This window comes from Sarcophilus harrisii, chromosome 4, assembly GCF_902635505.1.
Source record: "Sarcophilus harrisii chromosome 4, mSarHar1.11, whole genome shotgun sequence".
Taxonomy (NCBI): Eukaryota; Metazoa; Chordata; class Mammalia; order Dasyuromorphia; family Dasyuridae; genus Sarcophilus; species Sarcophilus harrisii.
In genome coordinates this window covers 166238364-166310452 of record NC_045429.1, presented here as the reverse complement: position 1 = coordinate 166310452, position 72089 = coordinate 166238364, and the positions used below count along the sequence as shown (strand labels likewise).

The window sequence follows — 72089 nt, the reverse complement described above, 5'->3', positions numbered from 1 at the left end:
ATGTGCTTATGTTGGTACCATCAATATTTTCTTTCAAAGCAACTGTGAAAAGCCTGGAGCATTTCAAAATGATGACTCTGAAGAATAGAATAAGCAATGTCTAACATGTTATTATTAAAGTAAATTTTTAAAAATTGAATTTGTCTTATATACCAAGTTCCTATCCAGGGAAGATTTGTAACTTTGCCTAACTTCTAATTAATTTAATTTTGTCATCTAGACCGGAACTAGCTTCTAACTTGTGGGTGACTAGAATGAAACAAAGCAGACTAAAGTCAGGAGAGCCAAGAATCAAACAGAAGTTTAATTTAAAAATGAGGAAAATGCTTGTAAACTAAAGTCTTCCTGAATAGGGGGGCCTACCTTGCTGGGATAAGGGTAAGGCTTATATGAAAACTATAAAGGATCTGGACCACAACATAATCATTCTTAAATTTTGAGTGAACAGTTCCCAGTGCAGACCTGTCCTCAAGTTGATAGTCTCAAGTTTTTAAGGTTGTTAAGCCTTGTGATTGTTCAGTGGGATACAGAACCAGAGATAGCATAGCAGAAAACAGGAGTTTATGTGGTGGGAATAGTGCATTATTTAGTTCTGTTCACTTGATAATTATAAGAAATAGAGATTATGAGCTTGTCAGGAGATAAAATGGATGGCTTTAGGTTGCAGCAAGTTGGCTGCCTCTGGCTCTCAGGTCCCTGGGAAATAGGGGGTGATCCAACAAATCTAAACAGTTATTGTTTACTATGAAAATCATAAATCCCGATTTCAGAAAGGCCTGGAGAGACTTACACAAACTGATGCTGAGTGAAACGAGCAGGGCCAGGAGATCATTATATACTTCAACAACAATACTACATGATGACCAATTCTGATGGACCTGGCCATCTTCAACAATGAGATGAGCCAAATCAGTTCCAATGGAGCAGTAATGAATTGAACCAGTTACACCCAGCGAAAGAACTCTGGGAGATGACTAAGAACCATTACATTGAATTCCCAATCCCTATATTTTTGCCCACCTGCATTTTTGATTTCCTTCACAGGCTAATTGTACAATATTTCAGAGTGCGATTCTTTTTGTATAGCAAAATAACGGTTTGGTCATGTATACTTATTGTGTATCTAATTTATATTTTAATATATTTAACATTTACTGTTCATCCAGCCATCTGGGAGAGAGGGTAGGGGGGAAGGAAGGGAAAAATTGGAATAAGAGGTTTGGCAATTGTCAATGCTGTAAAATTACCCATACATATAACCTGTAAATAAAAGGCTATTAAAAAAAAATCATAGATCCCTATTATCCCACCTGTTCCTGAATAAAGCAATATACTTTTCCAGAGGGCAAAATCATCCAGAGAGCATAAGACTATTGTCACGCCAAGTTCAGGGCACAATATCTTGACAAATTATACTTAATATTCTCTGCTAAAGTCTTCCTCTGATGCCTTTTTGTGGCAGCTTGATCATAAGTTTTCAAAGCCTGTGAAAAAGAAATGCAAGGTCTGGAAAGACCTATACCAGGAAGAAAAAACATCATTAGGAAATGTCTTCTGACTTGGGTGGATTTGCTGGGTCGAATTTGTAGGAAGCACAATAGAAACGCACATTGATAGATTATTATTTGCATGCATTAAAAATGCCCAAATCCATGAAAGGAGAGAACCATTTGAATATTTGAACAAAGAGGTGCCAACTCACTTTCTAAGAAAAAGTTTAAAGTAATTTTGCAGTTAGAATGTGCTTTCTTCTCAAAAAGTGTTCATATTCAAGAATGCTTTTGTTAATGTTTCCTTAACATTTCTTATATTGTTGGAGAAAATTTTACATTTCTTCTCTGAATAGTAAATCCTTCAAAAAATTTAGCAACTACCTCATAATAGTAAGGCCAATTTTTATTTTACATATTTGGTGTTCCAACTTTGTGGCAGAAACCATTGGCACATTACCATAAAGAAAGGTGAAAAAAAAAAAAACAGAGGCTAATATCTCAAAGCTGACATAGGCATAAAGGATTAAGAATATTAGGGTTGCTGCCATAATGACTTACTTTTTGAAATGTTTGTTGTTTATTTTCCCTGTTGGTTTTCCTGAAAAAGACTGATTCTGACTTCTTTCTGAGGCACAGTTTTTAATGGATTTGACAGGGTTTTTCTTTGAGATTACCCAAGTAATGGACCCTCACAGGGTTTAGCAATATAATGTTTTTCTCTTTATCCTCATATTTTCTGAGTTCTCACTACTGTACTAGATAAGACATGTATTTTAGTGTATGGATTTCTCTTCAAGGAGCCCATACTATTTACTCCTTTGTTTTCTAGATTGATTCAATCTTTTTTTTTTCTTCCTAATTTTTTCAGTTATTGTTTATCTACTCATAATCTCATCTTCTACATCTAAACTTTCAATTTTCTTCAAGCCTCATGTCTCAGAAATCCCTTGCTATTTTCCCCAGTGTCACTACATGAATCATCTGTGCTCCTCTTTCTTCTCAGTTCATTTGCTTGTATCATGAAACTGATATTTACTTTTGAACTCTATAGAATCTTTGACTTCTATCTAATTCATTTCATGGCAATCAATCTGTTTGAGAAAAATGCCAAATTGCCTTCAAAAACATCATGTAAGTTTCCCCAACTTTTTGGAAGATAAGAGTTCTTCTTCATTTCTCTTGAAGCCTTAAGATCACTGAGAAAGTTTGGGAGGGAAAGCAGAGGTGAAGAAGGAAGAAGGACAATATTCTAGATAAATGCTTTGTCTTTTCTTTTAGATTTTTCAGGAAATACTGTCAAAGGGAATTTACTAGTAAGAACAGGATTAGAGATCCATCAGGCAAGGTTGAGAAATATTGTCAGGTCACAATCAACTGGTAGATAATCCTTGATACAAATATAGTATCCTTCCTCTGCTGATTCTACCAACCCACATTTGTATTTCCATATTGGTTCTTCTAGAACAAGACTAGGGGAACTTTTTTTTGGCTAAGGGCCATTTGGATATTCATAACATCATTCATGTACCATGCAAAATTATCTACTTAAAGAGCTCAAGCATTGGGAGATTGTTGTATCTAGATTTCAGCTTATCATTGCCTGTAGTTGCCTTGGCAGGATCAGAACAAATGATTTTTCCAGACATTCCCCACTCCTGCCCTAGAAGGTAGTTTGCTACTTCTCAGGAGGTTTTGCTAGTTCTCAGGATTCTAAAGGTAATTCTAAGGGATGAAGGAATTCTAGTATTAGTACTCATCACACCCTATCCAGTGTGTTCCTCTAATATCATTTAACCAGTTAATACTTCTCCCAATCAATCAATCTAAATATAAATTGGATTTTATGAAAACAAAACAAAACACTCTTACTGAGAAGATATGGCAAGAACAGAAGTTATTAAAATATCCTCTCAAACCAGAGTATATTCATCTTTCTGCACATATTTAGCCCGTGGGGAGAATGGTCTCAAACTGAAAGTGGTGGGTATAAAACATTACCCCACCCCATCCTAATCTCTATTCTGCATATACACAATGTCTCTGGGGTGTAGGAACTCAATTCTAAGGCACAGAGGTATTGACACAAATAAAAGGAGAGTATATGTATTGTAGGTATACCTTCTGACCTTAAGAATCCTTTTTTCCCTTTACAGAATCCCCACAAGTTAATTTCTAGTCATACCATAGTCTGGCTGCTAAGCATTTTTCATTCATTTGGAATGTTTTATCTAGTTCTTTGTTTCTCTACCTCTTCATCTTCTGCAACAGATATTGGCACCTAAGCTGTTATTTTCACAGTGGCCTTTTTGTGCAACTAGTTGTTTGTATTTCAATATTAGATGACCATGAAGTGATTTTTTTGGGTATTTTTCCCTTCTTTACAGGAAATTTATATTTAACCAAAAAATACAAATACAACTCAGTAACAAAGCAATTACATCTTTCAGGCACTAGTCATTCTCTTACTACACCATCCTGTAAGAAAAATCAAGGGATTTCTTTCATTTAAAAAGGAAACAATAAGTTAACTTACTAGATAACCTAGTTTCTTCCTCTTGTCATTTGGACCCAAATTAATCCAAATGTGCTTATGTTCAACTTTCCCTGAACCAGCCCACAATACTAAAGTTCCCATGATGGCAGTATCCAGTGCTCACAAGGAAATCATTTGCAATGCCCCCAAATCACTTTTGCTACATTTGTTCTTATTCCATTTTCATGTGATATTTGGATGCAGCTATCCACTAATTCAATAAAGCTTCAGAAAGGATTAATTCCACATTCAGAGCTGGGATGGTGAAGAGCATCCATGAAGTGATTTGTGGCCAACGCCTTTATTTACTTCTCCTAGGAGATCCTCTGTGTCCTTCCATTTAGTTTTTGTCTTCTTGATTTGTTTACAATGAGAATGTCAAGATTAATATGATTCAGTTCCTTCTGTATTATGCGCACTTGTGGATCATTGGACAGGAATCCTACTTTTAGAATACCAGCAGTTAAATTAATGTTTATAGACTGTCTAAAAGCTATATGATTCTTAGCACTCAGTGCTCTTTCCCTCCATCATTGTAGGAGCAGAAGGAGATTGAACAGTTCTTAGGACTTTAAATTTATGGAAATTTTTTTCATTTTATTGAGGTGTGTGTGTGTGTGTGTGTGTGTGTGTGTTTGTATGTGTGTGTGTGTGTTGTGATGGCCAAAGAATAAATAAGTTGTCAATTTACTGGAAGTTCATCTCTATAATGAGCTAGGCCAGTCCTCAGAAAGCAGCCATCATTCATGAATGAAATTTTACTTGAAAACTTTCTGCCATGGTAGACCAAGACTTTTGAGAATCCAGGATTGTATCAATGTCACAATAGGCATCGGAGTAAGAATTTGTTGAAGCACATTATGGTAAAGCAATTATAATAGTTTGAAAGTTTTTTTTTAAACTTAGATTTAAATGATAAAATGTTTGGGAATATAACACTACTATTATGTTCTGCTTATGGTACTGTAACAGTGTTATATTCTAAAATATAATATTCTATATTTTAAAACTAGTATTATTTTCCCATTTTATATTAAAAGTTCTATTCTTTTTATTATTATATTATAAATTCCCATTAATATATTAAAGACAATATGTACGGTTGTAGTCCATTAATTGACTTGTGGGTAAAATAATCTCACTATAAGATATTGTCCTCTGGAGGTAAAATATCATGCTTTGTAACCTTACTTATCATCTCTGCTTTGAACTTTCCTGTTCTCCCACTCCACACCCATCAGTCCAACACAAAGGCACAAACTCATAGCAACAGTATTACCACTGAGTTAGGAAGATCCATGTTACATACTTCCCTAAAAAGAAAGAATCTCTCCCCTTTCAGTTATGCTATTGTCAGTAGCCTCCAACTGACAAAAATTAAAAGTAAAAACAAATTTCTAGGACTTGAAATCTGGGATTTCAAATACAACATTAAAACCAACCCACTATCTGAGTAAATGTTTTCTAGAGTAGTGATTCTCAAAATGTGGTTCAGAGAATTTGGGGGATTTCTGAAACCCTTTCAGAGGGCCTACAAATTAAAAATTGATTTTTATTTCTAATATAGTAAATATCTATAAATATAACCCACATAAACAAAAACTATTTGGATATATCCTCAATATTTTTAGAGTATAAAGAGATATTGAGAACAAAAGTTTTAAAACTACTTCCCCAGTAAGAGATCATCTAACATTAAAAGTTAAACTCTGGTTATGGTAGACTTAAAACATTGCGAAGCATCCTATTCCATATTGACCAGTTCTATGGTTAATTTTGCCAAAATATCAACACCAAATTCCCCTCCCTCTCATCTACTGTTTCTAGTCATGCTCTGTAGACACATGCAGAATGAGTCTTTAAATCTTTCTTATGTTTATCTCCTCTTCCAGTCTTTAAATCTTCCTTATATCTCCTCTAAGTCTTTTCTTCTTCATAATCTTTCTCTTTAGTTCCCTTATCCAGTTCCTGAAGTGTATGAGTCATGGTATACAGTTTGAAAGAATTCAAATAGAGTCTCTTTAGTATATTAAAAAAAAAGTTTATTTAGGCCCTAGCTGATGGACTAGTCTCTAAAAGAGTTTAGAAATTAGAGAAAATTTGGGAGAGTTTTTAGATACTGAAGTTTAGGACTGAGTTAGCACATTAACAGCCTCCATGGGGAGGATAAGGTACAGGTAAGGGAGGAGCCAGGATATCTTTTCATCCAAATAAGGAGACAGGATGTCTTTTATCATTGTATTATCAATCAAACTGAGTGTTTTTGTAGGGGACAAATTAGGAACAATAGATAGAGGTTTTATTACTGGACATTCCTTAGCTAGATTTTCAGTTTTGAGTAGACCCTTGACTCTGACCCATCATTCCTATATAACATTCACTTATAGTAATAAATCTATTGAATGATCTCATGAGGAAAGTGGAGAAAATTTTCCAAAGTTTACAGTAGCCTGGCCCACAAAAATTGGCATCATGTTCCAGGAAACTTATCCCTCCCTCTACCCCCTCCTTCCCTGTAGTAGGTTTGATCAAAATCAAACCACACACAAAAGTTTGGTTTCTCTGACACTGATTTGACAAAAGTAAGATATAATTTTAGAGAACGAAACATTATACAAAATACCACATTGCAGTATGTTCTCTCTAGGAGAAAATAAGAGGGTTAAGTACTTTTAAGCTGAAGAACCTTTTCCTATTCTCCAGTTCAGCTTTCCTTTTATAATTAAGCTATCATTCTCTCTTCTCCTACATTTTTCTTTTCAGCCATGTCCTCTGGTTAGCCATTTTTCCACTGTGCATACCTTTTTCTTTATGCCTTATGAAAGTAATAACTTTTGAGTTTCAAGATGTTCTCTAAAAGAAGCTTATTTCCATAAAGAATATGAAACTGTAGAGATCACAGCAATAGAAGATCACTAAATAATGGTGTGGAACTGAACATGCAATTAATTTAACAAATGTTTAAGACCATGGTATGTACCAGGCGAAAACAAGGCAAAAACAAACAGTTCCAGCTTTCAGCAAGCATGAGTAAACACCATGTACACATATAAATAAAATGAGGGCCCTCTCCTATAGAATGATCAGAGTTGTTCTTCCTGGTTGAGATTAATTAAAGGAGGGAGAAGGGGACAACTTTAGGAAGTATTAGAATCAGATAAACTTTCTATAGGAGTTGAACCTTGAACTCAGTGTTAAAGGAAGCCAGAAATCCCATTGCCATATCAAATGGACAGCTGTGTAAATGATACATTTGAGAGGTAGTGGTAGGAGGTAGGAACACTAATTGAGAGGTTACAGTAATAATTATGGGGGAGAGCTGACAAAAAACTCAAAGTGTAAGAAAGCTGAGCCAAAATTGACTGTTGAAAAAAGGATGGAGCAAAGTGGTCTGTGAACATCCAGGTTATCAATTTACTGAAAAGAAAACTGAGACTTAAAAAGCTCATGACTTTTTCTTAGTTTACACAGATAGTACATGATAAAAGCTCATCATTAAAGACATCTAACCGATGTGACTCTATCATGAGTGGCTTTGACCAAAGAAATATGCTTAGGGATTATATCCAACTGTCTTTCTCCAATCTGTTATTCTTTTTTGCCTGGGAAGTGACACTGTATCTCTTTATCATCAACCACTCTACTTAATTATTGTGTGACTGATTAGTGGTATTTTATTCTTAGTTCCTAGGAGAGTGTTAACAATAAATTGCTCTCAGCAAGCCTTTGTGATAGTTCTTATAGTCCTGCTTGAAGCTGCTCCACTTTAATATAAAAAAAATTATTTAGGTTAAGACTGAAACATGCATAATTTCAAAATTTCCTATGTTCTAGAAACCTCATTGTTCACTTTTCTGTCTCTACATTTGAAAGTTATTATAATAAAGAAAGACATATAAAGAGAAGATATCTGACTTCAGGACATTGAATAAGTCATCTGTGACTAGTTCAAATATCATATCCATATGAGAAGGTCTAAGTTCCACATAACAAATGAATGTTGTCATGCCTGATTTCTGGTCAATGGCTTATATGTAATGTGGCAGCTAGGTAGAAGAGTGATTATATACACGTTTGTTTAAACACATACATATACACATATATGTATATACACATGCAAATGTGTGTATGTATGTGGGTGTGTGTGAGAATCTTTCCTTTTAGAGAATATAGCACATATAAATTATTCTATGGACAGCACTTTCCAAGGGGTGAATACACATACCCACATACATACACAAATATTGATGTGAGAAGATTTTTTTTTTGGCTGAGGCAATTGGGGTTAAGTGACTTGTCCAGGGTCACACAGCTAGGAGGTGTTATGTGTCTGCGTTCAGATTTGAACTCAGGTCCTCCTGACTTCAGGGATGGTGCTCTAACTACTACGCCACCTAACTGCCCCTAATGTGAGAGGATTTTATATGGAATTATATGTGTAGGATCTATACACACATACACACACACATATATATATACACATACATATTTCCTTTGTATGTTTGTGTATGCATTTATATAATATATTTGGAATCATGAAATACATTCAAATCTTTCTTTGGATAGTTACCATTATTTAAATTAAAATTTATTTCCTAACACTTTCAGTTTATACTCTCAACACTAAAATTGTTGAATAAAAAGAATGACTTTTTGTAGCTTTTATCATCTACTGCTTTTTCTCCATCACTATATACATATATATATAAATAAACACATGCATATACATATATGTTTATGTACATACATATACTTATTTATATAATTTCTGTAAAATTTAATCAGCAATGAATGAGAATATATGTTACTAGAAAATCTTGCCAACAGAGTACTTTAAATTGTCTTTGAATTTCATGGGTATAAAACAGTATCTCAAATGTTTTAACTTTGAAATTCTTTCATATTAGACAAGTTTAATAATGTTCCAATGTTCTACTTTATGACTGACTTAGCAATGTGATTATGGGCAAATCACATCATGTCTCTGGATCTCAATTTTTTATTCATCTATAAAATGATGACATGGGACTGTAGGTAACTTTGAAAGTTCCTTCATCCTTTGTAGTTCTATGCATATATAAGCCTAATATAAGCCTTTTTTGATTAATAATATTCCCAAGATTATACCATCAACTTTAACCTGAGTAATCATTTCTTTTTTATTTCAATCTAGACTTATCTAGTAGCAGCCAAAGCCCAGGACCATTAATGGCATTTACCTTTTAAAAGCTGTTGTTTGAGAGTAATAAATCCCATGAACATATATTGATGTTACCCTTTACTTTACTTTCATGCTGCTGGCTATTAATTGATAAGCATCAGGGCAAGCCATTACTTTACTGATTATAAAAGCAAATCAAGCTCCCATTCACCACTTCTCCATAAATAATTTGCCTAACAAGAGGAAAGGGGATATAGATAGTTACCTAAACATAAATTGTACAAGTGGAGACTTCAGCAAAATACATAAAACATGTATCAAATCTACTTTGTATTATAGATATAATATTGAGACTTAAGAGGAAGAATTATTAGCAAAATCTATTTTAATGGTAACTAATTTTTTCATTGGGCTAAAAATGACTTATTCCATAAACAATGTGGCTTTTAGCATTTGATAGAGAATGTTGGCGAGTTTCACTTCTATACTTCTTTGTAGGGATCTAAGTCAACATTTTCATATTACTAAAATTTTAAATAAGATATGATATTTATTTACACAAGCTAGCTCACTCTTCTGATACTTAAACATTTTACAATCAGCTTTCATCCTATCTTTCTAGACTTTCATTCCTATATACTACATTATGGTCGAATAGGACTACTTACTATTGCCTATATGTAACATAAAATTCTCCAGCTTCATCTCTTTGTACAAGTGGTCAATTATGCCTGGAATACTATCTCTCTTTACCTCTGTTTCTGGGAATTTTTAAGTTTCTTGAAAGCTCAGCTCATATAATTTCCTTCACAAGAATCCCTTACTCATCCATTTACTTGTTTGCTCTCCTCTGCTCCCCCAAAACTGCTCTGTATTTGCTTTCTTAATTATTTCCATGTTATATTGCCACCTCACCCCCTAAAAAGAATGGAAACTCTTGAGGGATGAAGATAGGTGCTTCAATGAATGGAGAACTAGTCTGGAAGACTTGAATTCCAATCTCATTTGAGACATATACCTTCTATGTGACCCTTATCAAGTCAGTTAACCTAAATATGCTTCAGTTTCCTCATGTGTAAAGTTGGGATAATATAAATACCTACCTCCCAGAGTCATAATAAGGATCAAATGAGATAATATTTATAAAGCACTTTCTGAACCTTAAAATCCCATATAAATGTTAAATATTTTTATTATTATGAATTTCTAATAATGATCAAAGTATTTAGCATATGATAGCAACTTAACTGTAATAAATATTTGCTGCATTTAGTTGAAAAAGAAAAGAGATTATCCTTTTCAGTAGATTATAGACTTTGTAAACCTTAAAGCTCTATAAATGTGAGTAGCTAAGTAGCAAAATGGGTAGAACACTGGGCCTAGTAGTGTCAGGAAGATTCATCTTTGTGAGTTTAATTCTGGCATCAGACACTTATTATCTGTGTGACTCTGGGCAAGTCACTTAATCCTATTTGCCTCAGTTTCCTCAAATATCAAATGATCTGGAGAAAGAAATGGCAACTCACTGGTATTTCTGCCAAGAAAATCCCAAATGGGGTCATGAAAATTCAGACTGAAATGACTCAACAACAAATTATAAAAGGACCCTTATTTAATGAATGTAGTAATTGTTCTTCCTTGTTTATAGTCAGTAATCTGGGTCCAAGGTTTAGCCATGGGAAAACAAACCAAAAACATAATTATATGGTTAACACAAAAAAATTTCTCTGTAATGACCTGAAAATATCCTGTAGAGAGGGGTCATGTCCAGCAATACTGTTTCTTAAAATAGACATGAGTAACCCATGATTTCATATTTCATCTTTCTTAGGGATTTTTACTCTGCTGAAATCACTTTTGCTTCTAAAAAGACTTCCTAGGGTTGTCTCTACTTTTGACCTCCTGCACTCTTTCCTGCTCTTCTCATTTTCTTTTCTGTAAGAAAAATAGTTCAGAGTCAAGATAAAACAACTGATTCAATAAATCCAGTGAGTCAAATTCTATCTTTAGAGAAGAACAACGGCATTTACATGAAGGGCATTTGGAGAAGGTCTTATACATCTATTAATTTGTAATTGATAAACATAGCCTATTTGTGATTCATGTTTATAGTGTGCTCAACAAACCAGTTTACTTTTTTCTCTTTCCCAGCTGATGATTAGCTTAGTTTTCACTGGGTTTCAGTTGCAAACAGAAAGGAGGAAAAGAGTGAAGAGGGGATGACTATAAAGCTGAATAGATGCATTTTGCTCATCTGGAAGGATAAGGAGGGAGAGATCAGAAAGAAAAAAAGATAGACTTCCAGAGAGGAAATGGAGGACAAAACATGGAGCTAGAAGACCAAGTTCCTGCATGGAACCCACCATATTTTATTTTTTATTTTTTGGAATCCTAATTTCTATCTCTGTATCATAAGAAAAATTATACTAGTTATCTTGCAAGATGGTTCTGATGGAATAATAATAATAATAACAACAAAAACAACAACAATGGTAATAACTAATATTTATATAGCTCTTACTATGTGCCAGGCACTAGACTAAATGCTTTACAAATGTTATCTCATTTGATTTTCACAACAACCCTGGAAGGTAAGTGCTATTATTATTTCCATTTTATGATTAAGGAAATTGAAGGAGACAGAGTTTGAGTGGCTTGTTCAAAGTAAGACAGCTAATAAGAGTCTAAGACTGGATTTTAACTCAGATCTTTCTCATTCCAGATATCTATCTTCTTAGAGACTACCTAAACTCCAGAATTTTATAAACTAAAAATATTTCAATCCCTATAAGATCTATGATTTTTCTCTATGTGAGCTATTTTTCCACCAGTGCACATCACAACCCGCCTTTTATTAGTAGATATTCAGAAATGTTATGGCTTAAAAAGTCACTTGCTTCAATAAATCTATTAATGAGCCATTCAAATTCAATGAGGCTGGCCCTTTGAGAAGTCATTAACGTGAAGCTTTTTCAGCTCACTAAGACCTGCCAAAGACTTCTATTGGCAATTTTCTTTTCCTTTTTTTTTTTCTTTGAATTCTTTTTTATTTAAAACTTAAACGCAAAATAGAAAAAGAATTGCCATGTGCACAGCACAACAAAAGAGAAGATTCAGAATATAAAGTAATAAATTTCCATTTCAAGAAAGTTTATATAATAAATACTAGTTGTATTTAGAGAAATCCATCTTTTCTTTGCTTCCTTGTACATTTTTTTTTGTTCTCTGCTGTGTACTTTTTACTTTATTCTTTTTTTTCCCTCCTCCCTACCTTCCTTCCCCCACCAAAGGCTACAATTAAACATGGAAACATGTACACACATGCATACATACATACATATATATACATACATATGTATACATATATACATAGATATCTATAATCATACATATTTATACACATATACATTCATATACATCTAAGTAAAATTATACTATGCTTGTTTGTTCTCAGTTTCTCTGAAGGTGTAGTCATCTTCCTTTATGTCCAAATGTTTCTATATGTTTTTCCAAATCTACCAGCTCATCATTTCTTATATCACAGCACTATTCTAATCTTATCCTGTCTAGCATTTTAAATAGTCTAAAATAATATTGATTAATATGACTGACAATGTGATTCTATTTTTCTCTTTTGATTAAATCTATTTTAGCTTTAACTTTTTCTGAAATCATAATTACTACTCTGCCTTTTTTCCCCAATTATGTCTAGTCCTGATCTTTATTATGAGGTTTATTTGCATCTCTTCTTTTCTATTCCTCTTGATTCCTCTGCTTTATTTCTACCCAATACCAAGCCCACATATTACTTAACCTATCCTACCTCCAAAGATCCTGCCCTCATTCTCTCTCCCCACCCTTATTAGCCTGTAATCTACACATTTCATCATATTATTGAGAATCTACATGCCTTTCTATACCCTACCTATATCCTATTCATCATCCTTTTATTTCTTTATGAATTGATCTAATACGAGTAATGTTCCTCTAAAATCCCTCCTTTATCCTCTCCCCTCTTCCCATCCCCTTACCCTCTTATTTCTTTCTGAAGTTAGGAGACTTTTACACACACACACACACACATACCTATATATGCACATGTGTATACACACACACACACACACATATATATATATATGTGTATATATATATTCCTTCTTTAACTCATTCCTAATGAGAGTAGGTTTTGGCAGCCATCTTGATTGAGAGCTCAAAGTATATGAGCCCTTTGATCTCAGAGGCGAGATGAACATGGTGGGAGAATCATAGAGTGTAAAAATAACTCCAGTTTATTATCTGCATAATCTTGTTGATATACATTTTTGCAAGTGTGATCAGCATGTGAACACTAGGCAATCCCCAATTACCATTCAGAGAAGCAGCTCATAGGCTTTGTGTATACCTGGTATCTGCCAATGGGAGGAGAGCCAATCCAGCCATCTAGCAAACCACTCACAGGCAAGAGACCCTGTCAAGGTATCCTTGCTTACAGGCAACTATGCTGTTACCCTCAGACCAAACCTATTCCCATGGTCACAAATCACTGCTCCTTGCTCAACAAGAGTGTTTTTGCAACATGGCAGAAAATTTATTGTGCACCAAAGGACAAGATGGTCTCTGTACTACCTCTCAGTAGAGTTGCCATATCCTATCAATTCTCCCTTTTTATCTTTTAGATAAAAAGTCTTTTGAGCTGCAACCTCTGAAAGGTGGTGGAGAAAGATCTATAAAGACATCCTAATATTGCAGGACAACAACAAAGTAATAACAACATAACAACACACAGGGCAATCCATGATAATAATTTTAACCATGAAGAGATACTGTGAAACCAATTTATGATTTTTTTTTCAGCAGTTTTGTCTGGATTCAAATCTTTATGAGAAACTTTCTCTATGTCAGATACTAGTTTATATTAACTTTCTATGTCTCGTTCAGTTGTGTTATTGAGAAATAAGCTATTGCCTCTTGATACTGTCCTAATCATAATTTTGTCCTGTATGATTATATTAAAGGGTTACACAAACCTTTGTATAACTGTAGTCACATTGTAATTGAGTCACAATGTAATTCAATAACTCTACTTCTGCTCCTATTTCCAATGATATTTCTCTGAAATCTTTTATCATCTGATACAATTATTCATCTATCTTAGCCTGTTGGGCAAAACTCATTGAGACATTTCTAACTAGTTCTTCTATATATCTAGCTTGTATTATACTGTTTTATACATTAGATATGGACATTGCAAAAAAGACTGATGAACTATAAGTAAAATTAATAGTAATATATAATATGATACAACTGATACATCTCTTTTTCCTAATGGGACTAAGGTTTATTTCCTTCTTTTCTATTATGATATTGAATGTATGATCAGTATTAATACTATACCATTTCTCACTTTTGACAGGAAGCATTGATATATGAGCTCTTGTGATAAGGAACAGTCTGATTTTCAATTTCATTCTCTAAACAATCACTGACTGTATAATTCGAACAAGTAACATTGTAAAAATTTAATGTTTCTTTGGTAACAGAGTCTCCTCACATGAATGCACATTTCCCTCCCAGACATGCTTTAATGTAAAATTGATATCCAATTCTTGTGCCATTTGTCTAAGAACCAGGGCCCAAGATGTTTTTCCATGTATTAAACTGCCAGCCCAATTCTTGATTGACAAGAATGTGTCCCATGGAGGCTTTTGCTTTCTAAGGGGCCAACCTAATGATCCCTTTATGTAGACACACCACTGCAACCCTCCCGCGTGGATGAGAATATCACTATGACAGGCGTCCCCTACATGCCCAGCTGTCACATGATAACCCATTCCCCAGTGAGACAATCCTAGGCCATGGTGAGTCCTTCATCACACCCACCTTTTGGTCTCTCTTGCCAATCCTGATTGTATGTAACACAAACCCTTATATATAGAAAGCATTTTGCTAGTGGTCTTGGAGGCACATTTCCTCCTTTTTGAGAATTATATGTTGGTATTGAGAAAGCAAATTTATCCCTGTCCTCAGGGTAAAGGGGAATAGAGTAAAAGCAATCTGTAATATCTATTATTCATAAGGGCCATTCCCTGGGAATCAATTTTGGGGATGGCAAACCTTCCTGTAAAGAATCTTTTCTTACTTCTTTTCCTCTTCTGCTTTATGGATAACTCTGAGATATCTGGTGGGAATCTACTGCTGAAGGTTTTCTCCTATGGAGATACAAGCATATTTTGGCCCCCACATTAGAACCCTGTAGGGTCCCTCCCATCCTTCAGAACTCTTTTTCATTACCATGGTCTTGTTCTGAGGGGGCCTTCTTAATGAAGATGGGGTGATATGTTTTAGTGATCGTCTATTTTCACCAGAGAGTATTTCATAACTGGACTTAAATCATTTAAATCAAATTTTAAGTAATTTATTGTGTACACTGCTTTTTCTATGTATTTCTGAGTGATCCTACCTCCTCCCTCTTTTTTGTTTTTTGAGAAATCTCTTCAGTATCTGATTATTTCTTTCTATTATGGCCTGTCCTTTGGGATTGTAAGGAATCCCCAAAATATGATTTATAGAGAATTCCTGTAGGAACTGTTTTAATATTTTTCAGGTATATGAGGGTTTATTATCAGTCTTGATGGTGTGTGGGATACCCATAGAGGCAAAACAGTGAAATAAGTGATTTATTACATATGAAGCAACTTTCCGTCTTTGAGAGGATGCAGCTACAGAGCCTAAATAAGCTCTGTTAACTATAACATGAATGCATGTTTTATCCATATGTGTAAAATCCATTTTCCATATATCATTTGGCCTGTCACTTCTGGGGTTAGTCCCCAGCTCTACAGGTCTTTGAGAATTGTATATTGGTACTTACAAAGCAAATTTATCCCTGTCCTCAGGATGAAGGGGAATAGAGTAAAAGCAATCCTTAATATCTATTATCCATAAGGGCCATTTCCTAGGGATCATGTTTGGGGATGACAAATGTGTCTTTAAAGAACCCATGTCTTCCAGGACTGAGTTAATTGCCTCAAATTTGTTAACATTCTCCATTCACCACATTTTTTCTTTATAACAAATACAAGGGAGTTCCATGGGCTGTTAGTTTCCTCAATGTGATCTAACTCTAATTTTTCTTGTACTAATTGATGTAAAGTAACTGTATTTTTCTTTAGTCAGGGGCCATTGCTCCACATTACTGGTGTATCAGTAGTCCAAGTCATTTTTGGAGTGGTGGAAGCTACAGCAGCAACGACCCTTTATAAAAATCTCTGGTGATTTTTTTTTCATCCCTAATTGGTGTAAAATATTTCTATGCCATAAGTTAATATGTAAGCCATCTAATATTAAGGGTGAAATAGTTCCTATCTTTCCATCTTTTTGCCAATTTACCAGTTCAGGAGATATCAAAGCCTTCTTACTGCCTCCTACCCCTGGCACTAAGTTGCTCAAAGTGTAAGTCCATTTTGCTCCTGAAGCAACCTGAGTGGCAGTCAACCGAGTCTGTTCTAAAAATTCTGTCATCCATATTTCATTCTTAGACTTTACATCAAAGCTGTAAATCCAGATAGATACAAGAGTAGGGCAGGGCCAAAGGTGGTGGAGGTGGGGAGGCCATTCATTACTGTATTACTGTCCTCCTTAGGCTCAGGAGAGGGACATCTACTGCTAAGAAACTGGACTTTCTGTGCTCCAACCATAAATTTCCTGACCTCTTTTTCTGGTTCTGATTTCAGACTTTGTTTAATGAGATTATTTTGTATTTCTCCTGGGCATTGCTTATCATAAGTGGTGAGATGTTCACTGAAAACAATCCATCTCTCACAATTATAACAGACTTCCTCAGGTAACAATGGAGAAACTTTATAAGCAATGTCCAGGAATTTCCTAATATCTCCTAATTAAACTGTGCATTCCTGCTCTTTTACATATTTATATATAATCCTGACATATGCTTCCCTGTTTGAAGGGAGTAGGGTGACAATTTTCTGCCCCATTAGGTTACTTAACTGTCTCCACCACACTCTTCCTGTTCTGGAAATAGTGTAGCTTGGTGGGCTCTCCCTGTGGAGTCCTCTTGGAGGTTGTCTTGATCACATACCTGTGCTTGACCATGTGATCATTCTGGCACCTTTCATTTCAAGTCCCTGTTCCTCAGGTGCCAGTTGTTGCAGCCAGATTGATTGAGAACTCAAAGTGTGTGAGCCCTTTGATCTCAGCGGTGAAATGAATAAGCCGAAGACTCAGAGAGTGTAAAAAGAGCTCCAGTTTATTATGTCACTCAGCCTTGTTGATATACATTTTTGCAAGCATGATCAGTGTATGAACAATAAGCAATCCCCAATCACCATTCAGAAAATCAGCTCATGGGCTTTGCATAGGCATAGTATCTGCCAATGGGAGAAGAGTGAATCCAGCCATCTAGCAACCCACTCATAGGTGAGAGGCCTTGTCAAGGCATCCCTGCTTATGTGCAATTACACTGTGACCCTCAGACTGAACTTGTTCCCATGGTCACAAATTACTGCTCCTTGCTCAACAAGGGCGTTTCTGCAAAGTGGCAGAAAACTTATTGTGCACCAAAGGTTGAGGTGACCTCTGTACTCCCTCTTGATAGGTTCCTATACCCTAGCAAGTAGGGTTCCAGAACTACTAGTCCTCCTTCCCCATCTAATTCTTGGGTGTTTTCTGCATGGTTTTGCTTTTTGGGAATTACATTATACTCAGCTCTCCTCCATCTTTCTTTTAAATTACCTAATTACTAATGATAATCTTAAACATATGATTTCTATTTCTACATATAAAACATAAAATTTTTGTCCTTGAGTTGAGTTCTTTGTAATTTATCTTTGATGTTTAACTTATATTTCTCTTAGATCTTATATGTCATATTTTCTATTGAGTTTAGATTTTTTTTGCAACAAAATCCTGAAAGTCTGACAGTTTGTTAAATGTTCATTTTTGTTCACAATTATGCTTTACTTTGTTGGGTATGTTATTTTTGTCCATAACTCCAATTCTTTGTTCTTTGATGTGTTCTAAGACCTGTGATCTTTTAAAGTGGCTGCTGCTAGATCTTATGTGATTTAATTGTGGCTCTGCAATATTTGATTTTTTTTCCTTGTTGTTTGTAATGTCTTCTCCTTGATCTGGAGTTTTTGAAATTTGGCTATGATATTTCTGTAAGTTTTCCTCATAGAATCTCTTTCAGGTGGTTATTGATCGATTTTTTCTGTTTCTACTTTTACTTCTACTTTCTATTCTTGTTCTAACATTTAAGAATAATTTTCTTTAATTAGTTCTTTTATTATTGTATCAAGATTCTGTTTTTCACATAGCTTTCAAATGGTCCTATTATATTTTTTCTTCTTGATTTGTTCTCCAAATTCTTTTTTTTAATGAAATATCTCACATTCTCTTCAATTTTTTCATTCTTTATATTTTATTTTGTTATTTCTTAGGCCCCTATAATTTCACTGGCTTTGCCTTTACCAATTCCAATTTTCAAGAAGTCATTTTCTTTTGTAAGATTCTGCACCTCCTTTTCTAGTTGGTGGATGTTCTTTTCATAACCTCATTTTTCTTTGATTGTTCTTAATTTTTAAAAACAAAATTTTTTAATCACTCTCATTTTATTTTTAAAGTAATTTTTAAATTCTTTTTAGACAGGTGACCATACAATTTTGCTCTTTGGGGCAGGACAGGCTTTTAAAAAAGTTTTTCAGTAAGTTCATCTTCTCTGTTTCTACAGTAACTTTTTTTGGTTGGGTTCTTTCCACTTTACTGCTCATTAAAAAAAATTATAGGTACTTATTAGTGTAATCACCTCTAAGCCTGGAGAGGATGATCCTCTGGCCTAAAGTCTTCCTTCAGTCCTCCCCTCTGATCTGGAACTGAAACCAAGAACTCCAACTTCTTCTAAGTGCTAGCAACCAACAGCATCCTTGCCCCTGCTTCTTCTCTCACTGGGCACATGTTGGTTCCTTCTTGCTCAGGACTCCTTAATGTTGTCTGTTAGACTTACCATGCTGTTTGGGAAGAGAAAGTTCTTGTTACTTGAATTGGGGGTGTCTTCCAACCTAGCTAGTCAGAGGGCTTGCCCCTTGTTACAGCAAAGCTAGCCTGAAGGGATTTGCATTTTGCATGGGTCAAACTTCAATTCATATATATATTTTTTAAAATCTTCCCAAATTGTTCCAGGAGGACCACTGTTCAGCTCCCAAAAACTTGTTTGTTTTTTACTGTTTTGCAGTAATCCTGATGTACTATTTTATCTTATTTGTGGGGGAGATCTGGAGAGCTTAGAATTTTCTTACCTAGTCTGCCACTTGCCCAGAATGCTCTCAGGCAAAGTTTTCAAGACCTTGGGGTTATTTCCATGCCACTATTAAAGGCTATGGAAAATATACTCTTAACTTCCTGAAAAATTATATAAATATGATACCTACTCAAAGAGGAGGTGCTAATAGTCAGATATAGAGAAGAGACACAGGAAGATTCATATATCACCTCAAGTACTTTCCAACTCTAAATCTGTGGTCTAATGATTAAATTGTCCCTACAAATTTACATGTTGATTAAAAAATTTCACTGGCCACAGGAGGAACTAATGTACCTCATTTATGCCTTAATATGAATTACTTTAATCAGGTAATTTTGACTCAAGATTTTGGAATCTGATTGAGGTAAATAAAGGAATGGAAATTTCTTTAGAAGGGAAAGCACATGTAAGTATTGTTGGAGATTTTGAATTGTGAGAAATGAGTTAGCATAAATGTCCTGATGTTCTGGGAGACACTAGGAAAAGGTTCTGAAAAGAAAAAGGAAAGATAGGTATAAAAAAGGTAAACTTTGAAACTGGTGGTGTCTAGTAGTAGACTCTACTAGATTTGGCACTATAAGTTGTTGCCATAGGTTGACTTAGCATTTAAAGTGAGCTTGAAACTAGCTTCAATCAATCAGTTTACATAAATTCATTAAGTATATTTATGTACTAACTGGTTTTTTAACCTTAGTTTTGCTCAGTTCAAAGCAATATCTCTAGTTTTGCTTAGATCAGGCCAGTATCTTGGGGTTCAGCCCAGTATTACACAATGCAATTTCCCTACTTTTGTAAGGAAAAATAGAGCAAAAAGGAAAAACAAAAACAAAAAAGGAGATTAGGGGGGCACATGCTCTCTTACTCTCTCACCTTTTGCCTTTCTTTCTTTAAAAAAATTAATAATAACAACTAACATGTAGCATTTTTTCTTATGAGTTTTATAACTCATGAATTCTACTGCTCCCATCCAATTGATTAAATTAAAAAAAAATTTTTTTTAATTAAAAAAAATTTCTAGATTAAAAAAATCCTCATTACAAACACATATAGATAACAAAGCAAATTTGCACATGGGCATACTTGAAAATGTTTAACACTTCTGAATTTTAATTTCATTACCTCTCTGGTAGGAAGTAAGTAGTATGTTTCATCTTCAGGTTTTTGGACTCTGTGTTTTATCATTTTGTTACTCAGATTCTTTCACAGTTGTCTTATTTATAATGTTGTAATCATTATACAAATATTTCTAGTTTTGTGTTGCATCACTTCTTATGGTAAAATATCCTATTATATTCATATAAAATAATTTGATTCACCATTCTCTAATAAATGAATATCTCCCACCCCACCCTATCTTACCCTACCTCTATCCCTTTTCTGATATTAAGATTTCAATAATGGCTGCTAAGAGATACTATTAATATTTTGCATGTATCAGACCTTTTCCTATTTTCTTGATCTCTTTGTGGTGGCATAGGCCCCGTAATAATACTGGTGGGTGAAACGGCATATAAAGTTTATTAATTTTTTGATTAAAGTTTAATATTGCTTTTCAGAATAACTGGACCAGTTCTCAGAGCCACAAAAAGTGCACTAATATTCCTGTTTCCCCATAGTCACGCCAAAATTTGTCATTTTTCTCTTTTGTCATTGTTGCCAATTTAATAAGTATGAAGGAGAACCTCAAAGTTGTTTTAATTTGTATTTCACTAATTGTTAGTGATTTAGAGCACTTTTTCATATTGTTTTTATAGCATTCATCTCTTTCTTTGAAAACTACCTGTTCATATACTTTGCCCAGTTATTTTCTAGAGAATTTCTCAAGTCTTATAAACTGGAATCAATGCCTTTATATAGTACTTTACACATATTATCTCATTTGATCTTCAAGACAATCCTGTGAAGTAGGTTCTATTGTTATCCCTATTTACAGAGGAGAAAACTGAGACTGAAAGGTTAATTAAGTGACTTGTCTAGTGTCACATAGCAGCTCCACTCTGACAAAAAATTTGAATTCAGACCTTCCTAACTAATTCCAACCCTCTATCTACTATATCATTATCTAGTTGTCTAAATAGAGTAGCATTTTCCTATAGCCTTTCTTATGACATGGATCCCCTTAAGTCCTCTGATGAGCTTCTATACCCCATCTCAGAATAGTATTTTATAATTCATAAAATACATAGGGGCAGCTAAATAGTGCAGTTGATAGAGCACTGGCCCTGTAGTCAGAAGAGCCTCAGAAATTTAACACTTACTGGCTGTATAACTTTAGGGCAAGTCACTTAATCCTGATTGCCTTGCCAAAAATAAAACAGTAGGTTTACAAAGGAATCAATCATATTAAAGTTTTCTAAATGTTAAAAAAAAAACCAAGTTCCAAGACCCCACTTCAGGAATTTATGCCCTTTGTACAGAACCTATAGAATATATTCTTCTGATGGATCTATCTGCTAAATGTTTTTAATGAAATTAATTAGTTCTTATTATGAGTTGGATTGCATTTGGTTTTGTCATCCTACAGGACCCCTTCTCCTTAGAGAATACTAATCAAATTATTTCATGTGAATATAATAGGATATTTTGCCATAAGAAATGACAAAATGGATGATTTCAGAATTAATTGGCATAGTCTTCAAGGAAGTATGAGGAGTGCTAAACTAAAGAATTAGCTGAGGTTGGCAAGAAAATATAAGAATTATTTTCTCATTTTAGCTACATAAGGAGGAAGAAGAGCACAGAATAAGGGATAGGTCCACTGCTTTAATTGTGTGAAGTAAAGATTAAACAATAATGAAGAAAATGGAAAACTACTGAAGTTTTATTCAGACAAGAGAAAGATGTTTGGACTTAAAAGGGCAAAACCTCAAAAGGGTTCATATCCAAGATATCCCAGATAAATTTGAAGATACTTAAAGAATACTTAGCTACCCTGAATGAGTTTGTCACCAGCCTCAAATGAATTTTATCACAGAGAATACTATGGTAACTCCTGATTTTTACAAAAAAGAGAAGAGAATGGAATCTGCATAATATAAACCAGTGAATTTGACTTGAAATCATGACAAAATTCTAGAATGTATTATTAAAGGGAGAGTAAAAGTATTAATCACAAAGTTCTCCCATGGCTTAAAAATAGATCAGGCCAGGCAAACCTTTGTCTAATAATAATAAACTTTGAACTGATTGATCAGGAGAATGCTATAGATTTAATTTGGAAAGATTTTAAATCAGCACTTTCCAAAGTCTCACACGTTCTTCTTGTGAGACACGTAAGCTAGATAGTAAGTAAGCTGAGATGTCAAAAGGCCATATGGAAAGAATATTTTAATGATATGGTTTTAATGTGGCATCAGGTCTTTAATATATTGCCCCAGGGATCTGAGATTAGTCCTGTGCTAGTTCATATTTTTATTAATGATATAGATAAAAGCATAAATATAACCCTTGTCAAATTTAAAGATGACAATCAGAATCAAAAAATATTTTTGGAAGTCTAGAGTTTTAGGTTGAATTTAATGTAATAAAATTAATTGAGTATAAATGTGAAGTCTTGTACTTGGGTCCAAAAAAATTTTTATAGGGATAAGATAGAGTAAACTTTGATCTATAGCAGCAATTCAATTGAAAATAAAATTTGGACTTTTCATATATTGTAAGATCAATATGGATTAAAAGTATGATTTGGCAGTCATAAAGAGTAATGTGAAATTATATACTATATCAAAGAAAGCAGTATTGTTTTCCTGTATTTGGTACTAGTCAGACTCCATCTGGAGCATAAGGTTCATTTCTAGATGCTACATTTTAAGAAGGACACAGATGTTCAGATGTTCAGATAAGAACAACTATTATTGTGAAGGTTCTTGATATGGAAACAGATTGAAGAACTGGGTGCATTTACTTTGGAGAAGACAAAACTTGCTGTCTGCAAATATATGAAGATCTATCATGTAGTAGAAGGATCACATTTGTACTATCTGATCCCTGAGGAACAGTGGATAGAGGTTACAAAGAGGCCAATTTAGATTTGACATAAGAAAAAAATCCTAACAATCAGAACCTTGCAAAAGTGTTTCCTCAGAAAACAGTGGGTACACTTTTAGAGGTCTTCAAAGGCTCATAGACTACTTGTTGAAAGTTCTATAGAGGGAATTTTTGTTCAGGTGTAATTTGGACCAAGTAGTCTCTGACGATCACTCCATGTGCCTAAAATTGTTATTTTGAATAATTTGTACTAATTTATGATTATTGAGGAAAGTTGGCTCTTGTAAGTGTCTTCAAATGAACCTTTTATCAAGGTAATTAATATCTATTTTATTTTTGTATTGATAATTTTACATTTTTTCCCAAAAGGAAAAGAGTTTATAGGATTTTGGATTTAGAATTAGAAGAGAACTTAATTTTAATCTAATCTAAATTCATATCTATCTATATCTATCTATCTATACCACACATACGTAGTATACATATATATATATGTATTGCATATATATATATATAGTATATATAGTATAGATATACATGTGTATATCTATATCTATCTATCTAGTAACTGGAGTCATCAATTGAGGTTCATAAGAAGCTATTAATTGAAGTCCATATATGCAGATGGAGAAGAGAGAACAGATGTGGAAATGACAATTTGCTAGGAAATTATCTTTGGCAAAGTATACTAGATCAACAAATTATAGGAAGGTTCTTGTGGGACAAGGAACTCCTGTCAGAGACGGAGAAAGAGAGAAAGAGGAGAAAGATGGAGAGAGATATAAAAACATAGAAGATATAAGAGGCAGAAATACAGAAAAAGAGAGACCGAAACACAAAGATAACAGACAAAGACAGAAAGAGTAAGCAAATAAATCCCTCTGAGCTTATTCTCAAATACTGCAGAGAATGAGGGAGAGCAAGAGCTCTCAGATTAACCTCTAGGTTTACCAACTGGGATCAAGTGTTTTTCAGTTTTTCATTCTCCTCTAAACTATAATGAAAATCAATATGACTGTTGGTTCCTCTTCCCAAAACATAATGAATTAGATAATGTGTCTAAGTAATTTTTTCTTCCTGGCCCAATCATCTGACCTTACAAATATTCCCACCATTTGATCAACTTTTAAGCCCTTCACAATTCTCCTGACATTGGGTATTAGATCTCAATTTAGTATCATAGAATTTCAGAATTGAAAAAGATTTAAGCATTCATCTTACCAAGCCCTAAATTAATAAGAATCTTCTCTATGAAATCCCTTGAAGTGATCATTGCTTGAAGATCCCCAATTGATATGGTAAAAGAGTAACTTGAAACCTTCTATTGCATTTTAAGAAAACTGCAATTTCTAGAAAAGTTTTCTTCCTATTAAGTTGAAATTTGTCTCTCTGCCCTTCCAATCATTACTTCTATCATTGTGGGAAGAAAAACTATCAGCTATTCAAAGATTAAGCTGTTCTGTAAAAATAATGATACAGGTATCTGCAAAGACATAAAATACAAATTCATTTATGTTTTTTTTTAATTCTGGTAAGACTTGCTTCCTCTAATTGTCAGTTTTGTAGGATGTCTTATATTGGAAAGTTTATTTGCTGGCATTTTGTTCTTTTAAGCTAGGAGCTCATCAGCAAGGATAAATCTACCCTCTCAAGGGAGAAAAAGCATACAATCTTTTTTTTTTAAATTAATAAACATTTTATCAAACTGTGCATACCCTTTGATCCAGAAGTGTTACTACTGGGCTTATATCCCAAAGAGATTATAAAGAAGGGAAAGGGACCTGTATGTGCACGAATGTTTGTGGCAGCCCTTTTTGTAGTAGCTAGAAACTGGAAACTGAATGGATGCCCATCAGTTGGAGAATGGCTGAATAAATTGTGGTATATGAATATTATGGAATATTACTGTTCTGTAAGAAATGACCAACAGGATGATTTCAGAAAGGCCTGGAGAGACTTACACGAACTGATGCTGAGTGAAATGAGTAGGACCAGGAGATCATTATATACTTCAACAACAATACTATATGATGACTAGTTCTGATGGACCTGGCCATCCTCAGCAACGAGATCAACCAAATCATTTCTAATGGAGCAGTAATGAACTGAACCAGCTACGCCCAGAGAAAGAACTCTGGGAGATGACTAAAAACCATTACGTTGAATTCCCAATCCCTATATTTATGCCCACCTGCATTTTTGATTTCCTTCACAAGCTAATTGTACAATATTTCAGAGTCTGATTCTTTTTGTACAGCAAAATAACGTTTTGGTCATGTATACTTATTGTGTATCTAATTTATATTTTAATGTATTTAACATCTACTAGTCATCCTGCCATCTAGGGGAGGGGGTGGGGGGTAAGAGGTGAAAAATTGGAACAAGAGGTTTGGCAATTATTAACGCTGTAAAGTTACCCATGCATATAATCTGTAAATAAAACACTACTAAATAAAAAAAATTAATAAACATTTATTTTCTCATCCTCCAACCCCCATCACTCACTGAAGAACAAATAAAAAGAAAAGAACAAAAGCTTTATGTTAAAAAAAAAAGTAGAGCCAAGCAAAACTAATACCTCCATTGGCCATGTCCAAAAGTTTGTCTCCATTCACATCTTGAATCCATCATCACTTTTTCAAGAAGGGTGTCATAGATTCCAATCAACCAAAGTATCCTTAGTGGAATTCTGCCCTTATCATCATAAAACTTTTATCCAATTTTAGATTCTAAATATCTGCCTGGAATCCCCTTCAGAGCCATTAATAGTTTCAATATGCCTTTCAGTAAGCTAATAAAAGATACACAACTCTATCTTTCATCTAAGATGCAATTCATAGAAATAATTCTGGATTTTTATTAAGGGATCGTTTTATAAAGAATGAAGACTGAACTTAGAGATGGAAAAACTATTTAAATTCTGGCTCTGTGTCTTATTAATTTGAGACCATTGGTGAACTGTCAAATTTAGTTTTATTTTTGTAAAATAGGGATAGCAACAATTGTAATATTTTATGAGAACTTATTGGGAGGACCAAATGAGATTTTATATATAAAGTATTTTAAATGTGTGTATGTACACATGCATGTATTTGTATAGATAGATAGATAACCTATACTTATATGGAATAGATGTCTTTGTGTATGCCTATGTATGTCTTTGTAACCAATTAGAAGTGCATACGTATAGTATAAGCTAATTATTTTTTGGAAGAATCCATGAGTGGACTCAGATGTGACTACTCCCTTAGTAGAGAACATTCAAATATGTTTAAAGGGCTTTAAAATATTAATGTAATTTTACAACTTTCAGAATATAAGAAGATTGTAAAAACTGCAATGTTGTGATGCTGACTCTACTTAGGACAGGACTGTAACAATGGGATTACAGGAAAATTTTAGGTATTTTTACAATTAGAACTGGGCTTTACAAATGAGCATTAGCTTTCTCCATTACCCATAAAATATCAGAGAACATCTAGATTAGTGTTTCCTATTCAGTGGTTTGAGAAAACCTTAGGGTTTTGGATTGATGGCCCTATGGCTCATGATAAAAATTATTAAATGACTCCTTAAGCAGTAAATAATTGCAAAGAATATTCTTAGCAGTACAGTAAATTACCTTGAGGGTTCACAGCACATTATTTTTGTTGAAAGGGGTCCAAGTGATCAAAAAAAAATAGAGAATTCTTAATCTATGTCATCCAGTCCATCTCCTCCCTGTCTTATTCCTTTCCATTTTACAAATAAAGAAATTAAAGTCCAGACATAGAAAGTGACTTGCCCAAGATCTATTCCAATTCCAAAATTGATGTTCTTAGAACTGTATTATTTCTATTCTGTTTCAGGGAAAGAATAAGTCTACCTGGAACAGTCCAAATACTTAAGAAATTTTTTCTTTTTTCTAACAGTTGTGATTTTGTTTGTAAAAGGCAGCAATTCTCAAGAAGTGATTTGGGGATTCTTAGGGGTCCTTTCTGGAGATCCTCAAGGTCAAAGCAATTTTCATAATAATAACTGCTGTCATTTTTAATATTGTAATTAGCAATAGATATTGTTGGAAGTGTGCCAGAAATGGCTCATAAAGGGATTTTAAAATTTTTAGCATTAACATGTACATCTCAGAATTGTCAAGTCCTTAAGTAGATGATGGATAAATTGTTAGCAGTGAAAATCTCATTTAAAAGTATGTCATGAGCATATTTCCCTTGTTTCCCACCCCCGGAAAGTGGTTGTTAAATATTTATCAGTATACCCCTTTATATATTCTACATAAACAAAATTTGTTTGGAAGGATATAGTCTTAGGAGTTTACATGAGGGAGTTGAGTTTAAATAATTTGCCCATGGCCACATCGTCACAATATTTCAGAGCAGAGACTTGAACTTGAATGGAGGTATTCCTAACTTACAGAACTAGAAGTAATCAGTGTTTTTAAATATTACACTTATTCTTTATCCATTATCTGGGATTATCCATATGCTACCTGGGACTTAACCCACTATCCTGGCACTTAATTTTTTATCCACTAATCACCACTGTCTCTGAGGGAGGAATGTTTGCTTAAATTCCTTTTCTATTAATTTCAGATTTAACCAACAATATATTAGCTCACTTATGTTTTAATAAATGTCTTTGTTCTTTCATATTTACAGCTTTTCATATAGGTTCAGGTAATCTCTCCCTAAAACAAGGCTTCTTAAACTGGAATTTTTTCCATTCATGATCTCTTTTTGCTCAAGAAAATTTCCCACAACCTGGATATAGGGTTATATAATAGGTATATAATACATATACTATAATAAAAAAGTATATAATAAATAGGGATATGAAATAGGTATATGATTCAAACATTTACCTATAATAAATAATTTATAAAAATGTATTTTAAAACAATTCCTTAGTATAACATAATTTTATTAGACATTTATTAAAGACAAAAGCAAATTTGTATACTAATGAGATGTATTTTAAAACAATTCCTTGATATAACATAATTTTATTAGACATTTATTAAAGACAAAAGCAAATTTGCATACTAATGAGATGGATATGCTTATTTATTTTTATGTAAATAATTAAAAATTGGTGGAATATTTGATGCCTTTTACGTTGACAAATTTTTCATGACCCTCACATTCAGTTTTGTGACTCCATTTGGGATAGAGGCCCACAATTTAAGAAGCTTTGCCCTAAAGAACCTGAATGAGAAACCAGGTATTCCCACCAGTGTCTAGAAGAACTTGTTCAGATTTTGAATGGCTTGGGTTACAGAGTTGAAATCAAATTTTTACTCCAGGGGAAATAAATTTCTAATTTCTTTTATTCCATACTGAAAATGTCTCCTACTGTGTCTCAGCATGAGTTTTTTCTTTCCTTAACAACTCATTACTAATCTGTTATTTGGCTGCCTGTAGACTCTTGCTTTCTGTCGTTTTCATAGCTTTTCAGAAGTGCCATTGTTTCGCAATCTTGTTACACAGATAGTAATTGGTTAGGAACCTTTTTTTTTTTTTTTTTAACAGTTTGTCAGACTGTCAGATTTTTGAAGGCATCACTCACAAAGAGACAAATATAGTTTCTAAATGTAGTTGCTGTTCCTGGCAATTTATGCATTTCCTGGACATTCAAAGGAAGCACTTAAAAAAAATAATGCTTGACCTTAAAAATGACGTTCTCTATTGCGTTTATTAATGCTAATTATCACAGTCTTTTATGCCTTCTTGTGGTTATTGAGCTGTCACACTGAAGAACTCCTCTTTTTCACATAGCCCAAACGAGGTCTTCAGAATATGTACAGCCCAGTTTTCAAATATGCCTCATAAAAATAACTGTTTGACCAAATCCCTAACAAAGAATTTTTGAACTTGCAGCAGGGTGTAAAACACCTGGGGATAAGAGTTAGGGGAATCAGAGCTTGCCTGGGATGTAATCACTACTGAGAGAGAGCATGCAGTGGGATGCCTCGAAGTTCCTGAAGTATTAGTGAGGTAGAAGATGGGAAGGGACAGGGACAGAAGGGAAGAAGGTCACCAGAGATGTTGAAATTAGTGCCTATTTGGATCCAGGAGGCAATGGTGAATAGAGTGCTGGGTCTGAAGTTAGAAGGACCTGAGATCAAATCTTGCTTCAGACACTTACTAGCTGTGTGACCATAGACAAATTGCTTAACTCCGTTTGCCTCCATTTCCTCATCTATAAAATGAGTTGGAGAAGGAAATGGCAAACCATCCCAGTATCTTTGTCAATAAAACCCCAAATGGGGTCACAAAGAGTCAGACATAACTGAAAATGACTAAACAATGACTACAAAATCTTTTGATTCTAGTTATCCTGACCTAGTTATGGTTTCCTTTCACCACACTCCCATGAATTTTCCTCAGGTCCTCTTTGTTTTCAACCTGCTCTAGATTTACCACCAGATACCTGTTCCAATGGAGACAAAGCACTGTTCTATAACTGACCTGATTAGCCATGAAATGATTTTAATTCAGTAATTTAAAATGTTAAATGCAATCAGATGAACTACCTTTCCATCTGTTGCCATAGGAAGGTTCAGAATCCTATTGTGGAAGAAGTTGGAAGGGCAGAATGATATTCCTAGGAAGACTCAGACTAATTTAATGACTTGCTCTTTCTTCTATCCCTGATCCTCACCTCCTTCTTTCTCCTAGCCATCACTCCTTGACTCCAATTTGAGTGTTTTTGCTTTCAAACTCACAGAGACTCCGTTCAGGTGGTTTTGGAACTTGAAACCTAACCTTGAACTTGTGATCAAAATTTCTCTGGCAAGTCAATGATTCAGTTCTGAGATCCTGAAAACCTAAAATCTGTTTAACTGTCTTTGAGCCATGAAGAGTTAGCATTGAAGGATGTCTTCAGTCATATATATGTTGTTTTTTAAGTAGCATTATTGAAAAGCTAATAAAAAATAGCAGTTATATGCATCATTTGGTGGTAAAAAATAAAGCTATCTTTAAGTAATTTTAAAATACCATTTTAAAGAGCAAACAATAGCTGTAATATCCTTGTTCTAAGAGACATATCCACTGTTACAATTGTACATACTTTATAGAGAATCAGAGAAATTTACAAGGGACCGTGAAATTCAGTTAAGTAGTTCATTTTCCAGATAAGAAAACTGACTTACTTAAAACCACAAAGGCAGTATGTGATTTTGTTTTGTTTTGGATTCATACAATTTAGGAATGGGGACAGTCCTAAATGTTTAGATGAAGTTAATTTTGACATTGCATATTTAGACTCTCTTGTATTTTGTAGTAAATTAAGTCTTGAGATGAAAACCAAAACAATATGAATAAGGCAATATGAAAGAAATGCAAATTAAAACCTCCAATCAACTGTAGAGAAGAGTGAATTAAGGTGATACTGTTATAAGGGACCAGCATGATAGAATTAGTTCAATCAATTCTCACTTCTGATTATAAACAGCACAAAGGAATGTTTCCACTTTTCCTTAAGGTCATTCTCAGGGCTATTGATGAGGTTTGGCAAATCCAGCTCAAGGCACCATTCCCAATTGCAGGACAAGAAAAAAGGAGAAAAAGATATTACCAATAGTTACTGCCAGGGAAACACTTGAATCCTCCCAGTCAAAGCTATAGCTAATTTTACCTGAGTCAAACTGCACACAGTTGAGAGGAAGAAGATGGGAAGTGGGATAAGGCTGAAGTCAGCTTGATTATGGCTATATTCTCTCAGCTGACTTAAGTCCCTCAATCATAAAGTTATGGATGCAGTGTTTATGTTTTTTTTTAGATGGAAAGAGCAAAGTCTACTTTTTGTCTTTCTATGAAGACTATGAGGATTAGGGTAAAAGGTGGGCTCAAGTTCCTTTCCCTACAAGATTACTCTATATCTATTATACTGACTATATACAAAACATGTTATATAATAATTCTAGGGTCATATATAATAAGCTCCTTAAGGTCAGGGACTATCACATTTTCTTTTTTTTTTATCTTGAGCATCTAGTATTATTATTATCTGGCATTTGGTAGGTGCTTCACAAATACTTGTTTGTTTGATTGATTGAATGATTAGGATAGCTCTAGGACCCCAAGTTGTTGTGTCATGTTGTAGTACAAGGTAGAGTAAAAATGGAAGGCTCATGGGACAGCTAGGTGGCTCCTCGAGTCAGGAAGACCCGAGTTTCAATCTGAGCTCAGACACTTGACACTAGCTAGCTGTATTCTCTTGTGCCAGTAACTTAACCCCAATAGATAGGAAGGAAGGAAGGAAGGAAGGAAGGAAGGAAGGAAGGAAGGAAGGAAGGAAGGAAGGAAGGAAGGAAGGAAGGAAGGAAGGAAAAGAGAAGAGAAAAGAAAAAAAGAAAATCGAAGGTGCAAGGGAAGAGGTTGTTTTGCCAAGAAAGTTCATATCTTAGCCATAAAATGCCCCTATCTTGAGGCAAAATCCTGTTCAGCCTTTACTTACTGTCAGCATGAAAGCATCCTTCATTTGCCAACTGCCTATCCCATCCTATAACTCTTCTCTAAATATTAAAGACAGGAGGTTCTGTGCAAGATTTGTTTTCATTGATAAGGAGTGTCTATATTTTGTTTTTTCAGCTGAATGTCAGTATGATCTCCATACTGGGGGTGTCCTCAAGCTGTTTTTATAATCAAATAAAAACATTGTTCTATGAAGGTCTGATCTGATACTGATATGGCCAGGTGCTGATGCTGACATGGCATGGCTATGACTGGTACCAATTCACAGCCACCAATGCTATACCTGTTTGTCTAGAGGCACACCTGAAGTCATTGCTGCCATCTTTTCCTTTCCCCTCACTGCCTTACACCTTGCATCACTAACACAAAGTCTCCTATGAGTTTCTTGCTTTTCCCCTATTTGTAATTCCCTGAAAAATGGGAATTTTCACCTCCCTAGCCTTGGGAAGGGAGTTTCTGATACTTCACTTCAACCCTCAAATTCTTTGACCTTTAGTGCTTTGAAGAGTGTTGCTTTTAGCAGGGTTCTCCACTACTCACCTCACCCCACCCCCACCCTGAACTGATCCTTATTGTCACTTTAGTACCTTACCATTGTCATATGATTACTAACAATTATGAAAGTTCATATGTGCATAAATGTTCTCTGATCTGCCTTCTGTTTCCTGCATGTGTATATATGTATATATGCTGATATAATATGGATGTATTATATAACACTTTACAAAGTCTTTTAAGCATAGGATTAAGACTGCACTTGTTATTTCATGAGCAGAAGAGATTTCTATTTGAAGAAATTTCCTTTACCAACACATACCAGAACCTTCTCTGCAATTTAGAATCTCACACAATTGTCTAGAGACCTGAGAGATTAAAAGATTTGCCTGGGGTCACACAGCTAGTATCTATCAGAGCCTGGACTTGAATCAATCTAGGTTGGCTCTTTATCCACTAAAATACACTGACTTTGTTTTACATACATTATATTACTTGTTCCTTCACAAGAAACTTGTGAGTTAAGTAGTGGGAGCTTTGGCTCCATTTTATAGTTGAGAAAGTTGAGGTTCAAAGAGTATAAGCCACTTGTTCAAGGATCCCTACTTCAGAGTTTTGTTCTTGTTTCTAATGTTGACATTCTCCGTTTCATTAATCAATTTTTGTGTATCAGTTTAACCAGGTTTTAGACATTTAAGATGTTGTTGGAATAGGGTGATGGAGAAAAGTCGTACAGTTTTCCCTCCATTCCCAGAACCACAATTGTCTCTACTACCTGTCTGTCAATCTAAAGGTTGTATTGGTAACTTTCATATTCAAAGAGCAGCTTTAGGTTTATGGATAGGTAAGAAGGAGACAAAAAGGAAAGAATATATTATATCTCCTTGAAACACTTTAGTTTTGTTTCTATCTTGGTTTCTCTGTGAACCTTAGTAACATCTCATATATTACCAAAATCTTGGATTTATTGGACAGATGGGAGATTTGTCCAGCATGCTCTTTCTAGCCACACTTCCTCTGTGTATATGTATATATGTATGTATGTATGTATGTTTTGAATGTATATATAGATTCATCCATTTTTTTATTGGTTCAAGTGGTTTGGTGGTAAAAACAAAAACAAAAAGATTGTGCTCTTGGTGCCCCAGTTTCACAGTAATCTTCAGCTATATTATTAATTCTTCATTTGTTAATTCTTTTAGGGTAATTTTAAATATTACATGAAGAAGGTAGGTCTTGACATTACATTTGCCAAATTTAACTTAATTTTTTAAAGAAATTACATTTTTAGATAGAGTATGAGGCGTGGGAAAAATTGATTTTCTCTCTTCATGGTGCATGGGCGGATATTCTTGGTTCCACAACAGTTTCAACATGATCCTCCCCAGCTCCTTATGTTTACCATATCCCAGGTCTCAGCATTTCTTTACATACAAAGTGTAAATCAAAGAAAGATTTTTTCTTGCCAATTTCCAACACCTAATTCCCTGAAGTAAAAAAAAAATTCATTCTGATTACTTCATAAAATTCAGGATAGAAGTCTGCTGAACTGTGGAATTACAGAGATCTTCAAATGCCTCCTGTTATTAAACAGGAATTTCTTCTACAATTAGGTTATATAATAGATAGAATGTTGGATTTGTGGACAGGAAAACTTGAGGTCAAATCCTTACTCATGGACTTATTAGATATGTAATCTTGATTAAATCTTTTTACATTTTACTCAGCTTTCTCACCTGTAAAATGAGAATAATAGTAGCACCTACTGCCCAAGGATGCTATGAGCATTAAATGAGATTAAATGCTAAAGTGCAAACTTTAGCATGCTATGTAAATGTTAGATATTATTATTGTTACATAAAAGTACTACAATTATTACACATAGTCCTTTTTTATCAAAATGCTATGAAATGTTAGTTAACACCATCATTACCATCACCATCATCATCCTTAATTATTAAATCCCCCCAAATGGTCAGGCATTTAGGAAAATGCAACTTCAGCATCTCAGAAAAATCACTCTCTCTGCATTTGGACAACTCTAATTATTAGTAACTTTTTTAGTTCATTAGGAAAAATCTGCCTCTGTTACTAAATTTGCTCTTTTGGACTAAACAGAATGTGGCTCTTACAAATGACAGCTCTTTAGATACTTGAAGTCTCTTTCCCCCCACCTCCCAACCTTCTTTTTTTCAAGTTAAGCATATCTATCTAATCTTTTGATGGCCCATTCTCTAGCCCTTGCTAGAGCCTTTGGTTGCTCTTTTCAGGCTATAGTTTGTCAGTTCTTTCTAATAAATGGTAGAACTGAATGAGGTACTCCAGAAGTGGGGAGAGCAGCTTCTTAGTTACTTAGAAGAGAAGTTCTATCATCCTATCTGTTCCCCAACCACTTTGTATTTATGTATCCTATTATCCAAAGCTTAGTACACCACAAGTAGTTGGGTTATTAATCCTCTCAGTAACTCTGAGTTAATGAGAGATATAGCAAAATCTTTGTTTAAAAAGAGGGGGAGTTGGAGCATTTTAATTAGTTAGATTTCCCAGTTAACTGAGATTTAAATCTTTTATATTAAAAATTCATGGTTGAAAATCTTTTAAAAAGGTTTTCATCCACATCCATCCATCATCCATCCATCCATCCATTCATTCATTCATTCAACATTAAAGGTTATATTGTTCTTAGTGCTAAGAGATAAAACATGAATACTTTATAGAGATTGGTATATAGATGATGCAGAAAAACAGGCAATTATGTTGCAGAAAAACAGGCAATTATGTTACACACTAAAGGCATTAGAGAATTGAAAAAACAAGTGTTTTGTGAGGTCTGACGAAGATAGTAACTGAGCAGGGTGATCAGGGAGGATGTTGTGGAGGATATGGCATTAGTGTTGAGCTTTAAAGTGTGGGTTTGAATTTAATGGGTGAAAAGAGAAAGAAATAATTTTTTCCAATAAAACAAAATAACTTCAATTAGCTAAGGATCCTCTTTAGTTCTGTAGTTAGAAACTTGCCACATAATTACATTTTTCTCCAAAATTAATGAATAAATGAAGGAAGACACACCTAGGAAGCACTGACTAAGCAGTAGTAAGAAGCAGACTAAGCACAAAGGAACAACCCCTCTTTCAAGGAACTCACACTCTAATTGGGAAATACTTCAGAAAATTAACGAGATTATCAGCATGGGTATTCCACCACCAAATAGATCACATTTCTTTCCAAGTTTCAAAAGGCTTGATCTGGTCAAAACAATTCACTTGGTGTCCAAGATTCTGGGGGAAAGTATCTTTTTTACTTAAATAGGCTGGCCCCTACTATCTATCATACAAATACTCTATCATCAACTCTTGTTTTCAAAGACTTTCCAACTTAATTGGCCCCTGGGCCAGCCTTCAAGAACTATGGATGTTTGGATCAGGCATTAGAGTAATTAGTCAATCAGGAAACTATCATTTATTAATCATTTATTATGGGCGAGGCATTGTCCTAAGAGTGAGGATTTCAAGAAAAAGACTGTCTTTGACCAAGGCAGGGATTTTCTAATGGGGAGAGACAATAAGCAACTATATACATATATGTACAAAATAAATAGAAGGCAATCTCAGAAGGAAGGCACTAGCAGCAGATGGAGAGGAGGGACCATAGTGGAGAATTGTCACACCATCACAATAATAAATAAAAACATTTAAACACGGAGGTCCTGAAAGACCAAGTTCAAGGAAATTATTCTGGGGGAAAAAAGATCATGAACAAGCAATGACTCAAAAAGTGTTATTAATATTGTTATGACTCATACTTTCCATCTTTTGCCTTTAATCAAACCACATAAAATCATTTGCAGACTTATCTATGGTGTTTTTCCTTTTAACTGAATTATCATGATGTTGAAGGAATAGAATTTCCTTTCCTTTCTTTATTTCACTGTGGTATTTAGAGGAAAATAACCCAGAGCTTCATATACTACTCTCTGTCATTTTAGTGTAGCATGCACAACAATCACACCCTGGTCAAATCATCTTGGCAAATGGGCTAAACCAGGATGAGAATAATTGACAGATCTCAAGCCATTTGGAATTAGGAGGCTGTCCAGTGGAAGCATATGAAGGCTTCCCCCGGTGAAATAGAAGGGTTAGAGCAATTTGTTCCAAAGGTCATGAAGGTAACTAAAGTATGCACCATGGAACACTGAGAGCTTGATCAGGCATGGAACACTTCAAAGATAAAATTTAAACCAACAATTACTACTCCATGTTATCTCTGTAGTTGTTTCATCGCGAACTTTGCATCCACAATCTCAATGATTTCGGTGTCAATTCTATCTATGATCCATAATCTTGCACTGGAGTGCTGCATAAATCTCACAAATGAGGACTCCAATGGAAGATCAAGATGTAGGACTTTTAAAGCCTTACCTATTGATTTCTAAGACTGTTACTCTAACTCCCCATCCCCAAACATCCAGTGATCTAACTAGAAGAAGATATGTAACATACTTCTATCTCTTCCACTATTTATTCCTTAGGGTCTTAAACATTCTTCTTTATTCTACTTTTTGTGAATTCACAATTCTTAAATATAGTCCTCTTATTTTTCTTCATGTTTGTTTCTCCATACTTTGGCTGTCCACTTAGGAGACCTAGATAAATGCCTGTTTCTTCCATTTTCCCTTTTCAACTTATCCAGCTTAAAATATTTCTCTCCTTCCTCCCACGACTGCCTTTGGGACAAAATATGGGAACACTAATAGGAAATCTTTTTAAAGAAAGAATCCATATGGAATGTGATGTTTAGCTTCTCTTTTAAAAACATTATCCAGTGGAAAGATACAACACTGACTCTGAATGGTTTTGTTTTCATTTCAAAGAAGGATTAAATTCATTCTAAAGCCTTATCCCACACGGTGAAAACAACTGTGTTAAACAACCAAAATGCTTAAAAACACATAGAAAAAATATTCATCATAGACTACTGGACACATTTTTAAACTTTGACTAAGCTGAAGTTTGCCTTTTGTAACTAAGGACCCAATTTATTAAACTCATAGGTTATAATGCTGGTTATTAGTTTATCTGTTGACATTTTACTGTCTTAACCTTACTACCAATGCTAATGAAGGCAATGTCATTTAGCTGAAATCTAGGTGCAATGTAGAAATGCTCTTATGTAAGTACATTTAAATAATCAAAAATTATATTCATTTGCAGACAAGTAGATTTCTACAAATAATAATTTAATGCTTTGGTGGGGATTGGGAAATCTTATTACTATGCAAAAGACTTTGTAGGTATGTATATAAAGGACCTCCACTGGCCCAAAGAATTGTCATCCAAAAACTATTCAATATGTAATGCATAGTGACAGGGTGCTTTATCTTATTAAAGTGAAAATTAAAAATTTATTATTCAAAACTCACAAAAACTCATTAAGTAAAAAATAAATTTAAATAATTAATCTTTCAAATGATGTTTTGGTAAGTATATAGCTTTATACTTCTGAATTTATTGAAGCTTAAAACTCCACTAAGAATTTTTGGGGAAACAGTAGTATATTATATATTCTTAGAATTTGTTTTATTCAATTGATCAAATAATCTAATCTTCCCTTTCCCTTCTGGTTTCATATTGAGAAAAATGTATTTCTGCACCTGCATATGTGTAGCCTTTCCTCGTTTGGCCAGGTCAAATGAGAGTGAAATTCAAATATTTCCTATCTCCCTTTCCTCCTTTTTTTTTTTTGGGGGGGGGGGTGTATTTGTATGTGTGTGTGTATGTGTATAGACTTCTACTTATATACCTTGATTATGTTAACAATTTTACTCATCCTTATTTTACCTAGTACATTATTTTTCTCTCTCTCTGCCTGCCTCTCTCTCTCTCTCTCTCTCTCTCTCTCTCTCTCTTTCTCTTTCTATCTTTCTTTTCTCCTCCCTCCCTCCCTTTCTTGCTCTTGCTCTCACTCTTACTTGCTCTGGATTTTGCTCTCTTTCTTTCTCTCCCTCTCTTTTTTAACATATCAAAAACCTAATACAACAAATCTTAGGCCTTCTATTTAAATGTCTCCTGCACTGGCTTCTGATTTTGACAGTATTCTGAGGGGATACATCTTGAGGGAAGTTGGGGAAGAGTTCAATTGTATTTCCTGCTCCTTCAGGAGCAGGAATATCTTAAATATGCTATTCATTTGTTCAGCAAACATTTGTTAATTAAACACCTCACTGTGTGCTTGGTGGTAAAACAGATACAAAGTTTAGATAAAACATGGCATTGCTCTCATAGTTTAAAAGAAAATACATCACAACTACAGAAAACTATAACATACAATTTTGCCTGATAGATGAGAGATTAGATTAGAGAGATGCAGAAAAGGGTATTAATGTGAAGTCTGAGGGAGAAGGACATGGAATGCTAGCATTAAAAGGAACCTAGGAGATCTTCTAATCCAGCTCATTTTATAAATTAAAAAAAAAGTAAGCTTCAGACATTTTAAGTAATTTATTCTGTGTCACACAGCTATTTAGGAGCAAAGCTAGGGCTACCATCTGGGTCTTCTCAGTACAAGTCGTGTATGTTTTTCATTGCTCCAGAACATAATTTAACATTTTATTAGTACCACTCACATTTGTCCCTATATACATTGATCATTCTACTTTGATGTTCTATAGTAATGAAGCTGGGCACTAATGAATTCTGTTAAGTTATTTGACCCCTCATGAAATTACCTCAGAATTCTGTCTTCTTTATTATATTTAATTTTCATAATTTTTTAGTTTCTTCTTTCTCTGTGACCTGCTAAGCCACCTTTACATTTTAAAGTGTTGTTTCTAATCCTCTCTGGGCTTGGAAGACAGTTTGATATGCAAAGATAGTTTTCAACATTCACCTTTGCAAATCCTTGTGTTGTAAATTTTTCTCCCTCTCTCTCTCTCCCCACTTTCCCCTAGATAGCAAACAATCAGCTACACTTTAAACATGTGCAATTCTTCTAAAGATATTTCCATATTCGTCATGCTATACAAGAAAATTCATATCAAAAGGGAAAAAAACATGAGAAAAAACCCAGCAAACAACAAAAAAAAGATGAAAATACTATGCTTTGATCCACATACAGCCACCATAGTTTTCTTTTTTTGGATGTGGATGGCACATTGCATCGTAAGTCTACTGAAATTTCCTTGAATCATCTTGAAAAGAGCTATGTTCATCACAGTTGATCACCAAGTAATCTTGTTATTGTGTACAATGTTCTTTTGGTTCTGCTCACTTCACTTGGCATCAGTTCATATAAGTCTTTCTAGGTGTTTATTAAGTCAGCCTGCTCATGATTTCTTATTGAACAGTAATATTCCATTGCTTTCATATACCATCAATTATTAAACAGATCTCCAGCTAGTGGTCAACCACTCAATTTCTATTGTATTGCCACTACAAAAGAGGCTGCTACAAATATTTTTTGCACATGTGTTTCCTTTTTTTATGATCTCTTTGGGATACAGACTCAGTAGACACATTGCAAGGTAAAAGATTTGCAAAGTTTTATTGCCCTTTGGACATAAAAACTTTTTACTTCTTAAAAATATGTAATATTCCCTGTTTCTACAATTACTTGCTTTATACCAGTTAGTATTATGTTCAGAAAACTTTGACACATATTATTTGATTCTTCATATCACAGCTAGGCCTACTGGTAATCCTTATGTTTGGGAAGGCCCGGTGTGGTAAATTCCCTGAGGTTGAGTTCTGAACTACATAAGGATTAAATATGATCCAGTATCCACACTGAATTCAATTATTATATGGTGAACAACTGGAACTTTAGAAGGAATGAAGCAGCCCAGATTGGGAAAACATAGAAAGATTAAGTTTCTGTGTAAATTAGTAGTGAGTTTATCAAACTGTGAGTAGCTACCATACTTCTAACTTAGATGCATTAGAAAAAAAAAAATCAATCATCATGAAACCACACTTATTGCATTGCAAATTAAATGCACATGTAGATTTAATTCAAGCAAGTTCCTAAGTCATTATAGACTACTTCCATTTCTAGAATAAGTCTCTTGATCTTTTGTAATAGTGTGTTACAAAGTTATATTGTAGTTAATTTTAGGAAGAATAGCTTGATTTGAGGTCATTATAACTGCTAACCTTCCCTCTACCCAGAGGATGGCTATGGTGGTTTGAGGGCATGCAGGCCTGTCACCGGAATGACCTACATAGTCATTGTCATAGCAATAAACAGATCCATAGCACTGTTTAATGGGAGAGGGAGCTTGAGGGTGAGAAAAGAAAGAAGGAGCTGATATCAGACAAGTAAATGTCTTATGTGCATGACTGAATCAGAACACTTGATTTTTAGATGTCTAGAACAGTTTACTAATATTGTGTTCTTGCTTAAAAATAATACTGGTACTTCAAGTCTTAAAGTAATTCATGCTTACTTTACTATCTGCTTCAGTGCTGCTGACCTAATGTGTAGGTGCCACATTCTAATATTGAAGTGAATGACTTAAAATTACAATATATTGTTGTTTTCCAGTCCTTTCAGCTTTGTCTGGCTGTTTGTGACCCCCCTGGGATATTTTTGGCAAAAATACTAAAGTGTTTTGCCATTTCCTTCTCCCGTTCATTTTACAGTTAAGGAAACAACATTAAGTGAGTTGTCTAAGGTCATGTAGTAATTATCTGAAGCCAGATTTGAATTCAAGAAGATGCATCTTTCTTATCCCAAGCCCAGTGTTATATTTGCTATTCATAGGTGCCCCCCATAAAAATAATTATAATATATGATATAATATAATTATAGACAATATAGGATATAATATAAAATACAATATAAAATCTAACATGAATAATAATGTATATTATATATCTGATAAATATAAAATACAAATACATGACATATGTAATATAAATTATAATATAAAATCTAATATGTATGACATACAAATAGAATATACTGTATGAATAGTATGTAATATAACAAATATAATATAGAATATAAATAAAATTATGATATAAAGTTTCCCCAAAGCCTAAAACTTTAATGGTTTAAAAACACTGCACTAACTCCTTTGGACCACTGTGAAGTAGTATGTTATATTAGTGAGAAATTTAGCTTTGATTGACTGATTAGCATCAAATTTATTAAAGATCTATATTAGTATTCTGAATTATCTTTCAGTTGATTTTCAACAGCTTCATCATCTGGAATTGTGTTCCCTAGTAGTGATGAAGTTTAGGTTTTGACGTTCTGGGAACCAAAAGATGATGAAGTCTAGATTTAGGGTTGTCAGAGAACCAAATGATGACATTAGATTCAGAGAACCAAAATGAGATTAGGGTTTCTGGTGGTGAGGGAGTTAAATGATAAGTTCTAATGGCAGACTTGGGGTTCAGGGAATCATATGGAAAGGTTAGGCTCCCCTATATCCCCTTGGGATTCAGCACAAGGGTAGGGAGTTTTGGCAACCCCCCCTCCCCCCAGTGGTACAGACATTCTTCATAAAGGAATTTACAAATCTGATTGATGAAAGAGGTTTATTATTGGCATTGTGAAGTCAGCCTCTTGTGAAGTCAGTCTTGGTAGGGAAATAGGTGAGTATAAAGAGAGGGTAACACTAGAAGAGAATGTTATTCCAGTGGTTAGAGGTTTCCATGGCATAGTGTAGCATAGCATGGCATGGCATGTTAGGACCTCTACAAAACATACATTTTGTTACGTAAATAACAAAATAAATATGTTATATTACATACTATTCATACAGTATATTCTATTTGTATGTCATATATATTAGATTTTATATTATAATTTATATTACATATGTCATATATTTGTATTTTATATTTATCAGATATATAATATGCATTATTATTCATGCTAGATTTTATATTGTATTTTATATTATATCCCATATTGTCTATAATTATATTATATCATTTAAATTGGCTCTTTTATAATAGAAGCTTTGACTACAAGCCAAAGGGGGATAGTGGGGACTAGTGGGTGGAGTTCCAAGTTGGCTCTTTCTATGTACAAGCTGGGTATCTTTAGCTTGAGCTGGAATTGAATAGAAAATCTTCAATTGAATAGGGTTGGAATTCTTTAGTTCAGGATTCAACCAGATTTTCTCCTTCAAGGAGCTTCAGGTGCTTTACCTTGTGGCTCATTCCCAAAGACAGAGAAAGAGAAAGAGTTTTGGGGCTCCCCTCATTAGTAGGATATTTTTTGGCTTTTGCAGCTAACAACCTAAGATTTGGAGGCACTGCAATTAGTGATGATAAGAGCAGGGAGATCCTGAAGCAGGCTTGGTCCTGCTAGATGCAGCTTGAGAGAGCTTTTAAATTTTTCATTATGCTCATTTATACCTCAGAAATTGGGAAAGGCTATAAATAGGGGTTTGCTATTTTTTTGTGGGTTATCTAGGCTTAATAAAATGATATATTTAATGTTAGTAATGCAGACTAAATTTAAAAGTATATCTTACATATATTTTCTCCCCCAGGGAGTAGGGCTGTTAGACATTTATCAACACACCTCTGGGAACTGAGAATATGCACACTGATGGAATCCCATAACTTTGAAGTATTGAAGAATTCATCATCTGCAAAATGAAAAATTTGGAATAGATCCCTCCCAACTCTAGCATCCTTTCACTCTATATGAAGCAGTTGGCTGATATATAGAATAATGGACCTAGAGTTAGGAAATCCTGAATTTGGCCATAGACACATATTAGTTGTGAAAGATTAAGTCACTTAACTTCTGTTTGTCTCAGTTTCTGCAAACAACTATAGACTGAGTATAATAGCATCACCTATCAGGTCAAATAAAATATTGTATCTTGCATCTAGTAGGTGCTTTGTAAACACTTATGCTCTTCCTCTTTATAAATTTATCTAGGTTTACTATAAATATTTGTGATCCTCAAATAATAATATACATGATATAACATAAAACAAATATATGACATTATGTATCATATAAAATCTAACCTTATATATACTATACCATTAGAATATAATATGTAAATAAAATATAATATATAATATAACATAGCACAGAATGTATGTAAAATTATGTTAGAATGCAGCCCCAAAATCTAAAATTTAATGGCTTAAAACACTGTACTAACCCTTTTGGACCACTCTATATTAGTATGTTCTTAGAGCTTAGTTTAGTTCTTATGTTTATGTTTATGAAATAAAAAAGACAAAATAATAATAGCACTTCATATTAATATAACAAAGTTTATAAAATGCTTTATAAACATTAGTTCATTTGATGATAAAAAAGATCTAACACTATACTTTCCTTCCAATCTCTATTTCCACAAGGATAATGACAAGGTTTGATGATATTGTTGGTGTTGTTGTTGTTGTGTTATTTTAGTCATTCCTCACTCTTTGTGATGCCTTTTGTGGTTTTCTTGACAAGAAGTGGAGTGGAGTGGTTTGCCATTTCCTTCTTTAACTCATTTTATAGATGAGGAAATGGGGCAAACAGAGTCACCAAGGAGCTTGATTTGAATTCAGGAAGATGAGTCTTTCTGATTCCAAGCCCAATGCTCTTATCCACTCTGCTGTCCAGCTGCCCAAGGTTTAATAATATCCCAGAGCAAAATTTCTCAGTGGACAAATAGTAGATGCTGGTTTAGTGTAATGAGTTATCACAGAATCACAAACACACAGAGACACACACATACATGCACACATGTGCACAAACACACAAACACACAACTACTGTTAGAAAGTTAAAAATCTTGCAATCACTGAATCTAACTTTCTTATTTCACAAGTAAAGAAACCAAAACCCCAGGAGGTAAATTGTTTTACACAGGTTACACAGCAAACTAGACAGATAGTGCAATGGTTAGAATTCTGGGACTGGAGTTAAAAGATATCCTAAAATTCAAATGTAGCCTCAGATATTTACTAGCTATGTGACCCTGGACAAGTCATTTAACCCCTCTTACCTCAGTTTCCACATCTGTAAAATGAGCTGATGAGGAAATAGTTCTGCATTTTCTAGCTGTGTGAGCCTTGACATGGCAATTCATATTTCTGCAGTTATACAGGCTAGTTCCAATAGTCTTGTGATGAAGAGAGCCATTTGCACCCAGAGCAAGGACTGTGAGGATTAAGTGTGGATCATTTCATAGTTATTTCATCTTTTTTATTGTTGTTTGATTGCATTTTGTTTTCTTTCTAATTTTATTTCCTTTTTGATTTGATTTTTCTTCTGCACCATTATAATTGTGAAAATATGTATAGAAGAACTTGCCATCTAGGGGAGGGGATGGAGGGGGGGAGGAAAAAGAAATTTGGAACACTAAGTTTTGCAAAGGTGAATGTTGAAAATTATCTAGGCATATGTTTTGAAAATAAAGTTGTGTGGAATGGCAATGCAATTCCTTACTAAAAATGATTTTTCATAGATTTCTCAAAGTGAAGATCAGAAACTTTATTGGAATTTCACGAGAATTGGGCAGTCTGCTCACTGGAGTCTCAGAGAGAGGAGGATCGATTTTACAAAGGCCAAGAGATGATTTAAATAATTAAAAACCACAGGAACCTGTGACCCTTTCCCCTGATCTGGTTAATTTTCAATGTTGGCTTAGATGGAAGTAGCAAAGGTTTGCTAAATTCTAGTCAAGCCAATATAGTTGACTTATTGCAGGTGTGTTTGCCTAAGTTTATGGCGGTCAGCTTGTTACAATGTTTGCAAATGCATGCTTGAGCTGGTATGAGTATTCTATTGTAAGGTTTGTACAAAGAATTTCATTTTTCCCAAACCCATCAGACCTTCATAAACTAAAAATTAGATTATAATTTCAATCTACCTTAGTTAATGATTTTATGAAAAACCACATAAGCCCTCACAATAAGGAGATTATTTAGAGATAAGTAATAGATTAAGTAACAGAGGGATTTAAGGTTTCTAGAATAACTAAGAAGACTTGGTTTACCTCAGATTTCCTCAATCAACAAATAGAGATAGCTAGTTTGGAGGCTTCTCAAATATCTCCAAGCCATTAAATTATTAGGTTATTCTCTAAGCAGTTAAGTAAAGATCAAGGGGGTTATCTCAGGTATTTCTGCTAAAAGAGCAAGTCTTTGCTTTTCTTCCCGGAGCCTTAATGATTAACAGATCCTTGGTGCTGAGTCTTGAATTACCCACAGTTATTATTCTGAGAAGTCCTAAGTTTCCCATTTCTTTAACAACTTTAATCAAAAAATTCATATCTCTGAGATGTAGTTTCTTCCTCCTTTATAATAATACTTGTACTATCTAGCTCAAATAGAATAGTGAGGAAAATACTTTATAAACTTTAAAAGACAATGAAAATATCAGCAATTATTATTATCATCATCATCATTATCATTCATCATTGGGGGCTGAGGTTCTGAGAGTGGAATGAACTATGAAGCTATGAGAAACAAAAATTCCAATTTCCTTTTTTCGTGGGTCAATAGAGAAGGAGTACAAATTATCAAGTAAATCTGGGGAACTGATGAGAAGGTAAGGAAGCTGGCAGGGTTCCAAGGATCCCTTCTCCAACCTTCTGCTCCCAAACCTTGAAGGTACTTCATATAACAGGTGCAGGGAATTGTCAAGGAGCCTCTGCTCACAGACAGACTACTTAAAAATAGTGTAAGAGGGCAGACTGACTCTTTTTCTGCTCATTCATTAAAAAAGTAACTATATTGTTTTTGTTCAGCCCTTTTAATCATGTCTTTTTCTTCATGATCCTATTTGGAACTGAGCCAATATCTTCACCAGCTCATTTTATAGATGAGGAAACTGAAGCAAACACAATCAACTTGCCCAGGGTCACACACTTAGCAAGTATCTGAGGCTGGATTTGAACTCAAGAAAATGAGTCTTCTTGATTCCAAGTCTAGTGCTCACTCCACTTTGTTACCTACCTGCCCAACTCTATATTAAGTACCTATTATGTACAGAGCACATAAAGACATAACTGGGATACATTTCATGTGCCCAGGGAATTTATATTATAATAGAAAGAGGAAGGGAGGGAGCCATATCTTTTATAAAAATATAATTTAAATATCCAATATAAGAGCACGATGTAGAATAGAACAAAAATGAAGTACAAAGATCTACTTAGTTTGAATAATTTCTAGTAGGTGAAGAAGCAGTCAATCAATAAATATTTATTAAGCACCTTTGAGGCATTAGGCACCGAACTAAGTGCTGGGAATACAAAAAAGGCAAAAGATAGCCACCATCTTCAAATAGTTTATATGGAAGGGACAATATGCCAACAAATATGGATGAAAAGGAAATAATCAATAGAGGAAAACACTAGAAATAAGGAGACTTGGGAAATCCTTTTTCCAGAAGGTGGAATTTTAGCTGGAACTTGAAGGAAACCAGGGAAGGAAAGTAGAAATGATAAAATAGAGCATTCAAGACATGGGGAACAGACAGAGGAAATGTGGGAAATGTGGTGTTTGAGGAAGAGCAAGGAAGCCAGTGTCTCTGGATCAAGAAGTACATAGAGGGGAATAGAGGAAAGGAAAAAAGAAGGAGTTAAGTTGTACAAAGACTAGAAAAGTAGGTAGAGTGAGGCTACAAGATGAATGGCTTTGAATGCCAGAGCATTTTTGTATTTGCTTCTGTAGAGACAGAGAGTCAATGTAGCTTATGGAGTGTGAGTCATGGGATGTGGACTAAATGAAGAATGAATTGCAGTAGGAAGAGACAGGGAACAGGCCAACTAACATACTATTGAAATAACCAATTAGAAAAGAGAATGTGGAAGAGTACCTTGTATAGGTGATATGAATGATGCATATGATATTCTTGCATATGATACAAGAATAATAGTATAGGGGGCTATTCCTATTTCTTTCCTCTGTTTTTCTTCCCTCACTTTCATTTTCTCTGTCCTTTTACCCTCTTTTTCCTAATTACTACTTCCAATCGTCCTTATTCCTATCTCTCCCCATCCTATCCATGCTCCTCTGCCCCACTTCCATCTGTCTGCCAACTAAGAGTTGATGGGTACTGACAGCATGATTGAGAACCTCAATGTTTTGATCTCAGGGCATGGGAGCAGAATAATGTCCCAACAAGAGCCCCAGCAGCGTCCATCTGCTTCCCTTGAATGATTCCTGACCCCAAAGCTAGCCCTCCTGCCAAGGTGAAGGTCTTCAGTAAAAACTATAAAACAGCATGCATGTACAATTGCATTATTTTTTTATCTTACTCAACATACAGTAATTTTGAAATAAATGTCAAAAGTTAAAAGTCAGAGTAAAATCCAGATTTGATCTTTTCTAGCATATATATCACCTTAATTAATATTTAATAATATTTAGACTTTATGATTCCATTTGTCCAAATAGAGAACAAAATGTCTTCTTGTGTCTCCTACATTTTCTTCTCATTCATTACTTCAGAGAATTTTTATTTTCATTAGTGTGGCCACTATCACACTAGCATTAGATAGGTAAGTCGTTAAGTAGTTAAAGTGTTGGAATCAAGAAGCCCTAAATTTTAATTCTGTCTCAGATTCTTACTAGTTATATGGCCCTGGGCAAATGAGTTCTCCTCTCTGAGACTCAGTTTCCTCGTATGTAAAATGGAAGTAATAATGGCACCCACTTCTCAGGACTGCTATAAGGATGAAATAAGATAATTCATAATACACCCTTGGCAAAACTTACGGTAAAATCCAACAGGTCACAAGTCCCCATAAAACTTTGTAAACATTCTGTGAGTGACACTTGTGGAGGGAAAAGTCCATCAGCCATGAGTCCTTCCACATTTAGCTAAACTGGATCAGGGACAACAGCTCTATTGTCTGCTGCTCTATTCAATTTTATGACAAATTCTTTTGGCCATTTTTGCCAAATGAACAAAGATGAGATAAAGAATAGAAAATTTCAGAAAAATTTTCCCTAGAAATATATTTCTAAAAAAGATATCCCAAAATCTAATTTTTAAAAAAAGATCCAGACATTGTTCTTGATTGTAGTGGTATACCTTAAAGAGATGAGGTACTAGTTAATTCTTCCATACTAATTAGAATCAAAGGCTATATCCACATTAACAAGGTAGAAATTTTAACATCCAGTATATGAAATGAATATGAACCTAGTGGGAAATTAAATTCTTCTTTACAAACTCTGTATACTTGATATACCATAGGATTGCTTATGGGTCTTAATTATTGGGGAAATAATTTTGCTTTCCCATTTTACTTCACTTATCTAAACATTCTCCTATAGCTTCAATATTGTAATTTTATTCTTCAAGAAAATAGGATCCTTTTATTTTTTCTATATAAAAATGGTAACAATTGAGATAAGTAATATCATAACATCACTTAATGAAACAAACCATGTGTTTCCACATTTTCTATCTGCCTTGGAAATACTATAAATATTGAATAAATGATGCATTTTGGGAAATTTAGCAAAACATTTTGTTTGTATCACTAGAATCAAGTGTATTTCTGATCATTTGCTTAAAGAAATGGGTATGTATGCGTGTGTGTGTGTGTGTGTTGAGAGAGAGAGAGAGAGAGAGAGAGAGAGAGAGAGAGAGAGAGAATGAATGAATTACACACTCCTTGACGTTAAGGTCTGTCTCATCTCTTTTTGTATCCCCAATGCTTAGTGTAGAGCCAAATCTTTGGTTGGCCCTTAATATATGATGATTTAATTGTGTGTGTGCATGAATACACATTTGTACTGGAGTTGGATGATTTTTTACTGAATGACATATTTTAAATTTGATAAACTGTCAGGTAGAGGACTTTTAAAAAGTTCTAAACACTAAAACACATTTAAAGTGAATGTTTATCAGAGTCTCATAGTCATAATGTATTTGTTTAAATGTAAATTTCTCTCAAAACTTGAGGGATGGAAATTATTAAAAAGAGCAAAGGACTGAAAATCAGAAGTTCTGAGATCCAGCCCTAATGGCTATGTGACTTTAGGTAAGTCACTTCCATTTCCTGAGCCCCAAGTATTCTCAGTTGGAGAACATATATAAAGCACTTGAAATGATGTTATATAAATATGAACATTTATTGTTAGTATAAATATATCATTGGTTAGATAATCTCTAATATCACTTCTGTTTCTAACATTCTAGGATTCTGTGAGCTTTTTATTCCAGAAAAGTATTTTTTTTTCTATATGCTTAAAATCAACTGCATATTATGCATCTTAAGGAGTTTATTTTTGAAAAGACAGTTAAATGTCAAGAATCTTACAGTCATGCTTATTTCAGTTAAGAGTTAAATGATTTATGGATGTACACTAAGCAATTATTTATGATATTATTCCTTTCTTCCTTTCAGGCCAGAATATAGAAATATGATTGCAACAGGGGGTGTCATAACAGGCCTGGCAGCCTTAAAGAGACAAGACTCTGCAAGATCTCAGCATCATGTCAATCTTAGCCCTTCACCTGCTGATCAAGAGAAAAAACCAGTTAGACGCCGGCCTAGGGCTGATGTTGTGGTTGTTCGGGGCAAAATCCGACTTTATTCTCCATCCGGATTTTTCCTCATTTTAGGAGTGTTGATCTCAATTATAGGAATTGCAATGGCAGTTCTTGGATATTGGCCCCAAAAAGAACATTTTATAGATGCTGAAACCAAGCTGTCAACCAACCAAACCCAGGTCATCAGAAACCAAGGTGGTATCATGGTTCGCTTCTTTGAACAGCATTTACACTCTGATAAGATGAAAATGCTTGGCCCATTTACGATGGGCATAGGGATTTTTATTTTTATATGTGCTAATGCCATTCTACATGAAAACCGTGACAAGGAAACCAAAATCATTCACATGCGGGACATCTACTCCACTGTCATAGATATCCACACCCTAAGAATCAAGGAGCAAAAGTTGATGAATGGTGTTTACAATGGCTTAATGGGAGAGAATGAAGTAAAGCAGAACGTTAACTCCTGTGCCTCAAGATTAGCAGCAAATACACTTGGCTCTTTTTCAGGTTTTCGGAGCAGTTTTCGAATGGACAGCTCTGCTGAAGAGGATGAACTAAGGCTCAGTGAGGGCAAGAGTAGTACTCACCTCATGCCCCCTTTGTTATCTGACAGTTCTGTCTCAGTCTTTGGCTTCTATCCACCCCATAACAAGGCAACAGATGATAAAAACAGTAGCATTAAAAAATGTGAAACCAAATCCATCGTATCCTCATCCATCAGTGCTTTTACACTACCTGTGATCAAACTTAATAATTGTGTTATTGATGAGCCTAGTATAGACAACATCACTGAGGACTCTGAGACTATCAAACGCAGGTCTAGGAATTTATCCATGGATTCACTAGCTGTTCCTTTAACCAATATCAATGACTCCTACCAGCGAGCCAGTGTAGGGTTGTCACGGAATGATTCTGTTGGGGAATCTCTCTCAAACCAGTACAAATCTTCTATGGCTCTTGGACCTAGAACTGGACAACTTTTGTCACCGGGAGCTGCTAGGAAACAATTTGGATCTAACACATCCCTACATTTGTTGTCTTCACATTCAAAATCCTTAGACTTGGACCGAGGTCCCTCCACCTTGACTGTACAGGCTGAACAACGGAAACATCCAAGTTGGCCCCGGTTGGATAGGAGTAACAGCAAAGGGTACATGAAACTGGAGAATAAAGAGGATCCAATGGATAGGTTGCTTGTACCCCAAGCGTCAATCAAAAAAGACTTTACAAATAAGGAGAAGCTTCTTATGATCTCAAGATCTCATAATAATTTGAGTTTTGAACATGATGAATTTTTGAGTAACAATCTAAAGAGAGGAACTTCTGAAACACGATTTTAAATGTTAAACACACACACACACAGAAACTATCTTTTACAAGGCAACTTATTTTAAAAAAATTTTCACAGGTGTTTGTTCAAAGCAATGAGTACAAGGCTCTTTAACCAAATGGCTATGGCATAATAGAGTTGGCTACTTATTTTTATGATGGAGATAATTTTATGACTTAGTGATATACAACTGCAATATTGTACTTTATCATCACACAGTATTTTTTTTTTATGTTCTTATCTAAGCATGATTTCTTTGGTTGCTATGACTCAGAAACCTGCCTCCAAATAAAAGTGAACCTGCTTCAGGTTTCATTTCTTCTCTTGATTGCTACTTTCCCAGAATGATGCTTCCAGGATTAAAAGAAAAGTCATAAAGTCTGGACTAGGAATGCCAAATCAGCCCAAGACTAAACATATTTTTACTGTATATGCTGATTATGTAACCTGGCATTTTGTTTTTAAAAAACACATGGGATTGGATGAGTTTAGGGGGAAAACAAAGCAGATTAAATATCTTTTTAATTTGTTTGTGTGTTGATTCATTGTAATTGGTTGAATCATATGCCAATATTGTGAACTCTTCTCTAGGTTATATGTGATAGACCTGTCAGCATCAATTATATTTTAGAGTTATAATTCCAGAATATCATGTATTGTAATGCCACAGTTCTGAAATTTTCATAGCTTTAATGGAGAAAAATCAGAACTTTATCAGATGATTGAAACTGTCTAAATTAGCTAGAATATGAATGACCTAAAGTTTTTCATTCAATTAAATAAGCTTTGTTAGGTACTTCTTATGAGTAATGTGCTAGAGATACAAAGAAAGAAATGGAAAAAAAAAAACTCTGCCCTCAAGGAGCTTATAGTCTATTGAATGCAATTCTATCCCTAAACAGCCAAATCCAAAGATAAGTTATTAATTTTATGTTAATTGGAAAAATGAGTGCTAAACAATATTAACTAGTATCTGTTTTATTCCTTCCTCACCTTAGATTTTTACCCTTACACTTTTCTAATCTCTTTTTCTCCCCAGTTCCAAACAACAACTATGATAAAACCAATAAAAACTCAACATAATTAATCTGAAGTTTCAATAGTTTTAGAAATCCCTGCAGCTGGTAAAGTAATCAGCTAATCTCACCATGACTTTTCATTTTGGCCTATCTCTAGTTAGATCATTCAATAACATTTAGCTCTCACTAAATTGTCTTGAAAAATACCTTTCAACAAGGAAGGATTATGAAAACCCCCAAAGACTTTTTTTTTTTTTTTGCAGTGCCAGGTTTTCATGATTACTGTTTTAGTTTTGTGCACATAAATTCTTAAAATATATATGTTTATTCAAAAGTTTTCCTGTGGAATTCTTTTTAATAGCTTTCCCCCTAATTAACCAAACATTTCAAAGCATCAGTGTACTGCAGTTGTGTTCAGAAAGCAGAAAACAGAAATATTTGTGTTTCCAGCTCCATCCAATCCATATTGTGATCTTTGCATCCAGGGCATGATTTGCTCTGTGGATTGAGGCCTAGTACTACTTGTTAGAACCTATATATTGTAACAAAGTGGGCTAAATATTTTGGTATGAAGCTTTTAATAAACTTATGGTTTGTGTTCTTAATACATTTACTATTTTTTTTGGAAATAAAATAGAATGTACAACTCTGTTTATAGTTAAATATTATTTTTTTAATCCTACACATAACACACGGGTCACAAGTCAGAGGTATATGTACATGTAGCTGAAGCCACTCGAATCCATAATCTAATGGGATGTAAGTTCCCTAAGAGCCTCTTATTTCATCTTTATAGTCTCCTGATCATGCACAATGCCTAACATAGGATAGGTGCTTCATAAGTGTTTGTTGTTGATGTGAAGTATTGTAATTCTATTCATTAGATACCAATTATCTTCTATGTAGTAGAAACTGAAAACTCAAAGGCAAGAGAAAAAAAATGTCACTGCCAGGAAAGAGCTTACTTTTTAACTGGATGGAAAAAAATGAATATGCAAATAAGTAAACACAAAATACATAAGAAATATAACTCTAGGACAAAAGATTTTAAAGCTCTGGACTTACATAGACTAGATCCCATCTTGGGGACTGACTCAAGAAAGCTGTCTTTTTTACTTATTTTAACATCACTCAATATTTACACTGGAACAATCTGCAAATGTAGTTATCATAGAGCTCATTTCTAGGTGTCCATAGAAATAGATGCTAGTTACCCAGTATCCATACATTTAGGGTATTTGGTAAAGATAAATATTTAATCCCTAGAAAATGTAGAAGACATAAAGGGTCTGCAGGAGGTATAAGCATATATGCAAAAACTTATGAAGCACTCATAGTAATCCATAAGCAATTGCCACAATTCTTTTCTCTCTGTGGTGGTATTTGCTCCATTATAAGAAGTGTGGATCCAATACCAGGTTACATTAACTATTCTATATTCTTGTAGTCATTTTCATCTGAATAATTCATAAGATCTGAATTCAAGTACTCTAATCCTTAACTTTTGCAACTGATCTTGGGCCTGCCACTTATCAAATGAGGGCATGGACTTTACTTAAACTATGATCCTAGGATATCTACTCCTAAAAAAAAGAAAAGGATGGGAAAAGATTTACAAAACATTTTTTTATAACCACTTATGAAGAGAAAGTTGTACAAGAAGTATACCCATGTTACAGATAGGAAATTTAATGAGATTAAAAATTACAGAGGATAAACAAGTACAGCAGTCATAATATTTGGGATACAGTCAATTTACATATCAGATGTTGAGATTTTCAGAGCATCAAGATGATACATTTCTTGCTGCTATTGTTTAGCCATTTCAATCATATCTGCCTCTTAATGACTCTACTTGAGGTTTTCTTATCAAAGATACTGCCATTTCCCTCTCCAGCTCATTTTACAGATGAGGAAACTGAGGCAGATAAGGTTAAAGTCACACAGCTAGTAAGCATCCTGAGACCATATTTAAAGTCAAGTTTTCATGATTCCAGGCTTGGCACTGTATCCAGTGTGCCACCTATCTGATCATAAGATGATCTATAACAGGAGTTTTTAACCTTTTTTTGTATCCTGGATTCCTTGGCATTATAGTGAATCCTATGGATCCCTTCTTAGAGTAATGTTTTGAATGCACAAAATAAAAGACTTAAGATTACAAAGGAAACAATTTATGTTGAAATTATTATAAAAAAATTTAATTCCCTACTCTTCAGTTTAAGAACAATCTCTAGATAGGTATATCCTTTTATCTTTCCTCTTAACATTACTTTTAGCTTCTAAAATATTGATTTTCCATGATGATGATGATGATGATAACTAGCATTTATAGAGGTCTTTAAAGTGCCTTATAAATATTATCTCTACTTGAGATAATGTTTAGCAATATTCCTTTTAGCAATAATCCTGGAAGGCAGTAGCTAAAATTCTTCCAAATTGCAGGTAGACAGGGACTTGCCCAGAACCACACAGCCTGTAAATTGAATTCAGCATCAGCCAAGTCTCTAAGGCGAAGTCAAGAGTGATGTACCAGGGTCTTTATATCTAAAGATAGTTGCTAGAAACATGAAGAGCATTGCTTTTCAATAGAAGGAAAAACACCAATTAATAAATAGATAAAAGAAAAAAAAATCAAACAGTCCCCGCCTACAAAGAACTTACATTCTATCAGGGAAAACAATAAAGTAAGATATATCACAGCCCTTTGACTCATGGTCAGTACCTGAATAGCTGATCACTGAATGCATGAAAATGTTTTCTTAGCTTTGTTTTAAAAATACAACTTAAGAGATATTACGGTGTTGATTCTACAGCTCAGTTGTACAGATCACCCTCAAGGTAACTGAATTAGACATTAATTTGATGTTGTTGAGTAATGAATGAATCACCAGTAGCTCAGAGCTGTTCTAAAAATTATTATTTAAAAAACAATGCCTTCCAGCCAGTCCCTTCTGTTATACTTCTTTGCATTCAAATAATAGATCATGTATGGCTCTTCATGAGGTGTAGTCTATCCCCCAAGCTTTCCCCAAATTAACATTTATTTCCTTCTGTGCTTCATTTACTCTGTTAACATCATCAAGAAGTCAAATTAATTTTTTTGCTGGTCTATTTTAAGATTCAATGGAAAATCTTTCACAAGTATTTGCCTTTTGTCATTTCCATATTGTCATCATATGGCCTTCAATTGTCCTGAGAGGCTCCAATCAAATATAAATGAGAAAAGAAAAAAATGAACATTTGGAAACCAAATCACACTATAAGGACATGATAAAATATCCTTTATTGCTGTAGAGAGCTCATTATCATTTTAACAGACAGGAAGAAGTACTCTATGAAGTAATGACCATGAATTACATTCTCCCTGGCCTTCCCAGCTTTGAATTCTGGCCCCTAGGATGACCAGAAAGATGTTTGGCAACTTTCAAAGCAAAGCTGTTTTTCTTTTCTGTAATTCTAGAGCTCTTTTTGGCAATGGCATGTGTTAAGAAATTCTGTTGGGAAATTATACAGTGAATACAAAGTCAGATCAAAGGCTTATAATTCTAAGAGTTGAGACTTCTTCAAATTATTCAGCTGATGAGTATTCCTTTGACAGGTGTTTTAGAACCTCATTTCCTGCTGGATGCTTTGGGATTATTTCATAGCTACTTAGTTCTTTACCCTCTGGAACACAAGGACAAGAAAGGAAGGTCAAATGCTGTTGGGAGCCACAATCTCTGAGCTGATTGGCAAAGCCCAGCACTGAGATCAAATGTGCACAGCACTCATGCAGTAACAACATTTCCTTCTATGATTCTCATTAATGACTACTATTTCCTATATTATTTGTAATTGGCTCAATTACAGTACTAAGTATTATCTAAAAAAATCTGGTGACAAGGGGAATTTGGGCAAGTTAAGGAGAAATGATTGCACATGCATATTCTGTCCTAATAAAACTAATCTCTCACTGAGACAAATGATAAAGGAGAGAACACCATGGAAAGCATTATCAGTATGGGAGAGAATTCAAAGGTCTAGAAATAATGGTGTTTACCAATTTAGATTCAGAAAAGATCAGTATGTCTATGAACCAAAAGATGGTTAAAGTACAAGTAGAAATTGCCATAAATGCCTATGTACACAATTCCAAGTCGGAGAAATAGAGGAATCAAACAATGCATAGAATTGACAAAGAAGACAAAAGTAAACTAACAAAATTCACTGACATTTAACCTTATATAACATTTACCTTTTCATTATTAGCTTTGCATAATGTAATCAATAATTAATACTCAAATATTAAACGTCAAATGTAGTAACATATAAAGGTCAATAAGTCAGACAGTCTGAAGACTATGTTGACCTAAAGAAAAGTATATGATCATGATACAGTATAAAAATAAAGCCTGAAAGAGCCTGAAAGAAGTGAGAGCATCACTTCCATCAGTTCCTCATTCAAACTACCCCATGACTCTGGTCTTCCTTTGACACTAACCCCTATTCCTCCTGCTTATTTCCCTGGACCCCCTGCAGAGGCTGGACCCACTTGCAAAATGTCATTGGCATTTTGCCCACAGAATTTCTTTTCATGTACTCTTCTGCTTCCCCCTCCCATTTTTTCTTCCTTCTCCCCTCCTTTATCCATTCCCATGGATTCAGCTATCGTATCTATATGGATGCTCCTAAATCTATCCCTAATAATCTGCTCTAAGCTCCAGTCTAGCATCTTCATTTGTCTTCTAGGCAGTTATACTTGGATGTTCCATAAGCATATCAAACTCAACTGAACCTAAAATCTTCCCCATTTCTACTCCAAAAAAAGCCCTCACAAAACTTGTAATTTTCCTATTTCTGTTGAGAGTACTACTCAGGTTCACTACCTTGGAATTATCTTTAACTCTTCACTCTCACTCACATGTCATAGCCAGTCAGATGATAAGTCTTGTTAATTCTGACTCCAACACATCTTTCATATCGTGCCATTCTTATTACCAGCATCACAACATCCTTTGCTTAAGCCTTCAGTTAAAAGTCTCACTGAACTATTAACTCAGCGTTCCAATTAGTCTTCTTGAATCCAGCTTTTCAGCTTTTCTCCTCTCAAATTCATCCACCACAGAGCTTCCATCTTCTTATTTCTAACCCTTGCTAAAGAAACTTTAGTGATCTCCTCTTGTCTCTAGGATAAAAATATAATCTCCTCTTTTTAAAACTTTTTTAAAAGTTTTAAAAGCATTTAAAACTGTTCATAATTTAGTTTTAACTTTTCTTTCCAAAAGGATCATATATTTTCTCTCACAATACTGTATAATCCAAACCAGCCTACTTTCTATTTTATCTTTCTGAAATTCTCTGTGGCTTTGAATAGGCTGAACTCCATGTTTGGAATGTTCTCTCTCCTTATTTGTCTCCTTGAATCCATAGTTCCCTTCAGTTCATAAAATGACAGAATATGAAAGTTGGATATTCCTCAGCAGTTACGGAGTTCAAACAAATGCATGATAGGAATTCCTACTAGAATATTTTTCTCCAGTGAGCCTTCTTCAGGAAGCCTCTCCTGATTTCCTCAATTATTAGTCTCCCCCTCTTCAGCCCATGCCAATTGCTTTCTATTTTTTTTTTTTGTATCTACCTTGTATTTGCCTAGGATGTAACTTCCTTGAGACCACTAGCACCTCATTTTTGTTTTTGACCATTAGATTCCAGAAGAGTGCCTGTCACATGGTAGGTGATTAATAAATGCATCTAATCATTGATTACTAAATATTTTCACAGTAATTTATTACTGAATGCTTAAAGATCCTGAAATTAGTTTAATGAATACTACCTCTCCTTTTCCAGAATTCTACCCTTTTATCTTCAGATAGAGGAGAAAATGAGGGATTTTTAAAATGAATTAGAATAAATTTTGACAAAAGAGGAAAAGAACTTTTGGTATGGATCATAATTAATGGCTCCTTTCCTGGAATATAAGAGTTTGGTGGGGGGGGGAGGGGAAGGAAAGGGTTAAAAGAGCCATGAAATGTCTCCTTTGAGGTCAGATCTTCTTTTCCTCAAGGTGAATCCTACTGTATATGAAATGAAATGGATGGAAGTTTTTGAAGACAATGGTTGAAGCTTTCTTTAAGATTTGTGGTTTTGGGGATTGAATGGTCCTTGGAGATCTCAGTTAGAATTCTGATTCTATCAACCTCCTACTTCTGTGTCATTAGGCAAATCACTTAACTTCCCTATGTCTCCATTTCTTCCTCAATAAAATTAGATGTTTGGAAGATGGCCTCTGAGGCAAGTTATAAATCTATTATTCTATGAATTTTGAGTCATGGCAAAACATAGTCAAAGAGTGGACCCAGAAAATAGTTTTTATTGGCAATGTGTATCTTATAATTAAGTGGAAAATATAAAAAATTATTTATGGAATGCATTTGGAATAATGAATTCAGTGATTCCTCACAATCACACAGAGGAAGTGTAGAATATAGCAACACATTTAATGTTCATAATATAGAGAAGTGTGAATTGTATTTTAATTGCAATAAATCTTTATTAAATATCTACTGAGTGCTATGCAGAATATAGAATTACATAATAAGCCAGGACCTCTGACCCTAAAAGATTTATAATCAAGTAAAATAATTTTAATCTTTTGTATTGGAAGCAGAGCTAATATAACTCTAGGAGCCCTCAAAGATAAGTCACATACAGTAGAGTTCACCTTGAGGGAAAGAAGATTTGATCTCAAAGGAGACATTGCTGAATCAGTTGTGTGTAATCAGACTACTGACTTATTAAAGCATGAATCAAAATTAGTCCAAAGCCATAAGAAAACTAAAATGAAAACAAGATATGATATATAATTAAAACTATTCAATAAGATATCACTAAGGAAAAAAAGACATAGCTATGTGAAAGAAAAAAGACATAAGGTAGAATAATTTCATATAGAAATTTAACATATATATAAGTTATCATAAGAGGGAGATTAAAAGAAGATAAAAATTGCTTTAGCAAATCTTGACTTACCTGCCAAGAAAAAAGAAGTGACAACCATAAGCAACAGCAGTTCAGAATCATCTATAATCAAAACCAGTTTGACACCAGTATAAAATCATCCATGAACTCTTATTGAGAACGTGGTGGGAGAGAGTAGATGAAGAGGGAGGGAGAAAAATAGAGAGAAGTGAAGGATAAAGTAATATTAATAAATATTTGACTAGGGAGTTAATTGAGCAAAATTATCCCTATCCCAAAGGATAACTGGATGAAGGATAAAAGAATGTTAAGGATGAAGCAGTAAAGAAAATAACAAATAGACACAAAGAGGAAAAGATCCTTAAAAAGAGTTCTTTTTTTAAACTTTTAAAAAAATCAAGCAGGGTTTACATTTGATCTTTAACTTTCTTAGGTTGGAGAAAGCAGCTGGATTAGACTATATATATATATATATATATATATATATATATATATATATATATATATATATATATATATATATATATATATAATTTTTCTGTGAGGGTGCTGTAGGATAAATTGTCAAAGTAACTGAAAGCAAAAGCTAGATAATACAGTGGCTAGAACAGTGGACTAAGAGTTAGGAAGAGTTAAGTTTAAATATTTCAAACATTTGCTAGCTTTGGAACCCCATTTGGAGTTTTCGGGTTAAGATATTGGAGTTGCTTGTCATTTTCTTTTCCAGCTCATTTAACAAGTGAAGAAACTGAAGCAAAGAGGACTAAGTGACTTGCCCATAGTCATACAATGTGTCTCCTCCTATTGTACCTCCTCTGCATTCTTCTTCATTTTACATTTAATATTTTATTTTCCCCAATTACTTGAAAAAAACATTTTAAATATTTGTTTTATTAAATTAAAACAAATTTAAATTTTCTCTCCAATTTCTCTCCCTCTTTCCTTCTTCTTCCCCTTCCCTGAGATGACAATTTGATATGTCATACATGTACAGTCATGTACAACATTTTCGTATTAGTTACACTGTAAAAGAAAATTAACTTTCTTCTTAAGTCTGTACAGTGTGGATTCCCAATTTATTCTACCAAAATTGTTCTCTCCAAAATTACTAACATTCTATTAATTGGCAAATCTAAAGGCCATTTCTTAATCCTAACCCTTCTTGATCTCTCTGCAGTTTTAGACAGTCAATCACTCTCTTTTCTTCAAGAAAGTCATATCACTGTGTATTTCTTTAATACTTTCATTTCTATATTTTCATGATTCTATTCCTAGTTCTCTTCTTACCTAATGACTCTTTTCTTCCTAATTTTCCTATACCTGTAGAGCAAACTTAAATAGAAACAAATATTTTCTGGCCACAAATTGACTTAGGAAATCATAAATTAATATTACCTATGTTATGTTGTATTTTTTGATTATTTTGTTTAGTTTGCTTTTGGGAAGGAGAAGGGGGGCAAGTTGTGCCTTCAGCTACTAAGTTTGACACTACTGTTGTAGCAGACACCACCATCTTTCTACTTACTCAGGTTCACAGAATAGATATCATTGGTAACCCCTCCCTCTCTCTCTCATCCCCATATCCAATCTGTTATCTGTTAAGTTCTGTTTACTCTTTTTTCCCCTAATAAATACCTCCTTTTCTTCTCTAACCAATCTGTCACCATTCTGGTGCAGTCTTTATCACTTAGACTATTGCAATAGTCTTCTAGGTTATTTCCCTACCTCAAATATCTCCCACTCCAATCCATCCTTCAAACTGATTTCCCTAAAGCACAACTCTGACAATATTATTCTTCCTATTTATTATGTTCCAGTGACTCAATATTATCTCCACGATCAAAAATTAAATCCTTGGTTTGACTTTTAAAGAAATTTATACCTGGTCCCTTAATATTTTCCCAGTCTTCTTAAACTAAACTCCTCACTACCATTTAGTGACAACAATCTCCTTGATGTCCCCTTTATTAGACACTACATTACCTGTTCTATGTTTTCATTGTCTACCTTCTCATCTCTATCTCCTAAACCATATGGCTTTCTTCAAGGACCAGGTAAAACTCCATCTTTGGCAAGAAGTCTTTCTTAGTCCTTGGTGCCTTACCTCTGAGAACATTCTCAATTTCTTCTTTACATATCTTGTTGGTGAATAATTGTTTAGCTTTTTAGCAGAGTTGTGCTCTGCTACATTGTGAGCTCCTCCAGGATAGGGATTGTTTTTTGTCCTTCTTTGTGTCATAGGAACTAGTGTACTTCCTGACACAAAGTAGGTACTTGATAAATGTTCGTTTACTAACTGATTGGATCCCTTTCAAATTTTAAAATTCTGTCATTTAATACCATTTTCACACAATTGGCAAACTGATATCCCCAATATATAGATCTGACTTACTTCATTCTCCTTTGATCAATACGCTTTGGTAGCTTTCCATTGACTTTAGAATAATAAACAAAAGACCCTCCACTACCTAACTATATATTTCCAAAACAATTTCTTTCTATTTCTTCAATTGTACTCTACAGTTCAACCAAACTAGCTGACTTGTTCTTTCTTTCCCATCTCCAGCCTCTATAACTTTACATATAATGTGAGGATTTTTCCTCAGCTCTCTTTTCTATGTGATTTTATTTGGTGATGTTATCAACTACAATTATTTCAGTAATCATTTCTAGGGAAATGATATTAAGATCTGCTTATCTAATTCTGGGACCTCTCAGTTTCCACTCACATCTCCAACTGCTCATTAGATATGCAAGTTTTGTAGTTTGTCCTTCATTATTGAAGAGGACCAATAATATCAGGAGAGTCATATCGTGATTTGCAATAGAATTAGACTTAAGTGAGGGAGGGCTATGAAAAGTCATCAGCTTCACTCCAGTGAAACTGCATCTAGTATTATGACATAAATTAGTATGACTGGCAATGGACCCAGAAGTAGTGAGAGACCCCTGAATTTTTAAGATAAGTCTCAAGTCTCAGTGTGTGATGGACTAACTCTACTCACTTCTGTTTCTTGGGATTTTAAATTCTCTTCAAGGTTCAGATTAAATGCTGTATCCTACATAAGTTGTTTGGTTTTGTTGTTGTTGTTGTTGTTTTCTGATTCCCCCACTCTTGTTAGTACTCACTCTAGGTATAATGTTATATTTATTTTATTATGTAGTTTATGTTTATTTTTTTCTGTGTTCAAATCATTCTCTCATTCTAATAGAATATAAACCCTGTGAGGGCAGAAATCATTGCTTTAATTTTCGTCTTTGCATTTCCATTTGGCACATAGGGAATATTTTAGGAAAAGCAGGTCAAATTCAATTGAATTTTACTTATAACTCTAAATTTTTTAGAATCAAAACAAATATTATCCCCAGTAGTAATTACTCAGAGCTGCATAATGAGTTGATTCCAGATGTTTAATTCATTTTCATTATCAGTTATTACTTTTTAAGTGTTCATAATTAATTTACTTGTCAAAGAGCTCCCTTAACTGGGTTAGTTCACTTATCAACACTATTTTCTACTTCCCTCCCCATAAATCAGCTTTTCCTTCATTTTGGGGAAATAATCTCTCAAGTTATTTGGTTTTGGTTTGTATTTATGTTATACTAGATATACATTAAGAAGTGGAAGTATGGGTGATATAAAAAATCTTGCAAATAGCCACCCTTTCATTTGCTAATGGTATGTACTATCCTGATTGATAGTACTTGAATAGTAAGGGATACTGATGATATTTATTTTGTTATCTTCAGGGGGAAGAGAAAAAGGGAGGAAGTCTAAAAATGGCAAGGTTGATACCTTAAGAAAACATAAATTGTTTTTTGATTTTTAAATATTACCCTGGGTTGAAGCTGAAACATTTGCACAAGTCTCTCCTTCTTAGTGGAGAAAACGGTGACTCTTTTGCCTATCTCACTGGGATTGAATTGAAAAAAAATCTTTGAGAGAACACATTTTAGCAGGGAGAGAGAGAGAAAAAAAAAAAAGAGAGAGAGAGAGAGAGAGAGAGAGAGAATGTCAAAGACAGAGAGACAGAGAGACAGAGACAGAGAGAGAGAATGTCCATCATGTCCTTGATTTTTAGTTTGCTTCCCGCCCTAGAAAATTTTTTTTGGGGGGTTTCCTTTGAGTGAGATTAAGGCCTTTCCCTCTGAGTTAAACAGAGATATCTCATAAAGGTGAAAGAGCTCACTCACTCTGTGTATTAACTGGTTCAAATCTCTATAACATTTTCTTTTTGTTATCTGAGTGACCATTTCATCCTCTCTTTACCTGACAGCAATAGGAGTGAGAGTGTGGTGTATCATTTAAAGCAAGAGATAGCTTCTGTCTCTATGTCTTTCTTCAACCCTCGCAGGGGTCCTCAAACTTTTTAAATAGGGGGCCAGTTCACTGTCCCTCAGACTGTTGGAGGGCCGGACTATAGTAAAAACAAAAACTTTGTTTTGTGGGCCTTTAAATAAAGAAACTTCATAGCCCTGGGTGAGAGGGATAATCTTCCTTAGCTGCTGCATCTGGCCCAAGGGCCGTAGTTTGAGGACTCCTGCGTGGCATAATAGAACTCTGAGACTTCCAGAGAGACAAAGAGATGGGGCCAGCATTTTCTCAACTAAGCATCATAGAAACTTAAGCCACATAACACTAGTGTAAAAAAACAAAAAAACAAACAAAACAAAACAAAAAAAACAAGCAGGCCTGCTTATTCTATATTCTGATAAGGTTTAAGTAACTGATGTTTAAGTAACAGCCTCCAAGATTGTAATAGCACTCATAAATTAATCTGAATCCTGTTTGTCATTTTGTCAATGTTTACTCTGTTTATATTTTGTATAGCATTGAATATTGTGTATGAGAATAAAAAACTTGCCTCATAACTGAATTATATTGTACATTGAGTATCTTTTTATTCTCCCTCTTGGTGTAGATCTGATTTGAGCCACAACCCTAAGATTTAAATAATTTGTCCTCAGGGCACAATGGTTGGGGTGGGACAGTTAACTAGTTAAAGAATAGGAGAAAAGAGAAGTTAACCACTCCTCTCATTAGATTCCTCCAAGATTGAGCATGGTCAAGACTATATGGCTTGGTCCAAAACAGATGGACCCTGTGGAAAGCAGTGGGCACATTAATGCAGTCCTTTGTGTCCTAAAGACAATTCTTTAACTTTGTTAAAGAAAATGACATTATAGATATGGATTTGATCTCCATAATTCACTTTTATACATCTCTTTAAGTTTTATATAGTGCTTTCTTTACCACAATCTTCTGAAGAAGATAGTGCAAAGATTATTAACACCATCTTACAGATGAGGAAATTGAAACTCTGAGACATTAAATAATTTGCTTGTAATCACACAACTAGTAAGTTTTAGAAGTGGGAGTCAAATTGAGGCTTCCTGGCTTTAAATTTTGCAGCCCATACACGAGGCTGGTTGATATGAGAAGCAAACACTAAAAGAATGTAGTGGAAGGAGAGATTATTATTGGTTAGAATGTCTAGGTAAGACACTTGGGGTAGGGAGAGTAGAGAGAGGACTTAAGCTGCTGATCTTTGAAGGTTGGGTAGGATTTGATAGGAAAAGCATGGAAAAGGACACATTGGGATAAAGCTCATTATCATAACCATAAAAACAAGAATTAGAAAGGGAGGGAACACCTTGAGTAGATGAGTTTCACTAGCATGGATGATTCATGCAAAGCAGCAATGGTTGCAATATGGTTGTAAAAGTCAGTTATAATTAGATTACAAAAGTTCTTTTAATGCCAAATTAAAGAATTGAACTTATGGAGTCCTACAGGATTCAGAGGAGGGTTATGTATGACATGGTTGTTTGGGGAATATTAATTTAAAGATGATGGTGTCTAAAATATAAAGGAGGGGGGAAATATTGGAAGCAAGTTCTCAAACCAAGAGGCTACTAAAGTAGCCAAGGTATAATGTGACAAAAGCTTGATTGGCAGCAAATAGTGGCAGCAAAGGATGAATAGGAAAGACATCATGAAGAAAAAACAGAAATTGGTAATTAGACATGGAAAGTCAAGGAGCAGTAGCTCCAAGTTTTCAAGGTGGGTGACTTTGGGGTATGATTGATTTCCTTACAAGAAAGGGGATATAAATGGAAAGAGTAAGGAAAGGATTCTTAGCAGTAACTAGGTAACAAAGCCTGAAAAATTCTGCTAATTAAATTTCACCAGTGATATCTGTGTTTATACTCCTAATAGAATTTCAACAAATAGTTTTAGAAGTACAATAATAGTATAAATAGTATAAGTAAATAAAAATATAAGTAGTAAGTCATATAATAATTAAATAATATTATTAAATAATAAATAGTGTAATAAATAATAATATAAATAGTAAACATTGCAATAAATAATATTATAAATAGTATAGTAAATACATAATAGCATAACAAGCTAAAAAACTGCTGTACAATAAAAGCTCTAAGCCCCAAGTAGAATGCTTTTTAAAAATAATCAATGCCATCATATTCTAGTTATCCAAAGGACTAAAGTTGTTACCCTAATGCGAATTAATATGAACTGATTATTAGACTTAAACATTTGTAAAATTGTATTGGGAACTTTAAAAATGCTTCTACCTTTGCTCTGTCCCCCTCCAATGATTCCTCTTCATTCAGTTGGATAACAATTCTTAATGTCCTAAATATCCAATTTGGACTACATCCATGCCATTGTTCTTCCTGTATGCCTCTCCTGATTCTGTTTACATTTAATGCTTTGAGATGCAACTCCTCAAAAAAAAATTTTTTCTCAATTATTCTAGACTGACCACTCCTCTATTTTTGTCCTCCCTTGGAATTTCTAAATATGACCATGTACCTATATTTGTGTTGGTTATTGAATTATTTCATGTAGGTAGGTATGAAAGGAGATCTCTAATTCAAAGACTAATCACAAAAGAAGGATAGATTCATGAGTTTCAAAGTTAGTCTGTCCACATTCTCCTACATCTGCAGGAAATTAAATCTGCCTCACAAGACCTTCCCAGTCTACCCTAATCTTTCTAACTTTGGAAATCCAGGAATGTTCATTATCTCCAATGCTATTTTTTTCACTTAATCATATTCTGACTTTTATTATTTCTTATCTGTTTGATTTATACATGGTTAATCTCCTGAATTAGATTCTAATTTCTCAGAAGGCAGGAAATGGGCCTTGAACTTCTTTTTGTGGTTCCCATTGCCTGGTACAGTGATATGCACAATTTACAATATAGTGTTCCATAATGCCTGGAGAATTGGAGTTGCAGTATGGATGGCCCAAGTTCAAATTCTGCCTGAGATATTATCCATATACATTTTATTTACTGTGTGACTTCAGGGAAATCTCTTGTTCTCCCCAAACCCTAGGTTTTTTATCTGTAAAATGATATCTATAGTATTTACCTCATACAATTGTTCTAAAGATTTAAAGATAATGTAAATAAAGGACATTTCAAACTTTAAAGTACATTTTGTATACTTCATCTTTTCTGCCATACATATGTATTGTGACTGTGTATAAACTTATATATAAACTGTGTATAAATTTATAACATAGACAGTAAATATGTGCATATATATCATGTAACAAATTAAATCAACATGCATTTATTAAGCACCTTCATGTGGCAGGCACTATGCTAATGATGGGAATACAAATACAATAAAAAAGAATTGTCCCTGCCCTTTTAATAGAAGTTGATATATAAAAAAGACCAAAATTTAGGAAAGTGGCAAAAGTACCCATATGAGAACAAAATAGAGAAAGAACTTCAAGAGTCAGGAGCCTAGAAAGGAATGGTGGATACACACACATTAACATATACATATATACATACATACATATATCCATAGAGAGAAATGAACAAAGACAGAAACATACAGAGTTGTAGAAAAAAAAGAGACAGAGACAAACAAGAGACAGAGAACCTAGTGTCTTAGAATCAGGAAGACCAGAATTAAAGCCTCTGATGCATACTGCACTTCTTTTGACTTTTTCATTGCTTTCGACAATTATCTGAGACTAACATTTTCAGAAGAAATACTGATCTCAATTAGGAGAAGATTTTATGAAGGAAGTCTCTAAGCCATTGAAATCACAGGTCTAGTTCAACCCAATTACTCTGTTACTTGTGCTTTCAATAATAATATATTTTGTTTTAAATTCTTCTAATTTGACAAAGTAACTCCTTGGTAATTTTATTGGTATAACAATGGATCTACCAAGTATTATTATTTTGATTATCTTGCCATAGGTGAGCTATGCTTATCAAATAGCTCTCTAATTATTTAGATCTTTCTAAAGAAATTATTTTGTGTTTTATTTCTATAAGTCCTATATGTGTCTTGGTAGATTAATTTCCATATATTCAATGCATTTTGTCATTGCCTTAATTGAAACTTTTCTTTCACCTCTTCTTTCTGGATTTTGTTTGTAATGTACAAAAATGCTGATGATATTTTTTATGCCTTTGCTTTCTTACCTTCTGCCAAAAAATGCTATTTTCTGGTGGATCCTTTAGGGTTCTGTAAGTTAGCTACAATATCATCCACAAATAGAGATCAATTTACCTTCTCTTTTCCTGTAAAAAGATTTATTGTTCTTGTCTATTTGCTCTAGCTAGCATTTCTAGAACAACTATATGTCAAATAATATTGGAGACTATGGGCGTGTTTATTTCACCTCAGCTCTTCTAATGGTTTCATTACAAATAATGCCCTTTATTTGCCTAAAAGCTTTGGATTGTATTAAATTGAAATCCTTTTATTCCTGTTTTTGTGTTTTTTCTTTAAATATAAATGAATTCTATATTTCAAAGGCTTTTCTGTATCTATTGATATAATGATACACATACAATTTTATCATTCATACATATCAAATTATGCTAACCATTTTTTCTAATGTTAAGTCATTCTTATACTATTGACATAAAACCATGAAAATGGTTTTGGATTGTATGCTTAACTTCTCAGGTCTCAGGTAAATCTCTGTCTTGGAGGAAATTCCTTTTCCTGGTGAAATGTAGGAACTTTCTCCATTAATAAAATCACAGGTCCAACCCAAAAAAGACCAAGATCTGATTTATGCAACCAGGACTGGACTATAGGTAAGAATTGACCTCAAAATGAGGAAGAACCTGATTAAAGATTTGCTTTTGATGAATACTATCTTCGTAACCCTGACAAATTGCTTACCTTCTCAGTGGCCCAGGAAATTACAGAAGATGTGCTGAACTTCAACGAGAGAGGGAATTTTCACTGGGAATTTCTTATGTCTTTGAAACAATATGTCTTGTCCAAAGGGACAGAAGGGTATAATAACATTTGTAGTACCAACTTTGCAAATATCAAGTGAGTTCACACACACACACACACACACACACACACACACACACAAAATGTGTAAAGTGCTTTGCAAATTATAAAGTGTTTCCCAGTGTCCCAGTAGTTTTAAGCCATTAAACTTTAAACTGTCATTTTTCCTGTTCATGACCATCAAGTCATTTCTCAGTAAAGCTTGTTTTCTGTACATCCCAGTCTTCTATACTTTGATTTTGAACTTTAAAATCTCGGGTATATCCTTGCAAATGATTTTCCTGTCACCTAAAGATAGACTCCAGTTTTCCTTTTCCTTTGTGACAATAGTAATTTACTTTTAGTTGTCAGTAGATACATTAATAAGAATTTTTCAATAACTAATAATTAATCTTTGAAGGTGCTTAGAATAAAGTTTAGATTATGTAGCTTGCTTTTTAATTGTTTTAAAAATAACATTCTGAGGTCAGAATAAAGTGCATTACATTCTCTTGGTTTTAAGTATCCCTTGGAAAATTACTCCATCAAGGAAACAAATTGATGTGGGAGTTCTGTTAGCATAGTATCAGCTTCACAGTTTTAGTCCCATTTGTTATGGACCAGAACTCTTAACTTGAGACAAGGATACTTACAAGGTATCAACTCAGTGGAATTGACAAATACAATGGTTGTCTAGTTTAGCATGGTGCTTAATAGTTCTCTAGTTCAGTACATGTACTTAGTACTTTATACAGTTCTACAAGATTCACACCTATGATAAGGGAGTTTATAAACTCGGACAAACTCATCCAGATTCAGAGGCAGAGAAACACAGAGCTAGAGAAGGCAAGAGCTCAAGCTCTCAGAGCAAAGGAGAGAGAGAGATTCATTTCCATCTTCATCACACCCTGTGGTGGCAGACCTGTCCTCCTGCATTCTCTCCACTGAAACCAAGACTCCGGAAGGCCTTTAAGAAAGCTGCCTAGCCCCAGGCAAGGAGACAATAAAGGATTTGGACTTTAACTCCTGGCTACTACTCATGGTGATTACTGAACTGAAATGAAAGCTGCTTCCAGAGACCCCAAGAAAACTGAACAGAGAACATCACACCATTTAAGGATGTTTTGATATTGTTTTGCTGTATGTCTTTGAAGAACAAATATTTTCTATAGAAATATTATTTAAATTAATTTTGATAATATCTCAAATGATGACAAATACCTCAAACAGAGTTTTCAATATATGCAGAAATATTTATGTACAAAGAAGGAATATCTCTCATGCTAAAACATTTAATAAAATCATTGCTTTGTCCCATATATGTATTTATCACATTGAGATTAATATCAAGGAATGTAGGTTTCTGATCACTAAAAAGAGAGAGTCTTCTGTTCACTAGATTATAGGATTATAATATAGATTTATCATTTAACCTTGTGATGTTCTATGCTCTCTAAGAGAAGATGCTAACTTCACCTGAGACCTTCCTATGTCAGTGACATCACAGATCTAGCTTCTAACCCCTTGAGTTGTACAAGGGGTCCCAGAGAAAATAACTTTAATCCTGGTCTCACTTCTTTGATTATTGTTATTATATATATCATAACTTTGTGCAGTCTGTTTTGGCTCGAAAGGATTGAAAATATTCTTTAAGTACAGCAGCCCCTCTAGAATTTAATGTAATGTAAAATGAGCTGGAAAAGGAAGTGCCAATCACTCCAATATTTTGCTAAGAAAACCCTAAATGGGGTCCTAAGAAGAGTAGGAAACAGTTGAAATGACTGAACAACAACAATTTATCTATTAAGAATAGACAGGATTGTAAGTTATAGTGACTATGAGAACTTTGATAAAATTCAGATAAACTGATGCAAAGTGAAGAAAACAATCACAAAAATAATATACATGATGACCACTATAGTAAATTAAAACAATAGTTTTTAAATAAGATATATATATATATAAATACAGTTTTCAATATTCACTCTTGCAAAACCTTGTGTTTCAATTTTTTTCTCCCCTTCCTCCCCCAGCCTCCTCCCTTAGACAACAAGTAATCCATTATGTGTTAAATATGTACAGTTCTCGTATACACATTTCCATAATTATGGTGCTACACAAGAAAAATCAGATAAAAAAAACGAGAAAGAAAACAAAAAGCAAGCAAACAACAACAAAAAAGTAAAAATACTAGGTTGTGATCCACATTCAATCCCCACAGTTCTCTCTCTCTCTGGATGCAGATGGCTTTCTCCATTACAATTTGATTGGAATTGACCTGAATCACCTCATTGTTGAAGAGCCATGTCCATCGGAATTAAACATCACATAATCTTGTTGTTGCTGTGTAGAATGTTTTCTTGGTTCTACTCACTTCACTTAGCATCAGTTCATGTAAGTCTCTCCAGGCCTTTCTGAAATCATCCTGCTGATCATTTCTTAGAGAATAATAATATTTCATAACATTCATATACCATAACTTATTCAATCATTCCCCAACTGATGGGCATCCACTCAATTTCCAGGTCTTTGCCACTACAAAAAAGGGCTGCTACAAAGTTTTGCACATGTGGGTCCTTTTTCCTTCCAGTAGAGACCCTGCTGGATCAAAAGGTATGACCTTTGGGCATAGTTTGATAGCCCTTTGGGCAAAGGTATCCAGAATTGGGCAATTTGATCTCCAGAATGGTTGGATCAATTCTCAACTCCATCAATAAGGTATTAGTATCCCAGTTTTCCCACCTCCCCTCCAATATTTAGCAAATCTTTTATTTATCTTTTACTGTCATGTTAGCCAATCTGAGAGTTGTGTTGTGGTACCCCAGAGTTCTCTTAATTTGCATTTCTCTGATCAAAAGTCATTTAGAGCATTTTCTCAATATGATTAGAAATGGTTTCAATTTCTTCATCTGAAAATTGTTTGTATCCTTTGACCATTTATTAATTGGAGAATGACTTGTATTCTTATAAATTTGAGTCAATTCTCTATATATGAAAACAATATTAAAGAGAGTTAAACTTAGGCTAAATAAAGTGATCTATCTTGGTCCCAAAGAACATGTCAAAACATACTTTTCTCCTTTCAGCAGAGAAATGTTGGACTACAGATGCTGTGTATTGTATTTACTGATAACTGTAATTATTTTTTCTTTATTTTTAAGGAAGGTTCCATTGTGTCAATCAATCAATAAACATTTCATAAGCACCTAGAATATGGTAAGCACTCTGCTAAGCAAGGAGAAACAAAAAGAGGCAAAAAAACAATGTCTTCCTTCAATGAGTTTACAACCTAATAGGCAGAATATGTAAGCAAATGACTGGTGTACTAAAAAGACAAAAGGCATCAAATATAAAATATATTTTAATATATTTAAATATATTTAAAATATAAACAATAAAGAATACGTAATGATTGAAATATTGCTGGATATTAGCTTGTTTGCAAAGCAGTGTTCGTAAGGTTCTGTTTATTTCATTCAAAAATGTTTTTTGAAGGGAGAAATATATTGCACCTTTTTGCACAAAATATTTC

The 72089-nt window shown here is 34.1% G+C and overlaps 1 protein-coding gene across 1 annotated transcript; it reads left to right on the top strand.

The window, feature by feature from the left end:
• The first annotated feature begins 49049 nt into the window (after window positions 1–49049).
• TMEM200A (transmembrane protein 200A) lies at window positions 49050–52951 on the top strand. The gene has a single exon (XM_003769431.3). It carries the CDS (start codon window positions 49816–49818, stop codon window positions 51289–51291), a length of 1476 nt encoding a protein of 491 aa, XP_003769479.1. The 5' UTR covers window positions 49050–49815; the 3' UTR covers window positions 51292–52951.
• The last annotated feature ends 19138 nt before the right edge of the window (window positions 52952–72089 follow it).

Coding starts and splice junctions, on each gene's coding strand:
- TMEM200A (XM_003769431.3), top strand. CDS start 49,816: ATGATTGCAACAGGGGGTGTCATAACAGGCCTGGCAGCCTTAAAGAGA.